The sequence below is a fragment of the Perognathus longimembris genome, chromosome 3 (assembly GCF_023159225.1).
Source record: "Perognathus longimembris pacificus isolate PPM17 chromosome 3, ASM2315922v1, whole genome shotgun sequence".
In the NCBI taxonomy this organism is placed as follows: Eukaryota; Metazoa; Chordata; class Mammalia; order Rodentia; family Heteromyidae; genus Perognathus; species Perognathus longimembris.
Window position 1 is genome coordinate 43,871,541 of NC_063163.1, and position 72,089 is coordinate 43,943,629.

The 72,089-nt window shown below is 42.4% G+C and overlaps 1 protein-coding gene and 1 pseudogene across 1 annotated transcript in view; one reads left to right on the forward strand and one right to left on the reverse strand.

Moving 5' to 3' along the window:
• The first annotated feature begins 27,603 nt into the window (after positions 1-27,603).
• Positions 27,604-47,908, forward strand: LOC125347589 (annotated as a pseudogene).
• An 11,031-nt stretch (positions 47,909-58,939) lies between these two features.
• Positions 58,940-72,089, reverse strand: part of LOC125347590 (phosphatidylinositol 3,4,5-trisphosphate 3-phosphatase TPTE2-like) — a 181,098-nt gene continuing 167,948 nt past the window's right edge. The window contains 5 exon segments of the mRNA XM_048340593.1: positions 58,940-59,102; positions 60,287-60,392; positions 66,180-66,260; positions 69,013-69,074; positions 72,000-72,088. Of these exon segments, the coding sequence (XP_048196550.1) occupies positions 58,996-59,102; positions 60,287-60,392; positions 66,180-66,260; positions 69,013-69,074; positions 72,000-72,088 (445 nt within the window). The 3' untranslated portion in view covers positions 58,940-58,995.

Below are 72,089 nucleotides of genomic sequence, written 5' to 3' on the forward strand. Positions count from 1 at the left end.
CTTTTAGAAGGATTCTAAATGTAGTCTGCAGTCTAGATTGGATTGAAGAGTGTTGTGGTTAAGCTGGCTTGTGGAAAGCAGCGTAGCCTCACCAGCTCCCTTAACCAAAGAGCTTTCTGACCATGGGCTGTCAATTGAGGAAGAGACACAGGGCATGGATGGGCTGTGCTGCTGTGCTTTGAGGAAGACCTATGGGGCTGCCCACCATCAGCTCTTACCTAACCCCTTATGTGGATCCTAGTTTGGGGTAGATTCCAGAGTGTTCTTTTGAGCAAGAATGTTAATAATATGAGAGGGTTTCATTGTGGAAATTTCATGTGTGTGCACGATGTTCTTTGAGCAAGTTCATCACTTCCTTTCTCAAGCAGTGTTGATGTGATTCATTATGCTCTCTTCATGATCAAACAGTATTTCTGTCCTCTTCACCCTCTGTCTCTTCCCCTCCCCAACAATCCCTTTTATATTCATGATCCATTATGATGATCATTATTTCAGGTCTGGGCTTTACAAATAAGTAAGAACTTGTGTGTGGTAGACGAATCAAACAGGAAAATGTGGTACATGTACACAATAGAATATTATGCCTCTATCAGAAAGAATGACATTGCCCCCTCGTAAGGAAATGGAAGAACTTGGAAAAAAATTATACTAAGTGAGCCAGACCCAAAGAAACATGAACTCTATGGTCTCCCTCATAGGGAATAATTAGCACAGGTTTAGGCTAGTCACAGCAGCGGATCACAAGAGCCTAATAGTTATTCCCCTATGAATGTATAAGATAATGCTAAGTGAAATGAACTCCATGTTATGGAAATGAGTGTTATATCACTGTTTTAATTACTTTCAACATGCCATGTGAAAGAAACCATAGCTTCTATTTTTGATGATCCTCTTGTATCCCCTTCCTGTGGTTGTACCTGAACTATCACTGTATCTTATCTGAGTACATGGAAATTGTATATACTGGTATTAGAACTAGGAAACTGAAAAGGAATACCAAAATAGGGAGACAAGGAATAAAAAGACAAATGACTACAAAAACAATACTTAGAAAACTGTTTGGTGTAAACCAACTGAACACTTCATGGCGGAAGAGGGAAAGGGGGGGAGGGGGGAATGAGGGAGGAGGTAACAAATAGTACAAGAAATGTATCCAATGCCTAACGTATGAAACTGTAACCTCTCTGTACAACACTTTGACAATAAATAAGAAAAAAAAGTGTGTTGTGTGTGTGTGTGTGTGTGTGTAATTGTCTTATCTCATTCAATTTGATGATCTTTAGTTCCATTTGGAGAAATGGCATATTTTACTTGTCTTTTTGGTGGGCGTGCCTTTGTATAATTACTCATCAGTTGTTTGGCACCTTAGCTCTTCTATACTAGCTAGTTCTGGATAGTTAAGTTCCAGAACCCACTCCCTATGTCAACCATCATAAATCTCTTCCTGCTCTGATACAAGTTAAACAGACTCCAGACTTGAGGCAAGAACCCTGAAAAATGTGTGGCAATTCTGGGTTGAGAGCCACCCTTTCATGCTGGTAGACCTCTGCATAATGAGAATTTGGGTAGTATTTGGGATAATGAAGGACACATTCATGATCTCAGATCATTGATGCTCAGGACTCTGCTATCTATTACTTTGGTCTATTCCTGCATAGACACAAAGAGGAAACTAACTTTTCTAAAATATATTGCTAAAACCAAGCACTATATTCATGACCTGTTCCTCTCTTACTTGACTTAATCTTAAGAAGATAGAGCTCTCTTCAGTTTTCGATACAGTGTCTAATAGCTTGTGAATTGTCCAAATACTTGAAATTCAGTTTCTAATAAATGCCCTCTACTACTTTTTCTAAAAGTGTTATATTTTTACAGTCATGAAGATATGGACTATTCGTGTATAAAGTTTCAATTCTCAGCCTTCAGGATACAGGGATTGCTAGGCCTTCCAAATACTGTGGTGTGGTACACATCTTCTCTGATATATTTTGATATGTACTCTCAGCAACTTACTGGACCACAGGAGAAGAAATAGGCACAGCCATAGGCTATATTACTGTTTGATATTACTTTTGGTACTGGGGTTTGAATCTAGGGCCTCTCAATAACTAAGCTGGTGCCCTACCATCTGAACCATACTTCCATGCCTGTATTCTTGGTGATTATTTCTTAGATGGAGTCTCAAAACATTTTGCTACCCAAGCTGGCTTCAAACCTCAATCCTCTGCTCACAAGCCTCAAATTTGGTCATGCTACGACCAGAAAAGAAATATATTAGTGCAGATTATTGAAACCAACCTTCTTTATAATCCCACTAATAAACCCTTATGGTACTCTCTGTAACTTTGCCTTCCATTTGGCTAATACTGGGTGTCTTTTGACTTCTGACTTTCAAAAGGAAGGCCTTTAATAAGAACATATGCAAACTTCAAGAATACTCTGTTTTGAAAGTGAACAGATCCATCTCAAATCATCCTTTGTGGTTTCTCTTTACTTGCTGAGAAATATTCAGACAATTAGTTCACATCCGAAGGCATTATGTTTTGAACTTTGCTAGGGAGAGAGGGAGGCATGCAGACCTGAGGAATGTCCTATGGGGAGAAGCACCCCCAAGATAGGTAGGTTTGCCCTCATTTCTGTTCCCCATCTTCTCACAGCCACCCTTGGCCTCACTGGGCCTCGTACCAGTTTTTAGACTTACACTCAAGACCATCAAGAGGTTCATGGACAAGGTAACAGTACAAGAAATGCATCCAATGCCTAACGTATGAAACTGTAACTAACCTCTCTGTACATCAGTTTGATAATAAAAATTTGAAACAAAAAATGGAACAGGTAGGCCAGGCACCAGTGGCTCACGCCTATAGTCCTAGCTAACTGAGGAGGCCGAGATCTGAGAACCTGGTTTTAAGCCAGCCAGGGCAGTAATTCTGAGACTCATATCTCCAATAAACATGTCAAAAAATGCTGGAAGTGGGGCTGTGGCCCAAGTGGTAGAGCACTAGCCTTGAGCACAAAGAGACTCAGGGACCTCACCCAGGCCCTAAATTCAAGCCTCAAGCCTGGCAAAACAAAACAAAACCCAGACATTTGAGTCTAAGGATTGCAACTCACAGATCACCCAGTCTAGGTGTTTGTCTGCAGGGTCACTATAGGCATTTCAAGCACAATCATGTTCCATTATTAAAGATGCCAGAGCATTACCAGAGGTTTATTATCCACATCCCATGCTCACTGAATGCCATTTGAACCACCTAGAAATTCCAAGAGCAACAGAAATCTCACTCGGGGGAGCGGGTATCACTTGGTAGATGGCTCTTGGTCAAGCACAGCTGATCAATCCACTCACCCCTGTTGGTGGGGGTATCTTTTTCATTTCCTCTCAATTGCAACAGGTCAATCAGGCTGGTCTCTAATGTCCCAGCAAGGAAGAAATCACCACCTCCTAAAGCCACATCAGAATTGTCTATTGAATCTTTACTTTCATAGAACCCCCCTTCCTCTAACCTCCTTCCATCCTTGGCCTTTCAGTTGGAACACAGAGTTCTTTGTGCAGCATCCTCTATCACATAAATGTCCTTCAGTATTTGAAAGTAACTGCTGTTTCTACTATCCCGTGACAACCCTCCCCTCTTTTTTTTTTTTTTTTTTTTTTTTGGACAGTCCTGTGACTTGAACTCTGGGCCTGGGTGCTGTCCCTAAGTTCTGCAGCTCAAGGCTGGCACTCTACCGCTCTACCTCTTGTGGTTTTCTGTTGCTTAACTGGACATAAAAAGTCTCACAACCTTTCCTCCCTGGGCTGGCTTTGAACTGGGATCCTCAGATCTCAGCCTCCTGAGTAGCTAGAATTACTAGCATGAGGCACTGGTGCCCTTCTCTCGCCTCTCTTTTTTTTTTGGCCAGTCCTGGGCCTTGGACTCAGGGCCTGAGCATTGTCCCTGGCTTCTTCTCGCTCAAGGCTAGCACTCTGCCACGTGAGCCACAGCGCCGCTTCTGGCCATTTTTTCTGTATATGTGGTGCTGGGGAATCGAACCTAGGGCCTCGTGTATCCCAGGCAGGCACTCTTGCCACTAGGCTATATCCCCAGCCCTCTCGCCTCTCTTGAAAGCTGGCTGTGCTATGTGCACAGGTTTGCATATCATAGGAAAGCACTTGGCATGCTACAAAGTAAAGGTTTGTCCACTTTATAGATAAGGAGATGGAATGTTGCATTCAAATGATTACCCAGGGTGGCACTACCACATGACTTACTTCCTACTCCAAATTCAGGGTTTTTTTCCCCCCACCAACATTCCCTAACTTTTGTCCTGTCTTTCCCACTCTGATGTCTTTCCATCTACCTCTGTTTGTTTTCTGTGGTGGAGCATCAATGCTCATAATTTTTCATCTTTCATCCATCGTCAAACGGCTTTGCAAGTCTCTCTGTTCAACAGGTGGCATGTGCTGCTCCACTCTTGATGTTGGATTCAGTAGAATAAGGTGAAAATGTACTTGGTCCATCTCTGACCTCAGGCCTCAAGAAACCTGCATGTTTCCCCTCTGACCCTCAACCTAGGCGAGGTGACCTTTAGACTTGTATGGGGAAATTAGTTGTTTTAAATTATTGAGTTTGGGGGAACCCCTTAGGTGACATTTGCTAAGCTATGGATTTCTCCAGCTCTGGTAAAAGCAGACCTCCTATTCACAGATCAAAGGAAGCCATCTTCCCAACCAACATCCTGTGGGAAGACACTCCACTCCTGGTTTCCACGTTCTTCTCAATCCCGGCAGTCTCCGCGCGAGGACATCCGGGGCTATGAGATTCCTCCTTCCTTCCTCTTCATCTCTCAAGCAATGGTTCCCTGGTGGGGTTCGTCTGTCTCAGCCTGGGCCCTGTTCTCCTGGCCTCTCCCCGTTCCTCTGTAGATTGCTTTGACCTCTCGGTCTCCCCAGCCCCGCGTCCTTAGTCTCTCCCTGCCCCTCTGGGGGTGTCCTTTGTACTCTCTGACTCGTGCTATGCTTGGTGGGGGGCACATCTCTTCCGGTGACCTCAAGGCCCACTTAAAAGGCGTGTACGCATGCGCACATTGAGCATGCACTTTACTGTAGGTAAAGGCCTGAGTGAAAATGGAGTGGTTGAACGCCAGTGTTCACTGGCAGGGGGTGGGGTGGGGGTGGGGACGCTTTTTATGTTCTTTCTATTGTTGGAGATCAAACCACAGGGCCGAGAATATGCCAGACTAGCGTTTGACCTGTGGGCCACACTCTCAGCTTGAAGTCCTTGGAGTCTGGCTTGAGTTCACATTTAACCCTAGTTAGATTTAGCTCAGACTGTGGCCTCAGGACTTTATTTTCCCACTGGTGACATCTGTCTCAATCAGCAGCTAAGGCCAGCACTAAGGAGTATTCTTTATCTGAGCCACCAGAGGGCGGCATTGATGCAAGAACTGGTGCAAGGGTGGTTTAAATGAGAACCAAATCGGATTTGGGTTCCATTGGGATTGGGATGCAAAAGTTGGGAGGGAAGGATAGGAGAGGAAAGGAAATGGGGTTCATTTGGGAACTGGATGTGGGTAGTTGGCACATCGACAGGCAGAGAGAGGGAGAAACAGCTTGGGTGGAAGGGTGACACTCACAAGGGCCTTGGTGGACCTAGCCTCCAGCATCAGCGTGGACAGCCCTTCAGAATAGGGAGTGGGGGGAGCAAAGGGGAATTGGGTGACTAGTGGGTCGCACAAAGTGTGAAATGAGGAGGTGATGAGACCCCATGGAACAGCCCAGGAGGATGAGGAGCCATGGCAAGGGTGCACTGTGTCAATAGGCTAATGTAAGCCTTACCATCCCACAGGGGCCTAGATGGAATAAAAAGGGAGGGAGGGAGGAACAAAAGCCAGTGGGTACAGGTATATTCTTGTCCTTCCCCTATCTTCTCTTCCTCTCCCTCCCCAGCTTTCCTCTTCCTAGTCCTTTTCCCATGATGTTTCTGTCTTGCCACAGGCCTAAGAGCAGTAGCGCCAGCTGACCTTGAACTGAAACTTCTGAAACTGTAAACCCAAGTAACTTTTATCCTCATTTACATTGTTTTACTCAGGTATTCTGTCACAATAATTTAAAAAACTGAGAAACAAGGGCAATCTGTTAAGGGTGAGCGCATTTGGTAGGAATTGTGATGAGTTTGGGCTTATGGTGCATATAAAAATATAGAGGAGGGGCTAGGAATGTGGCTTAGTGGTAGAGTGCTGGCCTAGCATTCCTGAATCCCTGAGTTCAATTCCTCATTGCCACAGAAACAGAAAAAGTCAGAAGTGGCACTATAGCTCAAGAGGTAGAATGCTAGCCATGAGCAAAAAGAAGCCACGGAGAGTACTCAGGCCCTAAGTCCCAGGCCCCAGGACTGCCAAAAACAAAACAAAACAAATAAAAATGAAGAGGAGTCCAGAGGCTGTTGCAAATTGAGAGTGTGGTTGAAACACACATGATGTGCATGAAGAACTACTTGAACTTAGAAAGAGAAGCCAAGACACAAGAAGAGTACTGGGGATTCACTAGTTGGAATTAAGGGGATGAAGAGGCAATGAAATAACGTAGCCTGGAGGAAGGCACTCTCCCGAGTGCTGTGAGGATGGCATAGAGGGAAATAATCACAGATGGACACAAACATTTTTGTTATGCTACTTAGAGTGTATTTATTTTGTAAAAATGATACATTAGGAGCCAGTGGGGATTGATATGGTACAATTATACAGTAGAATACTATACAAGCATGAAACATAAATTAAATAATATGGAAAAAGCTCATGAGATAAGCCATGAGAATATGTCAGAAAGCTGGGGATGTAGCTCAGTGGTAGAGGACTGGAAAAAGAAGCCACAAACAGTATTACAATTTTGGTTGAAAATTGTAAACATCTATGTGGATTATATATGTAGGATGTGTAGAGCACGACAGGTGGTGGAGGAAGGCTAGCTCCAGACAGGGAGCACCAAGAAGCTGAACAGTAAATTTTTCAGAACAGAGATGAAGGAGAAGTGTTCAAGGTAAATAGATGAGCTAATCTTGGAAGGCTGGCATTCTCTTCACCCTGCCTGGAGGAGGAGAGAGACAGACACGTGGTGTGTGTGTTAGATAGGGAAGAGGAAGATAGCCATGTGCATGGCCTTGACCTCCACAGTAGTTTGTGGAACCCAGAGATACTGTCTCTTAAGGAACTAGCTGAGGGTTATGGATGAGTGTGGCCAGGAAAATAGGCAGACAAATAAGACAACCATGAACTGGTGGCTCATGCTGGTAATCCCAGCTAGTGAGATCTGAGGAACAGAGTTCAAAGCTAGCCTAGGTAGGAAAGTCTGAGACCCTTACCTCCAATTAACCAGCCAAAAGCCAAAAAGTAGAGTGGCAGCTCAAGTGGTAGAATGCTAGCCTTGAACAAAAAAGGGACAGCACTCAGCCCAAGATCATGCCTCAGTACTAGCACCAAAAAAACCCAAAAAGTAATAATAATATCATACTTCCAAAGATTGTCCCAAAACTGGCCCTGTTACAGCTCCTCTCATGATCCCTTCTTCTGGCTTCTTAGTCATTCCTGAGAACCACCAGCCTTTCTTCTTGGTGTGGGCCAGTTCTCTGAGCTAGGTTTTGAGCACCTTAAGCAGGAGGTATCAAACAAGGAGTCAGTCCACTGGTCCTCAGGGCACTTGCCCCTTCAGAGCAAATGGTGTCCTCACCTGTACCCAGCAGGAGGCAGCAGAGTTGCAGCTGCTCATCTGTGCACTTCAAGTCAGGCAGTGAATGTCCCTGAGTGCTGAGACACTGTACCGGTTGTCCCCATGGAGACCTGAGCCTGGCTTGGAAATCTAGGAAGAGACAAGACACTAGCTGCAAGGCACAGACCTCATCCTGGTGTTTCAGCCTGGTTGGCGCAGCATTTAGACTCTTACAGGCAGCTGCTGGTGTCTGACCTCTAGCAGGTCTCCTGTGACTGCTTCCTTTTGTGAAAAATTGGTGGGCTTGCTTCCTGGGGCTAGTTCTTCCCCAGGGAAGAACCCCTTTCTCAGGACCTTGCCAAGAGGAAATGAAAAGCACCAAAGCAGGAGGAGCTGGATCTGTGGGACAGCACCCAGGCAATCTGGGCCTGCTACCAGCCTCTCCTTTAATGGAGGTGCGAGGGGTCCTGCCAGACTCCCCCTCCTAGTGCTGTCTTGCTCCTCTTTGTGCCAGCTTCCTGGTTCCTAGTTATATACTACATCCAGATTCAGATGAGCACAGCAAGCTGACAGCTGAGTAAAGCTGCTGGGCTTGGGAACAGTCCCTGGTCAAGGTGAAGGGCACAGCTCATGCTGGCAGATATCACTGGTGGGACCTTGCCCCTACCCTGAGTCCTGGAATTATAGAAGCTCACATGGCCCTGATACCCCTGTTCTGCTAGTGAGGAGCTCTGTCCTGAGGCCATTCACTTTGTGCCCAGGGAACTTTTTGTTGTTGTTTTGAAAAGAGCATCTCTGTGTTATCCCAGGTGGTCTCAGGCTCTTCAGTTTCAGTGATCCTCTCTCTCAGCCTCCCGAGAAGCTGGGATTAGAAGTGCACCACTGTGCCAGCTTTAATGACCATTTTTTTGTGGTTTTGCTGCTCCTGCTAGAGCTTGAACTCAAAGTCTTTACACTCTTGTTTGCTCAAGGCTGGTGCTTTACCACTTGAGCCACATTTCCATTTCTTTTTGGTCAATTGGAGATTAGAGGCTCATAGATTTTGTTGTGGTTTTTTTTTTTCCTGTCTGGGCTAGCTTCCAACTTTGATCTTCAGATTTCAGCCTTCTGAGTAGCTGGGATTATAGGCAGGTTTGAGCCACTGGTGCCTGGTTTGATCACACTATTTTTTCTTTGTTTGTTTGCCAGTTGTGAGGCTTGAGCTCTGGGCCTGGGCATTGTCCTTGATGTTCTTTTGCTCAAGGCTATTGTTCTACTGCTTGAGCCACAGCATCACTTCTGGCTTTTATTGAATAGTTTATTGGAAATAACAATCTCACAGGCTTTCTTGCCTAGGCTAGCTACAAAGGGCAATACTCAGATCTGGGCCTTCTGAATAGATAAGATTACAGGCATGAGCCACTGGTACCTTGTTTGACTTTATTTTTTGACCATACTAGGAGTTGTGACAAGGTGTTCTACCACCTGAGCTATGCCTTGAACTTTATTTTTCAGATAGTTTCTCACAACTTTGCCTGGGGCTGGCCTGGACCATGATCCTATCCATAACTACCTCTCACATAGCTGGGATTACAGAGGTATACCACCAAGCCCAGTTTATCTGCTAAGAAAGGGAATCTTGCTAACTTTTCACTTGGGCTGATCTCAAACTGATCCTGTTCAGCTTTGCTCCCTGAATAGCTTGGATTGTAGGCATGAACTCTTGCTTCTGGCCTGATTTGGCTTTCTGAAGCTCCACATTCATTTGTTGAACAGCTTGATTGGACATCTCACCATAGTTTCTTAGGAGCTGGGTACTTGTATGCCTCCAGCTCCATGTCTCAATCAAGTAGGTCACCAGCCCACTGGCCTGTTTCCTCTAGAAGGGGCCGATCAACAAGGCCTTAGCTTTGTAATTGTTAGGGCTGACCTGAAAACCAGAGTAACTAAATATAAGTTTTAGTGTTAAAATTATAACAGCTTTTAAACCCTGCTGATGACTCTATGCTAGAGGGCTGCACCCCACCCATGAGACTAGTTTCTTATAGTTTGACATTTAAAAATGTAGGGAGCACTTATTCACTTCTATACCTGGGTAGCAACCATGGTAACGGACAGTAAAAATGACCATAGTCATAGACTATAGAAATAACCATAATGATAGTAGGAATGCCATGGTAACTGTCAGGTTGGTTTACTTATGATTGAGTACTGGATTGTTTTTGCCAACTCAAGCTTGCTTAGTGGTAATGGGAAATCATGGTCGCAATTGTTAAAATAAAGTTGGTACAAGGTCAGCCTGACGGCAGAATTCTGCTTCTATAAATTTCTTGCTTAACCCATTTGTTAACCCATTTGCTCTACCCCCTGCACTAACCCCATGCATCAGTGCTATGTGACCACCTGTTATCACTTCCTGATATCGAAGCCAGTTCTAGATATCAAAGCCAAAATAGATAAGTGAAAGGGTAGCTAGCCAATAGAAATAGGACAAGACTTTCTTGCTAAATGCCATCCAATAAAGTATCTGCCAAGTTGGAAGTACCCTGCCCCTGTTGTAATCACAATAAAAACCCTGCTATCTGAGGGTCGGGACTCTCAATCCAGATCCCCTGCTTCGGTGATGGTTAGGAGCCCAGGCTTGAGCTTGCAATAAAGACTCTTGTGTGTTTGCATCAGTATCGGCTCCTTGCTGGTCTTTGGGGACCAGAAATCTAGGCATAATGCTACAATTACCCCTCATTTCCCTTGGCTAAGAGCATGTACCTTTTATTATAAAAGCCGATCCAAAGGGCTGTGGGGGGAGGGGGGACCACTGACCTGAATCCATATCAAGATTTTTGTTTGTTAATTTGTTTTTTGAGACAGGGTCTTTTGATTTAGCTCAGACTGGCCTTAAACTAAACTCCGCCTGTCTTTGCCTCCTAAATTTTGGGAATATGATTGTGTACTACTGTGCCTGACCATATCCATATTTAAGTGCTGGAAGGCTTTCTTTCTTCTCTTTTACTTCTTTTTTTGAGTGTTAACTAGGGCCTCATATTTGTCAGGCAGATGCTCTATCACTTGAGCTATACCTCCAGTCCCTTTCTGCATCAATTATTTGTGAGGTAGAATCTTGATTATACCTGGACCAGCCTGGTCTTTGATTGATCTTCTTATGCTTCCCTAGTAACTGTGGTAACAGGCATATACTACCATGCTCAGCCATTGGTTGATATGTATGTACTCTTATGAACTTTCATGCCCAGTCTGTCCTTGAACAAGGATCCTCCAATCTTTGCCCCACAAGTAGCTAGGGAAGTTTTTGTAAAAAACAAAAACAAAAACAAAAACAAAAACCCAAGGGATAAGGGGAGTGGTTCAAGGGGTAGTGGTGATTATGAACTGTGAAACCTTATGTTTAAACATCAGTACTGAGGCTGAGTGGGTACCTCATGCCTTTAACCCTACTTACTCAGAATTCTGAGATCTGAGGACTGCAGTTAAAAGCCAGCCAGTGAAGGAAAGTCTGTAAGACTTTTATCTCCAACCAACTACCAAAAAACTCTTGCAAGTGGAGTTTTATGGTAAGTGGTACCGCACTGGCCTTGAGCAACACAAAGCTAAAGAATAGCACCTAGGCCTAGGCCCTGAGTTCAACCTTCATTACTGGCATGTACCTCTACCCTGCCCCCAAACACATATAAAATAAAACAACAAGCTAGGTACTACAAAGATAAAAAAGTAAAGCAAAAAATTTTATAGTGATGGATGAATAGTTCCCAAAATGTAAAACCAGTGCCAGTGCTCACACCTGTAACCCTAGCTACTCAAGAGGCTGAGATCTGAGGATCAAGGTTGGAAACCAGCCTGGGTAGGGACAGTGAGTGCCCCAGCCCCAAGGTCAAGCCCCAGGAAATACAGGATATAAACCAACAAACAGAGCCCACAGAAACATACCACAGGTTTAATAATGTCTGAAGACCCTCTAACAATATGGCTGAATGCACTGCTGCTGTAAGAAACTTGTTTTTACTGGAGTGTACTAAGTCTTAAACCTATAGCAATCAGATGGCGGAAACATAGATGATACATAGTAGATACACTCCACTAGGGTTCTGCCTTGAGCCACAGCTCCACAGTTAGCTTTTTTGGTAATTAATTAGGTATAGGAGTCTCCTGGGCTATTTACATCTGAGCTGACTTCAAACTGCAATCCTCAGATCTCCTCCTGAGGAGTTACTGGCATTACTGGCAGGAGCCATTGACACTTGGCTTAATTGGCATATTGGGATGAGTGGCTGGACCCAACATGTGGAACTTCTAGTTATAACAACATTGAAAAAAAACACAACATTTCATTCATTCTAACACAAAATATTATAAAGCAATTCTATTGTAAGTGCTAGGGAAAAAAGATAATACTTTGTCTATTTAAATTTCCTACTGTATATTCCTCATGGTAGTAGTAAAAATGAGCAGCAAATGGCACTGAGAAGTTGTTTGTAAGTGTTTTAATGAAATTGACCAGATCCAAATATTCTACTGAGCTTCTTTTAAATTATAATCTTTCTTGCTATTAGTTAAATGGTAGACTTCAGAGAAGATAAGAATTTACTAAACTCTGTCACATGAGGAAAAATGTTCTGTTACTTTTTGTTGATACCTGGAAGCAAAGCACTCCAAGACCAAGACAGTCTTGGAAAACTTAGAATAGGGTTAATGTGAGTAGCAAGTGCCAAATACTTTAGGATCAGAAAATAGACTAGAACTCTAGCCAGTTTACCACTTACAAAATTGATAGCTATAATAACAACCTAACCTCTCCCATTTTCTACAAGTATGAAACATCTGTATACAAAATCTTACAGGATCTACACAGGCAAATATGATTCCATCTAATCAGAATCTACTGTTACACAGATCTATTACCGAAAGGAAAAGTCAAAATGGCACCAGCAGAACTCCCCAGAACATTTGTCTGTTAGAGAAAAGAACCTGATGTTCATGTACAAACACATTTTACATTGGTCATACCTTTTGATTCTTTTGAACAGGGTGGCACCAGTTCATTTGAACAACACCACTGTCTATAATCAATCCAGTGATCAAAAAAACTCAGCTCTTTCTGAAGTAACCACCTTTATCAGTTTCTACATATTTTATCTTTGCTTTATCTGTTGTTGTTTTTACTATTTAGCTAGGTTTTGGTTTTACCACATTTTAAATCAAATATATGTGGTGTGAGACATCTAACTGTTAAGGATTAAGGGTAGGAAAAGTAACCAGTGTCACAGTTCTGAATGGCTTAAGAACAGGAAAGATGTCTCAAGAGTAGAGAGGCATTTGTAAATAAGGAAACAATAAGTTTGGAAAGAGAGGTGTATGTGTTCCAGTTTAGAGCTGGGGAATCATAGGAAAGAGGAAGAGAGACTGGGTGCTAGAATTGAGCATTAGGTAGCAGGTAGCAGTGAGTGCAACTTGCTCTTCTTGGGTACTTCTCAAGTTGTATGAGGTGGGTTTTTTTTGGAGGGAGGGGTTAATGTGTGTGTGCTGGTACTGGAGCTTGAACATAGGGTCTTGTGCTCTTGTTCAGCTTTCTCATTCAAGGGGTGGGGGGGCACTCTGTCACTGTAACCACACCTCTACTTCTGCCTTTTGTCAGTTAATTAGAGATAAGTGTCTGCCCAGACTGACTTTGAACCTCAATCTTCACATCTCAGCCTCCTGAGTATGTAGGATTACAGAGTTAAACCCCTGGGTCCTGGCCTTCATCCTGTTTCCTCCTGCTTGAATTCTGAGCCTTGAGCATGCTAGGCAAGTACTCTACCACTTGAGCCATGACTTATACCCACCGTATATGATTTAGATTGACAGGCTTTCATTTTTAAACACATGTACATGTTGGTAGGAACCCAGTGGCATTCCAAACCCCAAGCCCATGTTTATACAGACTATTCAATCCCTTCCAGAGATAATGCATCATAGGAATAATGACTAGGAGTATTTGTAGAATTTAGTTTGATTTATTGAATAAATACATGTAGTTCTGGGCTAGGGGTGTAGCCCAGTGGTAGAGGACTTGCAAGCATGTATTATTAGGTCTTGGGTTTGATCCCCAACCATCTATTTCTCTTTCATACACACACACACACAGACACACACGTAAAAATAAATAAAAGGTCCACAGTTCCTACCATGAGTGGGATTCTATCTCAACTAGTTTACAAATAAGAAGTGTTTAGTTGGTGATGATAAGATAAGAAAAGGCAGGAAGGAGATCTGGTCCAATATTTGACAGACTTGGCCTAAAAAGAAGAGGGATTTGAGAAATTTATGAGCTCTTTTACACAGTAGACCTTTCTTTACTAGACCAGTTACCATCTTCCCCTTAGAGTCCCCATTATTTAGAGACAGGATATCCTTATGAATTCCATTCTATAGGTAGGTGGATGTGGAACTAGGCTGCACCATTATGTCTGCATGCTCTTAGCATGCCCTGTGGATGTGGGAGGGTATGGTGCTGAGTCACTGCCTCTGCCTGGAGGTGAGTTCCATGGCAGTTTGGCCTCCTCACTACAAGTTGTGGCACAGACAGCAGCACTCACAAGGCTTCCCTAGGTGGGTCACCTTGTGCACATACAAAAGGACAATAAACTGTGTTGACTGACTGGCTCAATAAACTGTGCTGATCGACTGGGTAAAAAGTCATCTGTTGGTTACAAGAGAAGCTAGACCAGCAAGGACATAAACACATGGGAAAGTTGGCATAGCCAATGTGAAATCACAGATAAAGTAAATGTTTAAAAAGTGTGGCACAGCTGGGAGCTGGTGGCTCTTACCTATAATCCTAGCTACTGAGGAGGCTGAGATCTCAGGATCTAGGTTTGAAGCCAGCCCAGGCACACAATCCTACAAGGCTTTTATACTCACTTGACCATCCAAAAGCTAGAACTGGAGTCACATGAGTGAAAAACCTGAGAAGATGAGCCCCTTTGTTCAATCCCTAATACTGGAACCTAGACAGAGAATTGCCAGCTTAAGACTGTATTCAACTTTTAGAAATAAAATAAGTGGATTGTCATGAATGTCATCATTCTGACTTGTAAATAACATACCTGTACTTTTAACAAGCTAAATCAAATTGCTTGACTACAATTTCTTGTGAATATTGGGATATGGTCTGTGGGCAGAGTTACAGCTCTAGCAGATGCTCCCCACCTCCCCCTGGCCAAATAGCGACTTCATCATTCACCTAGGACAGGAGTCATGGGCTGGCTTTGAATCCTAATCCTCTGGATCTCAGGATTCTAAGTAGATAGGATGCGATGTCTGAGCTACCACACTTGACGAACTGTCATCTGTGTGTGTGTGTGTGTGTGTGTGTGTGTGTGTGTGTGTGCTAGGAATACAGGTATGGGTCACCACCACCCAGCTTACCTCATTTTTTGCCCTCTTCCCAGTTTCTTTTTCAGTGTAATCTGTCCTTTTTAAAAAAAATAAATAAAGCCTTGTGCATTTGATTATGTATCCTCACATATGTGTTTTTTAGGTTTCTTTCATGGTGCTAAGAATTGAACCCAGGACCTGTGCAAAATAGGCAAGTGCTCTACCACTGAGGTATCTTCAGTCCAGCTGATTTGTGAAAACATTATTCTCTTAATTCTTAGGGAATGCTATTTCATATTTCACAGCCTTTGTTGTAACTGTAATTTGAGCATGTTAGGTGTTCAATAGTAGATATATTTAAAGCAATGTACAGTAAACACTGGCTGATTAGAGAGCTCAGGGAATTAGATTTGGCAATAAAATATGATGAAGAAAATATGCTTGGGACTGGTCCCAGTGTCTCTCATGCCTGGATTCCTAGGACATTCAGACTGAGATTAGGAGGATGATAGTTTGAGACCCACCTGGCCAAGAAGTTAGGGAGTCCCCATCTCAACTACATGCCTGTTATCCTAGCTACATGGGAAGCATAACTAGGCGGCTAACGGTCTAGGCCAACCCAGGCATAAATATGAGACTGTATTCTGTAAGATAAATACCACTTTATCATAAAATAGTTATTGTCTCATTCAAAAATAAAGGTTTAAGAACTTAACCTGTTACTGAGCTTACAAGTTGAGAAGAAATCTCAGTTTTTCACTTTTATGTATCATATTTTGTCTTTTTTTTATTCTGCAAGATATCTCTAAGTGTATTGTAGGGCTAGATCTCCAGCAGGAGGTAAGCGTGAAAGACGCGTACACAGAATACACGCCAGGAGGACAAGCTTGAGCAGGTCTTGTTTATTGTTGCACAGATCAGGAATTATATACCCCAGCACCCCAACCTCCTGAGTTCTCCTCGGCCAATCACCTAGCGGGGTGTTGATGTAAGGCACTTGTGGCAGGCACCGATTGGTCCCTCGGGGGAGTGTAGGGAGCATGGACAGCTCGTGGCTGGCAAGCCAGGCAGACGTGCCTGTGGGTCACGTCTCCATGAGCAGGAAGTGTGCTTCTACTGCTGCTCTAGCTGATTTAACCAGATCTGACCGACTCTACCCACAAATTCCCCCTTTTCTTTTTAAAAGGACCGTAATTATTGTGACCTGTTGTTGGAGGCGTCTTTGCCGGGAGTGCAAGCATTTAATAATTCCCAGAAGAATAAGCCCTAATAGCAGAAGGGCTCCCCAAATAACCAGAGAGGATGGCAAAATCCACTGCTGTAACTTTTTAAGCACATCTTCTAAAAAGGAGGCAGTGGGAATAAGCTGTATGGTGGTATGTATTCAGGCAGGTAATATGCAGTAGGTGTTGGGTAAAGTTTAAGTACTTAAGGGACCAAGGGCCTTGGATGTAGTCACTAAGTTCAGTGACGTTGGGCACGGGGGTGGAAAGCTGATAGACAGGAGTAGTCATAGCATTACACATTCCTCCTTGTTGCAGTCGAAGAAATGTAATCTGTTCCTGGAGCAAATCTATTTGTTGCTGGAGCACAAGAAGGCCTCCTTTAAGATGATTGGCAACTTGCAAATGCTGCAACACTATGGATGACAGCTGAGGGTTGAGCTGGTTTACCTGATGCATGGTGGACACACTCTGGGACAACGATATAGCAGCGGTGGTTGCAGAAGCCACTGAAGTGATGATCGCCCACAAGATCACAATGATCTATTGCTCTCCTAGGGTGTGGACAAACCAATTGAACCTGGGAAAACTGAGTCATTAGTAGCCAAAGCAATAAACAAGGAACACGCACCAAGCCTGCAAAAGGATATGTGTCATTTGGTTGCCAGTGATTACTAAGGGTACAGGTGTGAGAGGAATTGTCTCCTAGACAAAAAAGAACGGGACTGTAATCACCACCATCCTTGACATTTGGTCACATGCGGAGCGGTTGCAGCGACAAGTGTTGGCAAATAGAAAGGGGGACAGGTCCAGGCAGGAATGTGATGAACAAAGGATTGGCATTGGGGGGTCCTAGGTCCCCCAATCATCCCCCTGAAGAGTGGTAAAACTCCTCTAGCTTTTGAGATTTGGGATTCTCCTCAGACCCGTTGTATATAGCCGGGCTTAGGGACAAAGTGAAGCTCCCAAACATCCTGCCTTGCCAGGAGCTGGCACAAAAACTAATCACTAATTCCTCAAGAGGAGTGGAAACATTGCCCAAACTATTAAACTCCCTGCGTGGGTACAGCTGCTTATGGAAAGGTATGTCAGTAGCCTGAGTGCAATTTTTTCCTGTGGGGCAAATAGAGTAGGGTCCCTTATAGTTCTACCCTCCTGTCCCATGAGTCACTTTGGCAAGGGGGATAGTACAGCCATCCAACTGTCTTACTGACTCGTTTGAAAAGCAAAAAGAGATGGCCTCTACCCATCCAAAAGTGAGGTTTGGTTTTTTATGCCATAGGGCATCCGCCAAGAAGGGGAGGCCAACTGTGCTGTTGGAAGAAAGCATTTGAGGGAAGATGGTGGTATCTTCCCCCACCATCATCAAGATCTGGGGGCTGGGCACTAGCGTTATCTTACCCTGCCCTGCAGCAGATTGAGAATTGGCTGTAATAATGGCACACATCAGGAGGAATAGAGTACCATGCTCCGGGTTTAGGTCCGGGGCCATAGCTTGAGCCTGTTCTACCTAGCCCTCTAGATCTCCCCAGGTGATGGCATGGGCTCTACCTCGAGGTCTGCGTCTTCTCCTCCTCGGGCTGTCCAAGCATAGGCAACACATCTCATTCATAGGTGGTGACGGTTGGTCGGACATCTCGAGCTGGAATCCAAACAGGTTTATCGCTCATGTCTAGAAAGATAAGGCAAATCCTCTCCCTTGTGCCATTAGGGGAGCAGGGCCCTCCCACCTTCTTGTAATGGGGTCTCTCTATCTAACCAAAAGGACCGGAGTAGGTGCTCTCATGAGTCCCCAATGTAGGGCCACGGGGGACCCGCATGTGGTGGGTGTAAATGTCAAAAATATTTTCACTATAAGACAATAATTTAATTGTGTTTGGGGATCTTTAAGCCCTAGCCCCTCTATTTCCCCCTTTTCTTTTAAAAGAAGGGCCTTGATTTCCTTGTGACTGTGTTCGACAATGGCTTGGTCTTGTGGGTTATATGGAATACCGGTGTGATGTGTAATGTTTCAAAGGGCACAAAATTCATGAAACTGTCTGAACACGTAAGCAGGGCCATTGTCTGGTTTTTTTAAGTTTTTATTATAAAACTGATGTACAGAGAGTTTACAGTTTCATATGTTAGGCATTGGATACATTTCTTTTACTGTTTGTTACCTTGTCCCTCATACCCCCCTCCCCCTCCCCCTTACCCTTTCCCACCCTGAGGTGTTCAGTTCACTTACACCAAACAGTTTTGCAAGTATTGCTTTTGTAGTTGTTTCTCTTTTTTTACCCTGTGTCTCTCAATTTTGGTATTCCCTTTCAATTTCCTAGTTCTAATACCAGTATACACGGTTTCCAATATACTCAGATAAGATTACAGAGATAGTGTAGATACAATCATAAGAAGGAGATACAAGAACATTATCAATAGTAGAAGCTACAGATACACATAGGATGTTGAAAGTAGTTACAACTGTGATATAACAATCATTTCCATAAAATGGAGTTCATTTCACTTAGCATCATCTTATGTTATCATAAGGGTATAGCTATTGGGCTCTTGTGATCCTCTGCTGTGACTTGCCTAAACCTGTTCTAATTATTCCCAATAAGGGAGACCATAGAGTCAATGTTTCTTTGGGTCTGGATCACTTCACTTAGTATAATTTTTTCCAAGTCCTTCCATTTCCTTACAAATGGGGCAATATCATTCTCTCTGATAGAGGCATAAAATTCCATTGTGTATATGTACCACATTTTCCTGATCCATTCGTCTACGGAGGGGCATCTGGGTTGGTTCCAGAATCTCGCTATGACAAATTGCGCTGCAATGAACATTGTTGTGCTGGTGGCTTTACTGTGATTCTGTTTGTGGTTTTTTGGATAAATACCCAAAAGTGGGGTTGCCGGGTCATAGGGGAGTTCTACATTTAGCCTTCGGAGGAATCTCCATACTGCTTGCCAGAGTGGCTAAACCAGTTTACATTCCCATCAACAATGAAGTAGGGCTCCCTTTTGGCCATATCCCCTCCAACAACTGTTATTGCTAGTTTTCTTGATATATGACATTCTTACTGGGGTGAGATGGAATCTCAATGTAGTTTTGATTTGCATTTCTTTTATGGCCAGTGATGTAGAGCACTTTTTCATATGTCTCTTGGCCATTCTCATTTCCTCATCAGAGAAGTCTCTTTGTAAGTCTTTAGCCCACTTGATGAGCGGACTGTTGGTTCTTTGCGGTTTTGTTTTGGAGGAAGGTAATTTTTTTAATTCTGCATATATTTTAGGTATGAGGCCTTTGTCCGTTGAATGGCCAGTAAAGATCTTCTGCCCAGTCTGCGGGCTTTCTGTTTATCTTGCAAGCTATGTCCTATGCCGTGCAGAAGCTCTGCAGTTTGATACAGTCCCATTTGTCCAACCTTTCTTTAATTTGTAGCCTTTCTGGGTCTTTGTTATGGAAGTTCCATCCTGCGCCAAGGAGCCCAAGTGTTTCCCCTACTCCTTCCTTTAGTGTTTTCAGGGTGTCTGTTTTGATTTCGAGGTCTTTAATCCATTTGGAATTGATTTTGGTGCAAGGTGATATATAAGGATCTACTGAATACAGGGCCCAGGATCAGTTGTTATATTGAAATTGTATTCTTTAGGATCACCAAATCTAATTTTATAGACAGGTATACAGGGTATCTGTACATAATTGTGAACTTGTAAGATTTACACAACAGTGCTTGGTAAGGGCTGGTTTGGGTCTTAAACGGTGCTCACAGGTGCTGGTAGACTGGCATCCCCAATTCAAATGGGCAGAAGAAACACAAGAAAGATGGCAAACAATGAAGTCTTATCCCCCACTCAAAACAAGCAGGAAGCAGAGCAGTCAATCAAAGACATAGAAGAGAATCCCCAAAAAGCTTTACAAAGTCTACTGATAAACATGATAAATGAAAGTTTGAATTTCTTCAATCAATTATTGTAGAGCGTGAGGAGGCAAAGCAAAAATTAATGGAGAATTTCATGGCATCCATTGTCTGTTTTAAGGGTCCAAGGAACGCCCATAATTGTAATGGCGTGTAAAAGTGATTTGATGGCGTGCCTTGTTGTTTTACCAGTAGGGATAAGGCTGTTATAAAGCCTGAGAATGTATCTATGCATACATGGACGTATTTTTTTTTTTTGCCAAATTGGGGAATATGGGTTATGTCCATTTGCCACGTGCCATTAGGCCTAAAGCCCCGCAGATTTGTTCCCATGGGTTGTAGCAGTCCTAAGGGTAAGAGAGGTGCACAGGAGGACCAGGACCGTATCATGTGTTTGCATTGTTGGTGTGTCAAATCAGGAAATAACTGTTTGATAGTAGCTGCTGGTAAGTGGAAGCGATGATGTAACTCTCGGGCCTGGTCCATGGATGTATTGGTGAGTAACACGGTTGGGGTGACAACATGGTCAATAGCTTCATTACCAGTAGCTAGGGGTCCAGGGAGGTTAGTATGAGATCTAATGTGTTGAATGTACCAGGGCTGGGCATGATTGTCTAGTACAGTCTGAATCTTGTACATTATCTGTGATACATCCTGACCATCATCCCTTAATAAGGCCCCAGGAAGAATGGCCACAGTTTGTACAGCATATAGACTATCAGAAAAAATATTAAGAGGTTCATTGGGAAAGGATGTAAGGGCAAGTAATATGGCCAGTAATTCAGCAGCTTGAACAGACAGGGAATGTTGCTGAAGCATATATTTTTTAGCATTGGCATTGTAAAATCCATACATAGTCTTGCTAGCATCTGTAAAAACCACAATGGCTTGAGGGATGGGTTGCCCCTTGGGAAGGGTAGGGCATATCCATGAAAGCGGGAGCTCTTGGGTAACTTTCAAATGGGGTTTTGGGGCATGTGATTATCAATGCTAAAGTAGTAGAGATGACTTGTAAGGCTAATTCCTCTTCAGTCGTGAGGAAATCAAAGATTGTCTTTCCAATGGGCCAGATAAGACTGTCGGGGAATCGGTCATAAGTTTGACAGCATCGCTCCGCGACTTTGATGGCCAGGTTGCACAGCATGGTAATGGGCATGCTAATTTTTGGTAATTGAGAAGTGGCAAGGTATACACCTTGCCACTGTAATATACCTTGGCTTTGTGTCAGCGCCGCCATCAGGCCATTATTATTTATTATAATCAGGGTGATTTCTTGAGTGACATCTAAAAACACCAAGGGGGTTGACCATAATCGGTCAGCAACCTGTTGTAGGACTCGCTGAGCATCAGGGGAAAGTATACGAAGAGAGGCTGGGTCAGAGGGTTCCTGAAGTAACTGAAACAAGGGTTGGAGCTGTTGGGTAGGGAGACGCATAAAATCGCGTACCCAATTGATATGTCTACATAACTGTTGTAGTTCAGTTAAAGTATATTGGGGTTTAATAACAATACTAGGCCAATTTGGGGTGATTGCTTGATCTAAATGGTATCCAAGATAGGCATAAGGGGCTTTGATTTGAATTTTTTCAAGGGCGATATGGAGGCCAAGCACTGCAAGGTTTTCCTTAAGTTGCATTAAACAGGCTTGCATGGTGGTAGCATCTTTATGTGCCAATAAAATGTTGTCCATATAATGGACGCAAAAGCACTTAGAAAGCAAAGGCCTGATAGCATGGACAACATACATCTGACATAGTGTACTGCTATTTTTCATTCCTTGAGAGAGAAATTTCCATTGATATCGATGGGTGGGTAGTGACAGTTTCCCACACTGAGAAGGCAAAATATCCTTATCTTTAGGGTGTAAGGGGATGGAAAAGTAGCAATCCTTGATGTCAATAATGGTAACATGCCAACCTTTGGGTATTGCGGAAGAGTGTGGCAGTCCGGATTGAAGCGTTCCCATCTTTTTTATATGACTATTAATGGAACATAGGTCATAGAGGATTCTCCATTTCCCTCGAGCTCTTTTTTGGATAAAAAATGTGGGAATTGTGGGGGCTGGTGCTAGGTTCTATGTGTCCCCTTTTAAGTTGCTCCTCCACTAGAGCCTGGAGTGGGGGAGCTTTTCGGGGGAAATAGGCCACTGTTCAACACAAATGGGTTTGGTGGTGTCCCACTGGATTGGGATTGGCTGTGTTCGCACAACAGTGGCTATTAGAATTGGGGGTACTGTGGGTGATTAATGGCTTGATCTGTTATGATGTCCTCATAGAAAGCCCTACCATCCGTTGTCAGCAAAGTACCCATATTAGTAAGAACATCTCTTTCCCCTCAGATTGCATGGAAGGCCAGGGGCGACAAGAGGTTTAAAAGCCCCGCTGGCCCCATCATCGTCTTCCCATCTCACAGGTCACTGGACCTGGAGGGAGGCAGCTTTTCCACCGACACCCTGTAGCCAGGGGCCGGGAGCTAGGTTCCATCCTAACCCTTCATCCTCGTCCTTCCTAAGGACCATACAGTCAGCTCCAGTATCAATGATACCTTTAAATTTTGTTCTATTTACTTTAAGTTCCATTCTAGCTTTTCCATTGTGGATAGGGATAGACCATAACACCTGGGTGGGGTGGGGGGGTGGCTGTTGCCATTGTCCTCTTGGGGTAGGGGCTGAGGACTGCCCCTTATCTAGTTTAAAGGCTGAAGCTTAGAGCGGCACTCGGAGGCCCAGTAAAAACTCTTCTTGCATTTAGGACACACAGAAAGGGGTTGTTTTCTCTTGGGTGAGCCCTGGAGTGATGGACAATCCTTCTTAAAATGGCCAGCCTGCCTCATCCCCAACAAGGTCCGGTTCCCGTGGTGCCACTAGGGGAACGTGCAAATGTTGGCAGTCATAGAGGCGAAAGCCTGTGCAAGGCAGTCATAGCATGAGTTGATGTCCTCAAATCTTTGGTGGCGAAGATCCAATCAGTGATCTCCCCATTTCGATCAGGGGCAATGGTTTTTCTACATTCTTGTGTGGCCCCCTCCCATATCAGGGTCTTGGCTAGTGTGTCTCAGGCTTCAGCATGGGATACCTTCTGGGCCACTGCCTCCTGAACATGGGCAACAAAGTCAGTGAAAGGTTCGTTGGTCCATTGTATGAGTGTTTTTAGTTGTTTGTCCCCTTCTTTATAAGGGACTGAGGAAACAGCCCATAATGCACAGAGGCATACTTGGTCAAAGTACTGTGGGGGCACTGCTGCTTGTGCAATGGGAGACGCATAAGGCCCCTCCCCGTTAAGCAATCAGGGTGCGCCATGTTAGCATTGTGGCCCCCAGCAGCGAGATTTCGTATGCTTTGTTGTTCACATTTATCATAAAAGGCAGCCTTTCATAAAAGGAAGTCCCCCGATGATAGGGCTGTGCGCATTAAGCACTTCTAATCATGGGGGCAATTAAGATCGATGCTAATGGTTTGGAGAATCTGTTGAGCATATGGAGAGTGTAGCCCATCCTCCCGAACAGCGGTCTGATATTTGTCAAGCACCTTCGGGTCATGGGGGTGCCATAGATTGGGCCGCACGGCGGTTCGGTGAACGTTCACCAGGATCGCGAACAGGGGCTCGTCCATGGGATTGGATGCCACCGCCACTGTAGCTGGTGGGGCCGTAAACAGTTGTATTACAGAGGGAACAACGGGTTCTCCTTCTTGGGCAAAGTTGGATATGTCCACCAAGGATGTAAAGTTCCCTGAGAGTATTTCCCAGGTTGGCCTAAACAGCCAAAAGAAGCAGTTGGGGAGATTTCCTGGGATTGATAGTGTGGGGGAGGGGTTTTAGCAAGAATAGCTGGTCGAACCTCTGGGTCACAAGATGGCGGAAGTTGTTGTTTATCCGCATTCTTACTGGACTTGTGTGTTGCGTCACAAGAAGACAGAAGTGCCTGAGTAGTTCTGCCATTGTCTGCATGTTTCCTCTCACAGTGAGGCATTGAACGCCTGCAGAGTTTCCCCATCCTCTCTCCCTGACAGACAGGCTTGAATGGCTACTACAATAGGGTAAAAAGTTAAGGGCAGCTCAGCGCCTTCGTGGACTTTTTACAAGCCACCTAAAGGACACGGGTCCAGCTGTCTGGATCCCAGATGGCCTTGGAGTCAATCCATGGGCACAGTACTCTCACTATTTCCCATATCAAACTAGCTTTCTTTTCTGATACTTTTATCTGCCTACTCCAAAGCAGGACAACAACTGCTCTCATTGAGATTGAGGCTTTCATGCTACAGGGGGAAGGTTGCCCATGGAGGCACTTACCTTGCACTAGACTGTCCATCTGCCAAAAACACTCAAGCCCCAATTGGGCGCCACTTGTAGGGCTAGATCTGTGGCAGGAGGTAAGCGTGAATGAGGTGCACACTTACTACACACCGGGAGGACAAGCTTAAGAAGGTCTTGTTTATTGTTGCGCAGATCAGGAATTATATAACGCCAGCATCCCAACCTCCTGAGTCCTCCCCAGCCAATCACCAAGTGGGGAGTTGATGTAAGGCACTTGTGGTGGGCACCAATTGGTCCCTCGGGGGAGTGTAGGGAGCATGGACAGCTCGTGGCTGGCAAGCCAGGCAGACGTGCCTGTGGGTCACGACTCCATGAGCAGGGAATGTGCTTCTACTGCTGCTCTAGCTGACTCAACCAGATCTGACCGGCTCTACCCACAGTCTATAGAGCGACTTGGGAGAGACAGGGTCTGTTCTTTCTGCCTGTTGTACTAGCACTCTACCACTTGAACCATAGCGCCTCTTCTGGCATTTTCTGTGTATGTGATACCAAGTTATTACCCAGGGCTTTGTGCATGCTCCCTCTGCCACTAGGCCAAACTCCTGGCCCTCTATAAGACATTTATATAGGAGCCTCACCGAATTTTCATTCTGAAATCCATTCCTATCTTCATCCAAGTAGTTCTTTTCATCTAAAAAAATACTCCCTAGGGCTGGGAATGTAGTTTAGGGGTAGAGTACCTGCCTAGTATGCACAAAGCCCTGGATTCGATTCCTCAGCACCACATAAACAGAAAAGGCCAGAAGTGACACTGTGGCTCAAGTGGGAGAGTATCAGCCATGAGCAAAAGGAAGCCAAGGACAGTGATCAAGCCCTGAGTGCAAGCGCCAGCACTGACCAAAAAGAAAAAAAAATACTCCCTAGGTAAGAACTATAGTTCTGCACAAAATAACTTGGGCTTTGTTTTCTTCCTTAGGAGAAAAGCTGTAAATTCTACTTTAACATTAAATTTACTTGCTATTTATACTGGTACTTAAAAAGTTATTTATGTAACTGCAACCTCTCTGTACATCACTTTTATAAGAACAATTTAAAAAATAGTATCTGAGGTAGGGCCTGCTATACTAGCTACTCAGGTAGTTGAAATCTGAGATCATGGTTCAAATCCAGCTGGGGGAAAAACATCTGTGATACTATTGCTTGTTTGTTTGGCTGGTTGCCAGTCCTGGGGCTTGGACTCAGGGCCTGAGCACTGTCCTTGGCTGCTCTTTGCTCAAGTCTAGCACTCCGTGAGACCCTTATTTCCAGTTAACACTGAAAAAGTCTGTGGAGTTGTGGCTCAACTAGTAGGGTGTTAGCCTTGAGTGCAAAAGCTCAGGGACAGCATCCCAGTCTTGATTTCCAGCTCCAAGACTGGCCCAAACACAAAGTATCTGAGTCAGGACACTTAATATTACTTTTGCCACAAAGTACAATCATAGCATAAACTGTACTTTTCAAGTTACACAAAAAAGGAATCATTAAGTTTTCTATATTTACTTACCAAGTAATAGATATAATTTGCTAAGAAGCATCAATTTACAGGGATATAATGTCTCTTAGTCACATAATTTTCAGACTGCAGCAGTTTTTCATAGTCTTCAAAAATGTAATAGGAAGAAAACAGAAGCATGTAAAGCAGCAGTTAGCTCTCATTAGCTCACTTGGTCCAATCTTCAGGAGGCTGTGTTCATTGTTCTGAGCCCTCAGCTGGTTACTGCTGTCTGTTGGAGGCTATTGTGTTGGGTTTTGTTGTTGTTGTTGTTGTTTGCTAGCTCTGGGGCTTGAATTAGGGCACTGTCACTGAGGTACTTTGGCTCAAGTCTAGCCTTCTATCACTAGAGCAACAGCACCACTTCCAGCTTTTGTTTCTGTGGTACATGAGGAATTGAACTTAGGGCCTCATGCATGCTAGGCAAGCATTCTACCACTAAGACAGAGTCCCAGTCCCATGGAGGCTCACTTTCTTTCTTTTTTTGTTCTTAATGTATTCAGTTAGTTTTTAATATTCTTGCTTTTCTTTTTTGTCGGAATAATTTCTTATTTATTGTCAAAGTGATCTACAGAGGGGTTACAGTTTCATACATAAGGCAGTGGGTACATGTCTTATACAATTTGTTACCTCCTCTCAAGGCTCACTTTCTTACCCTCCTTCTCTACAGGAGAAGCTTCTATAGGATGAGAAGGCCAAGGGAGACAGGAGACATAGTTTATTTCTGTGAATTAGAAATTAACTCAAAAAATATAATTTTGAGTTCTCTCATTATGTCCTCTGGGTAAAACATTAAAAATTACAAGACAATTCACTTTATGATACTTAAAAATTTTATTAAGCCTGGCAGTGAGAATATATAAACAATTTGGGTAAAGAATAAACACACATTGGGGTTCACTCAGCTACTTATGAAGGGTCAGACTATCTAGTCCACAGTGTGAACAGCTGAGGTGTGAAGCTGACCATGCTAACCCCATTGGTCATTTGGTCATTTGTAGCCCCACCACCCCCAGCCCTCTTTTTTTTTTCTGTGTGTTTTAGAGATAGAGTATCTCAGACTTTTCTGTTTGGGCTATCTTTGACCTATAGTCCTCTAGATCACAGCCTCCTGAGTAGCTAGGATTACAAGTGTGACCCTCTAGTGCCTGGCTTAATTGTAGCCTTTTTAAAGGCAACTCTGTTGCCATGGAGTCCCAGAGCTGAAATGTGGCACCACACTTGACAGTATTAGCAGTTTCACAAATGTCTTCGATCCGGGGTTTTATTAAACAGGGTATTTTTTTTTCTTGAAAAAGCCAGAAAGTAAGTATTTCATATATTGTAGGCCATATGGCTATCTGCAAAAGCTATTCACTCTTCCATGCAAAGGCAACTAGAGACTATGTAAATGAATAGGGGTGGTGTTCCAATAAATTTTCATTTCTTGGTATTTGAAATACTCTTGATTTTTGTCAATTACTTAAAGATATCAAAATGATATTTTATTTAACCTGTGAGCTCTCTAAAAACTACCAATGGGTGGGCTTTGAGTAGGTAATTACTCACCAGCCCTCAGCTTGTATGGTCAGTGGTTTAGTAGACATTTATTTTATAGGAGCCCCTTGATCTACTGCAGTAGCACAGAGTCATCAGCATGTATCAGGTAATACCTTTCATGTTTTTGTGTTTCAGCTGGAGTTAACCGTATTTTGTATTGGCCTGCTAACCAGAAATAAGTTTGCTTCATGGAGCATCTAGTTCTGAAGATGCAAAATTAGATGCGAAAGCTGTGGAAAGACTGAAGTCTAACAGTTGGGCCCATGTGTGCGTCTTACTCCAACCTTTAGTGTGTAGTATGGTGCAGTTTGTAGAGGAGACCTCTTACAAATGTGACTTTATTCCAAACATTACAAAAACAGTGCCAGATGCTAATGTTGACTTTTATTCTGAATGTAAAGAAAAAAATAAAAGAATATGAAATGTTATTTTTATTTTCAAATGAAGAAATGCATAAGCAAATTCTGATGACGATAGGCCTGCAGAACCTCTGTGAAAATCCACACTTTAGCAATCTACACAAACCATGAAAGACTTTACCCGACTATTGGCCACAGTTGCTTCCAGTGTGCCCAATTTTAAACACTTCAGATTCTACTGTAGCAATCCAGAACAAATTAATGAAACTCACAATCAAAGGTTGCCACAAGAAATTGTAAGGCACTGCATGGTTCAGGCCAGTTTATTGGCATATCGAACTGGTGAGTTACATGCTTAGTTCATAAATTGGGGCTGATGGGCTGGGTTATGTTAAGTACTCATCTGTGGTAGAGCTCATTTACTCTTTTATAAAAAAAATTATCTATTAATTAAACAAAAGATTTTTCAAGGTGTTGTGCACAAGGGGTACAGTTACATAGTAGGGCAGTGTGTACATTTCTTGTGATATCTTACACCCTGTTTTTCTTTCCCTTCCCTAGGTCAGGTAGACATATATACAATGCACAGTGTACCAAGAACATATACAGTAGCCACGTGGCCTACTCCAAAGAAAATTCACCTAGGGCTTTAGATGTAATGTCGACAATAGACAATATGTCAACAATAGTCTTATATGAACGTACATACATAGTTTTGAGCTATTGTGATCCACTGAGAGGTCTGTTTTTGACCTTTATATGTTGAGTAGTTGTTTGATTTTAGTTACATACTGTAGGGTCGCGGAACCAAACCTGTGGGATATACCATTTGACAAGAAGTTTTTGGTTTCCAGGCCTGGTCTCTACTGTCTTCCCCTCCCCCGTCCTTAACAGTCATATATCAAGGAGATCATGCCCCTTTGTTTTCTTTGTTCTAGGCTTGTCTCGATCAACATTATTTGTCCAAGTTCTGACCATTTCCCTGCAAATACCAATATTTCACCATTTCTAATCGCTATGTAGTATTCCATTGTGTATAACTACCATATTTTTTGGATCCGTTCATCTGTGGAGGGGCATCTGGGTTGTTTCCATATTTTGGCTATTGTGAATTGTGCTGCAATAAACATGGAAGTGCAAATGTCTTTTTGATATCTTGGGACCTGTTGTTCAGGATAGATGCCTAGGAGTGGTATGGCTGGGTCATAGGGTAGGTCTATGTTGAGCTTTTAGAGAAACCTCCAAACAGTTCTCCAAAGTGGTTGTACTAATTTGCATTCCCACCAACAGTGGAGAAGGGTTCCTCTTTCCCCACACCCCCTCTAGCATTTGTTGTTGCCTGAGTTCAGAGTATAGGCCATTCTAACTGGAGTGAGGTGGTATCTCAGGGTTGTTTTTATTTGCATTTCCTTTACTGCCAGGGATGTTGAACATTTCCTCATATGTTTCTTTGCCATTTTTATCTCTTCTCTTGTAAAGTCTCTTTAGCTCCTTTGCCCATTTCCTAATTGGTTTATTGGGCTTGGAGGGGCTTAGTTTTTTGAGTTCTCTGTAGATGATAGATATTAGGCCTTTGTCTGTTGCTGTGCTGGTAAAGATCCTTTCCCATATGGTTGGCTGTCTTTTTAGTTTGGTAGCTATGTCCTTAGCTGTGCAGAAACTTTTTATTTTGTAGTAGTCCCATTTGTTGATTTTCTGCCCTAACTGTTGTGCCCCTGGGACTCTATTCAGGAAGTTTCTTCTTGTGCCTATAAATTCTAGTGTCTTTTCTACTCTGTCCTTCAGTAGTTTCAAGGATTCAGGTCTGATGTTGAGGTCCTTGATACACTTTGAGTTGATCTTGGTGCATGGTGATAGGCTAGGGTCCACTTTGAGTTTTCTGCATATGGCTGCCCAGTTTTCCCAGTACCAGTAGTTGAAGAAGCTCTGTTTATTCCATTGTATGTCTTTAGCTCCTTTGTCGAATATCAGCTGACTGTAAGAGTGCGGTTTTATATCTGGATCTTCAATTCGAATCCATTGGTCTTCAGGTCTGTTTTTATACCAATACCAGGCTGTTTTTGTTATGATGGCTCTATAGTAGAGCTTGAAGTCTGGTATTGTGATACGTCCTGAACTGCCTTTTTTGCCTCGAATAGCTTTGGCTATTCTAGGTCTTTTGCTGTTCCATATGAATTTATGGGTTGCTTTCTCTATTTCAGTGAAGAATGTAGCTGGGATTTTGATGGGGATTGCATTGAATTTGTATAACATTTGGGCAATATGGTCATTTTCACTATATTGATTCTGCCTACCCATGAGCATGGGAGGTCTTTCCATCTCCTTGTGTCTTCTTTGATTTCCTTTATTTAATTTTTATAGTTCTCATTAAATAGGTCTGTCACATCTTTGGCTAGATTGATCCCTAGGTACTTTATTCTTTTCTTGGCTACTGTAAAAGAAATTATTTTCATTTCCTTTTCTGCTTGTATATTGCTGGTGTATAGAAAAGCTGCTGACTTTTGTGGATTTACTTTATATCCTGCTACTTTGCCAAAATGGTTATTAGGTGTAGGAGTTTGGGGACTGAGTTTTTTGGGTCCTTCAGATATAAGACCATGTCATCTGCAAATAGGGATAGCTTGATTTCTTCCTTGCCGATGTGGATCCCTTTGATGTCCTCCTCTTGCCTTATTGCTATGGCTAGGGCTCCAGCACTATGTTGAAAAGAAGTGGGGAGAGTGGGCATCCTTGTCTTGCTCCTGAGTTTAGGGGGAATGATTTTAGTTTCTCCCCATTTAATACGATGTTAGCAGTTGGTCTGCTGTATATGGCTTTTATTGTCTTGAGGAATGTTCCATCTATTCCTGTTCTCTCCAGAGCTTTTAATAAGTATGGCTGTTGAAATTTGTCAAAGGCTTTTTGGGCATCAACTCAGATAACAATGTGATTCTTGATTTTAGTTCTGTTGATGTGGTGAATTACATTGATTGATTTACGGATGTTGAACCATCCTTGTGACTGTGGGATGAAGCCTACTTGGTCATGATGTATAATTTTCTTGATCAGTTTCTGGATCCTGTTAGCTAATACTTCATTGAGGAGCTTTGCATCTGTGTTCGTTAGTGATATTGGTCTGTAGTTCTCTTTTTTTGTTGGGTCTTTGCCTGGTTTGGGGATGAGTATAATATTAGCTTCATAGAATGAGCTTGGGATTTCTCCCTCTGTTTCTATTTCACAGAAGAGTTTGAGGAGTATTGGTATTAGCTCCTCACTAAAGGTTTTATAGAATTTGTTGGTGAATCCATCTGGGCCTGGGCTTTTCTTTGTTGGGAGGTTCTTGATTACCCCCGTATCTCGCTGTAAGTTATTGGTTTATTTAGTTGTTTTATTTCTTCTTGGTTCAGCTTGTGGAGTTTATACTTCTCTAAAAATTGATTCATTTCTGTAAAATCATTGTTTTTTTAGTGAGTAGAGGTTCTGGAAATAGTTCCTTATGATTGTTTGAATATTGTGTGTATTTGTTGTAATTTTTCCAGTGGAGTCCCTGATTTTACGTATATGAGTCTCTTCTCTTCGTTTTTTTGTAAGTCTTGTGAGGAGTCTGTCAATTTTATTTATTTTCTCAATGAACCAGCTTTTAGTCTTATTTATTTGTTGAATGGTCTTTCTATTTTCAATCAGATTTATCTCTTCTTTGATCTTTGTGATCTCTCTCCTCCTAGTCATTTTAGGTTCGATCATTTCTTGTTTCTTCAGATGTTTTAGTTTCATTGTGACGTTATTTACCTGCTCTGCTTCCATTATTTTAATGTGAGTGCTGAGGGCAATGATCTTGCCCCTCAGTACTGCTTTAGCTGTATCCCATAGGTTTCTTTGTGATGTATTTTCATTGTGGCTTATAAATTCATTAATTTCATCAATTTGGTCTGGGGCCCAAGTGTTAGATAACAGTGTGGGGTTTAGCCTCCAAGAATGTGTATAGCCTCTGTGGTAACCGTTGTTATTGAAGGTTACCTTTATTCCACTGTGGTCAGATATAATACATGGGGTGACATCAATACTTTTGTATTTGCTGAGGTTCTTTGTGTGGGCTATGACATGGTCTATTTTGGAGTATGATCCATGGGCTGCTGAGAAGAAGGTGTATTGGGTCTCTGTAGGGTAGAAGGTTCTGTATAGATATTTCTGATCCATTTAGGATATGGTGTTACTTAGGTCCTCAGCTCCCTTGCTAATCCTCTGGGTATTGGATCTGTCTCTTGGAGAGAGTGGGGTATTAAAGTGACCCACTATGATTGTGTTTGGGTCTAGCTTGCTCTGTAGTTCTGTGAAAATTTGCTTGACATATGTAGGGCCTCTTTTGTTCAGTGAGTATACATATCACTGTGATGTCTTGATTCTGGATTTTTCCTTGTATTAAAATGTAGTGCCCTTCTTTGTCTTTTTGAGTTGATTTTAATGAGAAGTCCAGCTTGTCTGAGATCAGGATGGCTACACCTGCGTTTTGGTAGGTGCGTTTGCTTGGAAGATCTTGCTCCATCCTTTCATTCGGAGCCTGTTTGTATCCCTTGCTGTAAGATGGCTCTCTTGCAGACAACAGATGGCAACTTTTTGTTTGCAAATCCACTCTGCCAGTCTGCTCCTCTTTATCAGGGAGTTTATACAGTTTATATTCAAAGAGATCAAGGATAAGAGTGTGTTTTCCCCTTCCATTTTCCTGTTCAGCTGTTTTTCCTCTCTTTTTTTCTTGTCTTTAGTGAGCTGCTCTTTCTGTTGGGCTCTGGCTATTGTAATTTCTTTCTGTTTCTGTCTGTGTGTCCTGTACATTTTTTATTGGGTGAGGTTCCCTTCTTAGAATTCACTTTAGGGCTAGTTTTTTATTCACATACTCCTTTAGATCTTCTGTGCTATGGAAAGATCTGGTTTTTCCCTCAAATATGAATTCTAGCTTCGCTGGGTATCTTATTCTGGGTTGGCAATTGTTGGCCTGTAGGACTTAGATGGTGTTCTTCCATTTTCTTCGAGCGTGGTAGGTTTGTGTGGAGAGATGCTGTTATTCGGATCCTTTTCCCATTGTTATAAATTTCTTTCTTTGTTTTGGCTGCATTCAAAATTTGCTCTTTATTCTTGAGATCTGAAGTCTTGATTATTATGTGCCTGGGCGAGGATTTTCTAGGGTCTGGTCTGCCAGGTGTCCTATAGGCTTCGGTTACCTGGGTGAGGTTCCTGGTGAGATTGGGGGAGTTTTCTGCAATCACTTTATTGAAAATATGTTGAAGCCCTCTGCTCTGCTATTCGGCTCCTACTTCTATTCCAATTATGCTCTTGTCTTTGTCCACTAGCTCCTGGATTAGTCTGCCCTGGAGCTTTACCATTTCTTGGAGTGTGGTAATTTTCTGGTCCTTGTCAGCTGCATCATCATCCAAGAGAGAGATTCTGGATTCAATATGGTCAATTCTTCGTGCTGTGGATTCAAGTGTGGAGTTTATGGATGTCAGGGAGCTACTTATGGTTGCCATGCTCATGAAAATTTCTTCCATTAAAGAGGTGTATTTTAACTCTATTTTTTCGTGCATTTTGCTTCTCAGGATGTTAAGGTCTTTACGGGAGGTTTGCACTGTATCCATTTTTGCTTCCATTTCTTTCTTGGTTTCCTGAAGGTCCTTCAAGACTTCCATTCTAAACTCCTGGACTTGTTTTCTGATTTCACTCTTGAGGTTTTCCATCATTTCTGCTCTCATAGCCTCAGTTGCTTTTTTTTTTTTTTTTTTTTTTGGCCAGTCCTGGGCCTTGGACTCAGGGCCTGAGCACTGTCCCTGGCTTCTTCCCGCTCAAGGCTAGCACTCTGCCACTTGAGCCACAGCGCCGCTTCTGGCCGTTTTCTGTATATGTGGTGCTGGGGAATCGAACCTAGGGCCTCGTGTATCCGAGGCAGGCGCTCTTGCCACTAGGCTATATCCCCAGCCCCTCAGTTGCTTTTTTATTCTCTATCTCCTCTTCGGTTGTACTGCTTTTTGTAGCTGGAGAGTTGGTTTGCCCTTTCATATAATTTGTGATATTTCTTTGTGATTTGTGCACCTAGAGATCTGTAGGTGGCTTCCTTGGGTTGGCTTTGTGCTGGTTCCCACTGGTCCGTCAGTGGGAGACTTCTTTTTGTCCTGGCTCTGGGTTTGAGTTTGGCTGTTGAACCTTACTGCCCAATGGGTGAGCATGACCATCTCGGTTCTTGCCGGGGTGGTCACCCTCACTGTACTTGGGGGTGACTAGGTTCTGTGTCTTTCTCTGCAGGATAGTGTCCTGCAGCTATGTTGTGCTGACCCTAGCAGGCCCCTGGTGGGGGTTTGAGGGTCGCTGATTCAGCATGGTGTGGAGGCTTTTCTCTTCTTTGGTTCTTTTTTCCACTCAGTACCTTGGTCAGAGGAGCTCACCTCTCAGATTGAGATTTGCTGTTGAGAGGCGGCTTGCCCACCTGTGTGGATTGCTCCTATCAGAGCAGCTGTTGCTATGGAGGGGTGGCCCGCCCACCTGTGCGAAGTGAGCCTATCAAAGCAGCACTGTCACTGGGGGGTCTGCCCACCTGAGCGGGGTGTGCCTGTCAGAGTGGGTGTTGCAGCTTGCTTGCCTGTGCACTCCCTTGGAGGGTTGGCCAGGAGATCCTCCTGCTGGAGGGCTAGCATGCTGGCCCACACTGGCCCTCTGGAGGGCATGTGCATGTGCACTCTAGTGCTTCCTTTGGGGACATGCTGCCCCGAGTTGTTGGAGGGTGCTTGTGCCCTCCGCAAGTCTGCTGTGGGGGGCGGTATGCATGGACCTCAGCAGGTTCAAGTGTCTGGACGCGGGTTGGTGCCCGCAGACTCTGCGCCTCCTCTGTGAGGGGGGCGTGTATTCAGGCCCAGGTGTCCCTGCTGTGCTGGTGTTGCACACCAGCGAGCCTGTGACTGTTGTTCAAAAAGTCCGTGAGGAGCACTCTACCAACTGTGTCACAGCTCCAAACCCAAACTCTTGGGGGTTTTTGAGACAATATCTCATTCTGTAGCTCAGGCTGGTATGTAGCCCAGCCTATCCTGGGACTTACAATCCTCCTGCTCTACCTCTGCAGTGCTGGGGTTACAGATGTACACTACTGTGTCCAGCTTTGGAATTCTTAATGTTAAAAAGAGATGGAGGAAAGGCAAGTATAGGGTTGGGAAGGCTTATTATCTTTAGGTAAAAATAGGATCATTCATCAAAGTTCAAATTATTCATATGCTTACTGGTATAATTTTTGAAAATATGAGAATATTTGGAGATGAAAAATTTTTATTGTGTAATTAAAACTTTTAAAAATGAATTTAAAGGAATCCTAGTTTTTGGCACAGTGGTGGCACAGATTTTCTTTGTATTTTTGCTGGAAAAGTAACTAAGTGTATTATCATTGAAAGGATTAGCTTGTAGGAATTTGGAAGTTGAAGGCCCGGTTCACCTGGTTTACCAGTTTGAATGTGCTTGAGTAAATCCAAAGATGATTGCTTTCTCTATGTAAATACATGCCTGTAATTTTGTAATTTTGATAAATACTATGTTTTCACAATTCGTGTATATCTGCCTTAGAAATTCAAAACTCACTTATGTAAAATGAAAAGTAGATCCTTAAATATATGATTTCTATTTTGGGTTTTGATTTTTCTATTTCAAATGAATGATTTTTAAAAGTACATCTCTGTGTATTGCAAGGATTTTGGATATGCAGGGGAATTATGATCTCATGCTCATAACTTCTACCACTTGATTTAGAAATAAGTCTGACGCCTGTAACTTGGCATCATTTTCCTTCAAAGCAAACTAGGACAGGCAAGGAAAGGATTCTACTGTATTCTATTAGGACCATTTCCTTTTTGTACATTTCAGTGATAAATAGATATGAAAGTCCATAAGACTTTGTTTATATGAGAAGTTTGAGCTTTTTCTCAGTAAGAACAATTTCCACAAAATGTATTTTCCATGATTAGAGTGTAAAAATGCTAGAAAATGAATTCAGTTATTGTGAATGTTTATTATACCAAATCCATTAACTCACAAACTTCATTTTTATTCAGTTTAATTGATTTCATCATCTATCAGATGCAGTTAGTTTTTTAGGAATTGAATTGTTAATGGAGAATCAATGAGACTGTGCTCAGACCTCATGTTAAATCTGTGAAGTGATCGGATTGGCCATTTTTGTTTTAGAAGTGGTCTGACTAGCCACTACCATTTTAGAGGTCTGCACGCTTACTCATGTGTGACTGTATGGTAGTGAGTCTTTCTGCTTATTCGGTACCTCACTTCCATGTTCCATACATAAGAGTACTTAGCTTTAATTTTTCTATTTTGGTGAAGATGTCAAGGATTACTGCTACATTTATGAAGTATATTTCAATAATTATTTTTTGAAAAATATATTTTTGAAACAGATTATTAATTTTGAGTTAAATGTTATATATCTTTCAGAGGATCACAAAACAGGAGTTGGGGCTGTGATTTGGGCAGAAAGGAAATCTGTAAGTATGAAAATAAGTCTTTAGATATTTACCTGGGAAATTTAGTGAGGTTTATAGCCTATTCCCAACTATTATAAACACTTATCTTTGATGCCATTCTAGTCATAATATGAATAATTCATATAAACAACTAACAAGAACCACTAAAGTAAGAACTTCTGTGATTAAGTGCAAATACTGATGATTAAAGAAAAGTACTTTTATTTTCTTTCTGTCAATTGTGGTGCTTGAACTCAGAGTCTGGGTATGCTCCCTGAGCTTTTTTGCTCAAAGCTAGAACTCCATCATTTGAGCCACAGCTCCATTTCTGGCTTTCAGTTAATTTTTGCAGAAAAAGGTCTAATAGGCTTTCCTGCCCTGGCTTATTTCAAACATGATCCTCAGATCTCAGCCTCCTGAGTAGCCAGGATTATAGGTATAAGCCACCAGTGCCCAGTCTGTTCAAAATACTTTAAAATTTCTGAGCTGCTTACAGAGCACAGAGTATAAATTGACAATTTCTTATTGCGTACCTGCTGTGTTCATAACCATCTAACATGTTACTTTAAGGGATAAAACAGAAATACAGTATTTTTTAAAGTACAGAAATGCTTTGGATTCTAATTGCAAATCTATTTGGAGGGAAATGTCTTAAGGACCTGATTTCTGAGTTAAGCAACACAGTATTTCATTTGCTGTGGAAACCAAAGATGGTCTTGAGATTATAGACTAGACAGATTCTTGGAATCAGGCTTCAACAAGTCCACAATTTGACATTCCTTTCTTCAAGGCTAGTTGAAACTAGGAGGAGGATCTGGTATTTTATTTTTGATGAGTCAGTATGTTACAGAAATGGGAAGAATGTTCATTATATGGACTATGATAGCAAGTTTATAATTCTACTGCAAACTTACTTTTCAAAATGCCAAAATTCACTGTAGTTGGTTCACTCACTTTGCAGAAAAGTTGTGATGGAACTGGCACAATGTACTTTGTAGGATGTGGCTATAATGCCTTTCCTGTTGGATCAGAGTATGCTGACTTCCCACATATCGATGACAAGCAGAAAGACAGAGAAATAAGGAAATTCCGATACATTGTACATGCGGAACAGAATGCCTTGACATTTAGGTCTGAGATAATTTTGAATGTACTTCTCTTTAAAATAATAAGGGCCAGTTGAAAATAGTTTTCTTTTGTGGTAATTTATTTCCCTTACAAAATTCTAATAAGAAACATTATTTTCAGAAACATAATTTTGATTAAAGTCAGTCCTGCTGCTGAATCTCAAGCCATTGTCATAGAATCTCCTGACCTTCCACCTTATTGAGAAAATCTGTTTAATTTTCTACCCTCCCTCTCTTTTACTAAAAGTTTGTCCTTAGAATCTTGTTCAGCTTGTCATATTTTTGGCTAATACTATTTCCTTTTTTTCCGAAGTCTAGAACATGCTGGTTTATGTTCATAAACATACAGACTTTATTATAAAAGAGTCTTTGTTAGAGATTATAGCTAGAATTCCCTCCTTTTAAAGCTATTTTAGGTCACTTCCACAAATCTGTCTCAGCATTTACAGCTGGGGGATGTTATGGGATTTTTTAAAAAAAAACATGTAAGTCTCCACATAATGCTTCCTGTCCTGGGAGAACTCCTAAAAGGGCAGGACATCTATATTTACCTAATGAGAGGAATTTAGTGGGAGAGGAACACCAGCACTGTGGACTTCCAGGGACTGCTGTGGAAAAAGAAAGAGTTGTAGGGAGGAGCTGGCATTTGAGCCGAACTTGAAAAGATTGCTAAGATTGTGGCTGAGATGTCCTTCAAGCACTATCAGAAAAGCCATTTTTGCTTCTAACATCAGCCACAGTCTAAAGGTAGGAAAAGATATTGTGTGTTTAGGAGCATACATATTCTCGTTAGGCTGGACTGTGGACATGGTAAATGCAGCTCACAGGATAGGCTGGCACTGGACAAGAAAAGACTTTCTGTTGGCTCTTCCTTGGCAGGTGGTGGGGAGGTGGAATTCTGTTGGCATAACCTCACTATATATAGACTATAGTGAGAGACCCTCTAGGTGTATAGTTTGAGCAGGCTAGATGCAAAGCACAGAAATGAGAGTATTCTCTTTGTGGTACAACATGCCTGAGAAAACATCCTAAGGAAGGATTTATTTTGGCTCACAGTTTTAGAGGTTTCAGTCCATGATTACTTGCCATGGTTGCTTTTTAGTCCTTGATACAGTGAGGCAAATCTTGATGGCAGAAGGGTCTGCCAGGAAATAGAGTAAATGAGGAAGAGCCTGATGAGATGTGCCCCCAGTGACCTACTGTCCTTTCTAACCCTACCTCGAAAAGGTTTCACTGTCTCCCAGTAATGCTATCATGTTACATGACTGTATCAATGCATCAATCATTTGGTTAGGTCATAGCCCTACTATCCAGTCACCTCTCAAAAACTGGGTCTACCAGCTGAGTACTTAAGAGCTTAGCACAAATTTCATACCCAAACTATAGTAGAATCTCAACTAGATGGATGTAGATATGGAAGAATTGAAGACAGATAGCTGAGAGCAATGTAGACTCAAGAACTTGAACTTGGCGGCTGTGAATATGGCCTAGTGACAAGAGTGCTTGCTTCTTATACATGAAACCCTAGGTTTGATTCCTCAGCACCACATATATAGAAAAGGCCAGAAGTGGTGCTGTGGCTCAAGTTGGCAGAGTGCTAGCCTTGAGCGAAAAGAAGCCAGGGACAGTGCTCAGGCCCTGAGTCCAAGGCCCAGGACTGGCAAAAAAGAAAAAAAAAAAAAAAAGACCCTGAAGTTGGAATCCCTGTAACCCTAAACGACATCAATCCTTAAACCTAAACTACCCCAGAGAGCAATATTTTTCACCAAAAGTCTCCTCTGTGCTGTGTTCATCCTCCTCATTACAGGCTTGCTTGCTCCATCTTGTACATAGGTATGACTTTGTCATATCCAAATGTTGAACATAATCATCCTATCATGGAGAAAGATTAAAAGGATTGAAACTCAACCAAACTTTAACATTTATTTATTCTTTAGGAAGCATTTACTATATGTCTGTTAGATCCCATTTTAGGGTTCCATAATGCTTTCATGTCAAATCTGACATGATTAGCTGTGAAGTAGTTTGAACCTCAGTTTCAAATATTAGTATAAAAAGAAGTTATACCCATTAAATGGTTTTTTTTTAAAGGAAGAGGATAAGAAAGTGTAATAGAGGATAAATTTGATCTCAAGTACATTATGGTAATAAAGATAGACTACAACAAAGTTCTTTTGTACAATTAACATATATTAATAAAAAGAGAGAAAAGAAGTACTTACTTAGAAAGCATTGTTTTGTTTTTTAAATCACATGTTCATCCCCTCTTTCTCTCCCTCTAGCCTCAGTCTGCTACTGACTATCCTACCAATGGCTTTGAATACTCACTAATTAAGCAAGAATAACATTTGATCATTGTTTGTAATGTTGCAAATCTTTTTCAAGCAGCTTAATTTTAAGAATTTCCCTACAAAATAACTTTCCCTGTCAGAAACTACTTGCATAATCTTTTGTCAATTTTTATAGGTATCAAGAAATAAAACCAGAAGATAGACGTATGATTTTTGTGACCAAGTGCCCTTGCGATGAATGTGTACCTTTAATTAAAGGTGTAGGCATAAAACAAATCTATGCAGGGGATGCAGATGTTGGTAAAAAGAAGGCAGACATTTCTTATATGAAGTTTGGGGAACTGGAGGGTGTTAGCAAATTTACGGTAAGTAGATAAACTTTTTCTTCAAAGCATGCATCCTATCATGTTGTTTGGTGCCCTGATACATACATAAGTTTCATCAGATGATTATAATTGAATTCATTTTTATGTGCAAGCACTTATCTATCAATGTTTGCCAAGGATCTCTGCCTTATGAATTAATGTTTCTGTAGAGTTGTTCACTGATTTTGTGTGTCTGGAGCCAGTAGGTCCTTTGGTGCCGTCTGGTGAGTTGGTAACAGAAAAATTTTGACCCACCTCTTCCCTCACACTCTTTTTAGTGGGCAGAGGAAAACAGTGGAAGACCAGAAGACATGTCCATACACACACATTTCTCAGGAAAAAAAGTCAGGAAAAATTATAATTTCATATTTGATAGTTCAAAAAAAGCAGTTCATGAAAAATCCAGAATTTGTCTTTATTTTTTTTTTACTACTAAGGTTTTCTAAAAATGTGTTTACTTTTCTGTGTGTGTTTGTGTTCTGGTCCTGGGGCATGAACTCAGGATCTTGGCGCTGTTTCTGAACTTTTGTGCTCAAGACTAGCACTCTCCTACTTGAGCCACAGTTCCACATGTAACATTTTGGTGGTTAACAGAAGAGTGCCACAGACTTCCCTGCCCGAGCTGGCTTTGAATTGCAATCCTCAGATCTCAGCCTCTGTGTAGCTAGAATTACAGGCATGAGCTCCTGGCACCCAGCTGAAATGTGTTTACTTTTGAAGCAGTCTTAAGTGTACAAAGAAGTTCTAAGAACTCTACAAAGAAAATTTTCTAAAAGATGTTAACAGGATGCCAAATTCTGTTTTGTTTCCTTAAATGAGGAATTAGCCTATAACTACAGTAGAGCCACAAAATATAAATAAATAAGTACTGACACATTTCTGCAGTTAGTCCACAAATTCCAGACACTGACTACTAATAGTATTCCTAGTAATGGTTTATATCATACTGCTTTTGACATTCAGTAATCCTAATATTTAGTGTAACATTTATAGACTAGAATTTGCAATGGTAGAAAAAGCAGATGAAAGAACTGCTGTGCATTCCTCTTATGTATATCAGATTGAGTCCAGGGTACTTGGAACATAAATATACTGTGTGTATATGTAATATGTATATATGTACTTATATGTATATGCACATATGCATATATTGTAAAATTATGTCTGCATTATTCCATAACTCATACAAAGCATTGTTAATACATTGCTATATTTTCTGTTGTTAAAATTTGCATACACCACTAAGGTTTTACAGTTATTAAAAACCTTATTTTTAAGTAATCTTAAATATAAATCCACAAGTTTCCCTTTTCATTTTCTCTCTCCAAGCTAATAGGTTTTAGTGGTTTGATATGTTTAAACATGTCTCTTTAAAACATTTTACTCATGTAACTTCCCATTGCCTGTGAGTTCTCTCTCTTGGTGTTGACCTAGAGGTCTAGCAGGACCTTTTTGGGTAAGCCATTAATGATTCTGATGGAGATTCTAGCCAGGTAAGGAAAGAAGGAAGGCTGTGCTATGAAATACTAATCACACACCATTTTCTCTTCTGCTGCTCCAGGTTTCTCTCGATGTTTAGTCTTCCCTATTTTCTTTCTGAGTGGTTGAGATAGAATAGTACACCAAAAATGTATATGGTTTGTTATATGATATAAAATGCTAGTATATAAACATTAACCTATATGATTTTATATGAAAAGCCATGGTAATTTTGGCTATAGTTCTGTTCTTTAACAACAAGGCCTTTTCTAGAAATTATGTGACTCAGTATCACCTGCAGAAGAATCCCATGTACAAGAATTCTGGGATGCAGAGCCTGGCCAGCCCAGTTCCTGATTCCAGCGCTGCCTGTAGTTACTAAGTCATCTGAGGTACTGCCCTTTGTTAGTCTCCACTTTCATATCTACCAAGTGAATGTATGTGATCTTAAAGACCCTTTCTTTCTCTCAGAGTTTGACTCTGATCCTAGAAGGTGTCATCAGTCATACCATTCAGGATCATTCAGTGTGGCATTATTAGGCCAACTTCTTTTGGTTACACTTTTTAAATGCTGCTTTGATATGTACAAGCAGGTGACTAAAATGCTATTTATTAAAGCACATGAATAAAATATTTGTATTCCCTTAAGTGGCAGATGAGTCCATTGGAAGCTTATAGTCTTGAAGAAAATGAGCCTGACTAGAAAGAAAGTGTTTACAAGTCCTATATTAATGGTGACTTTGTTGCTGAGGACAGTGGACACAGTGAATTTTAAAGAGCAAGTGATGAAAATTAGTGTGTTAAGGGGGCTCTTTTACATGCTGGATTTTTTTTTTGCCATTCAATTTGTTCACTTTTGTATGTAACAAATACAAGGTGTTGTAGACAGCACTAATTAATGATTACTCCAATACAATCTGCATTTTAGTGCAAAAATATATACACATTGAATTTGTAAATTCAGTTTGTACAAAGAAATAAAAAACAATACTCTTATTTACCAACACAAAAGCTTCCTGGATGTGAGAAAGGGAAAAGATATTTACTTAGTATGGATGATTCTAGGACCAAATGATAATAAGACATATATCTATTTCTATCTCTGTATATGTAGACTATCTCTAAACCTATGTTCCTTAGTAATGCTATATTTTCCCATCGGGTCAGATAATAGCAATTATCTATTTATTGAATAATCTATAAGTAAGAATCATCATACCTACAATAAGTGAATCATTTATTGCAATATTTATGTTAGCATAAACTGTTCTGAATGTAATATCTTTGAGAGATCTTACACTTCTTTAGGAACATAATTTTGAACATTTATGCATATTCTAACAATATCAAGTTAACAATATAATATTACTTGAAAATAGTTGCCATGTTACAACTGTATTCTAAGTAAAAAGTTTTCCTGATAAAGATGATTTAATTACTCTGAAAAATCAAAAACTAGAAAGAGATCTGAAAGAGTCAATGTCTTATTTGTGTTCTGAAGTAGCATTATTCCGATCGTAGGTTTATTATTTGTGATCTGGAAAAAATATGTCTCCACTAAATGTTCTTTTTAAAAATTTATCAGGAAATAAAGGAAAACGTATGGACCTGATTAAAGGATGTGACAGTGCTTGAGGAGAACAATTATAATGTTCTGGGTGTTAGCGAAAAGGCTACAGAAAGAACTAATCCTAAAAAGATGAATTACTTTATCTGTGTTAAAACTAAGAACTGCTCATCAAAAGATACCATTGGGAGAGCCTTGAAATAGAAGACATTTTCCACTTACAGTCAACAGAGGGCACGCACTCAGCATTTCTCCTACCTAGCTCTCTTAAGACAAGGAAGGAAGCCATGCCTTGGTTAAAGTCCTGGAGACAGCAAGGAGGGCATCAGAGGACAGCTGCTGCTTTGCTGGCTATGTTTCATTTATTGACCTAGAGTGGTGAAGTGAAGTATAATATTTGCTTTGTGACAGTTCATTAAACTAAGTTTGTGTTTTTAATGCATTTTTGAACAAGAGTTTTATATCAGATAATATGTTTATCTCTTTTTCAAGTAAACAGCTTTATTGAAGTATAATTCACAAATCATAGATTAAACTTTTGTGTATGTGTTCATCAGTCTTGAGTCTTGAACTCAAGGCCTGGGCTCTGTGTTCTAACATTGAACCACAGCTCCACTTCTGGCTTTTTGGTGGTTAATTGGAGATAAAGAGTCTCACAGACTTTCCTGCCCAGGCTGGCTTCAAACCATCATCCTCACCTTCCTGAGTAGCTAGGATTACAGGCATGAGCCACCAGCACCCAGCATAAATCAGCCTTTTAAAGTACAGGATTCACTGGATGTTAGCTTCTTCAGATTGGTACAAGTATTACCCCAACCTAAATTAGAATGCTTGCATTATCTCACAAAGAAACCTCATACCCATTTTAGTTACTCTCTGTTGCCTCCACACCAGTCCCTTGCTTTACTGCTACAGAGAGGACAACCTTTGGCCACACCTGCCTTTCCAGCTTGTTAGGGAATTGCTTCTTCATTTCCTGTCAGTGCTGGTAGCAGGAACAAAATGAGGAGATGGAGATCACCTCTCCTTGGGGAGCATTCTTTTCAGTCACTGGGGTTTCAAGGAAATAAAAATATTCAGGAATCTATACTGCTCTAAGAAAGAAAATAACACAGAGATAAGAGAAACATTTTGCTAGCATCAGAATAGTAGTAGTACATAAAAAACTAAGCCAGAGTTAGCTTAGGAACAAGGATCCCATCGAAGCTGGGGCTTTGAAAGTGAGTGGGGGGGGGCAGCTGAAAAATAGGTGAACTGAGCCTGAGATTCCTACATGAAACAGGTCCTTGAATGAAGCTAGAAGACTCCCACTCAGAGTAGTAGAGGGATATTTTATCAGAAGCAAAAGACTCACAAGTATCAGATCTGAGTTCATAATTGCAAAGTCAATGAACAACAATAACAACAACCAAAAAACCAAACCCCAAAACACCGAAAGTAAGAGTACAGAGAAACATCAAACAGGACTTCCTACTCTAGAGTCATCAAATAGATCAAAGTCAAATATAAAAAGTCTAGGGACAAGATGTTTTGAGAAAATGAAGCCAAGTATGATGGTTCATGCCTGTAAGAATCCAGGAGGCAGAGGCAGGATGATTGGGAGTTTAGGCCAGCCTGGGCTCCATCATGAGATTCTGTCTCAGACACAAACAAAACATCACTGAACGAGTAAAGCCAGTGTTTATCAGTGGATACACTGTTGGCATTACAGCTTTTAATGTGATGCACTGATGATGAGTTACAGGATGCCTGGTCCCCATTGGGGAGGGCCATGTATATCACATGAGGCAGAAACAGACAGACTATTGAAGAGGTAGTGCTGGAAAATGGGTTATTCCTGATAACAAATTCTTACCTCCCATAATACTTAAACATCAGCCTCACATGAAGTAAAAGGAAAAGGAAAAGGAAAAAAATTCAAGTATTAGAAGAAAATACAGAATATGTTTATGACACAAATTTTTGTTCACTATGAAAGAACAGACTAAGAAATTAGAATACGTTCCTACTAAGGACTTCTCTTCTACAAGAGACAGGGTAAAGCCAGTGAACAGACCAGCCTGCCGCAGGAAGGGTAAATTTTCCACACACAGCAGTGAACTTACTAGGTCCAGAACATGTAAGAAGTCCTACAGGCTGATCGGGAAAACAGTTACTGGGGAATAATAGTCGCTGGAATTTCACAGCATCAGAAACATGTCTGAGTCTGATGGACACATGAAGAGGATCCTCGTAATAGAGAAATGCAAATTAAAATGACATTTTACGTGACCAAAGTGTGCTGGTGCCAAGTGCTAGTGAGGATGTGGCCCTTGAGGAATCTGTATATTTGTCTGATGAGGCCAAACATTGGAATTAGAGATTATCATTGTAAAGCTTAAGGTGTCTATGACCTTGTTCACACATGATCTAGAAATTCAGTCTATGTACATGACCTAGAGAAATTCATCTTGTAGAAGAGACAGCTCATTGCAATGTCACTTCTCTCTGTCTCTGTCTCTGTCTCTCTCTCTCTCTCTCTCATGTCTCTTTCTCTGTCTCTCTTGGTCTTCTCTTTTTGCTCAAGGCTATTACTTGATCATTTGAGCCATAGCTCTACCTCCAGCCTTTTGGTGGTTAATTGGATATAGGAGTCTCACACACTTGCCAAGGTTGGCTTCATACCTTGACCCTCAGGTCTCAGCCTCCTGGGTAGCTAGGATAACAGTTGTGAGCCACCAGCCTCTAGCTGCAATGTTATTCTTTACAGCCAAAGCTGGAAATGACACTAGTTAAAAGTCTGATTTGTTTCCACCATAGATTTCCGGCTAGCAGTGAAAAACGAACTCTAACTTCATTCTTTAGTGTAAAGAACTGTGGAATGCTGTTGGGATGCAATCTCTATATAAAGGTCAAACCAAATAGTTTGCTTTCTATATGTACTCAAGTTTCTTTTAAAAAGCAAGGAAATGATAAGCATCAGAAGGCACAGAAGAGAGGAGGCACATGGGAATTGGTAATGGTCTAGCTGTTCGTTGGGGCAGGAGCTTCTTTAATCTTTCTTTCCCTCCATGATTCTATAAAAAGACAATTGAGAGGGAAAGAGCTCTGTTCTGGAAGGCAGTTCTGGTAGATTCCCCAGGAGCCCAGAAGCAGAGGCACAGAGGGAACTTGACTGCTCTGTGGTGCTAGTTTCACAGGTGTGTGTAAGCCAAACTAATTGAATCAGATGACTGAAATATTTTCAGTTTATTGTGCATTGAAGCACCCTAAACAAAGCCAGGAAGAGGTGAAAACTGGGCTCTTCTCCCAGCCTGCGCAGATGGAGAAGACCTGGAGAGTACACGTGAGTGCTCCTTTTCTCTGCCCCACAGGTAGTTCTCTCCTCTGGATGGATAAGTAGGTGCACTTTCTCTCTTCCAGCCTAATAATCATGACACCTCAGCCCACTAAAAGCTGTATGAATTATTTGCTGCATACTGTTAAGTGAATGAGAGAATCCAGTTTTGTTTGTTCATTGTTGGGCCCGTACTGAGACTTGAACTCAAGGGCCTTGAGCTATCATTGGCTTTTCACTCCAGGCTTGTGCTCTAACACTTGAGCCACACCCCTACTTTCAGCTTTCTGCTGGTTAACTTCAAAATGTCAGAGTTGTCTTCCCAGGCTGGCTTTGAACCTCAGTCCTCAATCTCAGCTTCTTGAGTAGGTAGGATCAGAGGCGTGAGCCATCAGCACTCCACTGAGGGAATCTACGTTTTAAAGGGTTATTGATACTATATTTCCAAAGTTACCTTATATGTGTTGTTTTTTTTTTTAAAGATAAAGTCTTGCTATCCCACTGAGGCAAGCCTCCAAGACTTTGTCCCATAGCCGTGGCCTTTCTAGTGCTGGGATTACAGGCATGGACCACCACACTGGGCTCTTAAGAGTTACTTAGAGGGCTGGGGATATGGCCTAGTGGCAAGAGTGCTTGCCTCGTATAGATGAGGCCCTAGGTTCAATTCCCCAGCACCACATATACAAAAAACGGCCAGAAGTGGTGGCACTGTGGCTCAAGTGGCAGAGTGCTAGCCTTGAGCAAAAAAAAGCCAGGGACAGTGCTCAGGCCCTGAGTCCAAGCCCCAGGACTGGCAAAAAAAAAAAAAAAAAAAAAAAAAAAGAGTTACCTAGAATCAGTGTAGATTGAAAATTTGAGTGTGGGCTATTGAAATGGTTGAGAATTTGAAGGTAAAATAAAGTGCATGCTTCTTACCTTATGCATTGTTTACAATTCAAGCCCAAGTGGCTGGAATGAGTGCCCCTGTGACTGAAGTGGCCTTTCCTAACATGAAGTTGTTCTTGCATGCTAGATGGTGTGTTGAGACCCAGGTCTGGGAAGGAAGAGCGCTACCCCACCAAGAGGCTGTGCCTGGAAAGCCACTGGGAAGGCTGGACTGCTCTGCAGTGATTGCCCAGAAAACTTGCCATGCTCCCTACATCGGCTCTTGACAAAAGAAGGGTGCATTTCATAAGAAATCCCAGAGTTGGGTTTTTTGTTGTTGTTGCTTTTTAAGGAAGTTATTATATGGTATGAAAAGCAGCAATGAGAATCCTTTTTAGATTTGTGTATTCCCAGAATATAAGCAATGTGTGCTTAATAATCTTATGAGACCAGTATGATCACCAGCATGGATTGTGGTCTTGATTTTCTACAGCCGGTTTAAAAGGAACTTGCTCACAGAAAGTAATTCCTCAACCAGGAACACTCCTCTTTTGAGAAATCTTAATTTCAAGAGTGACAGTATCTTCTAACCATCCAGTCATCTTTTAGGAATCTGGGTCAATAGATAATGTTCATAAGAATTTGCCTACTTTGGATTGACTCATAAAGTTGGTGGAATTGGTCTCCATATTAAAACTATACTCAAAAAAATGCCAATACCTTGTAGGTCTGTGGTAGAGCATTTGGGTAGGAGGCACAAGTCACAGGTTTTTATCCCCCACATTACAAATTAATTTCTAAATGTTTTTCTTTATATTTATACACAGACTAGCTCAGGCTAGCCTCAAACTTATCTATGAATATAAACATATCTATATTGTCACACACATTTATATATATATATGTGTGTGTGTGTGTGTATATGACTCATTTTATTTTACTTTTCATGAGCTCTGTCATTGTATACTGATGAAAATCTACATGAACTCACCCTATAGGATATATGCCTGTGGAGAGGCATCAGAGGACTTGAAACAATTCACACAGTATTTCTAGTTCAAATTACTCTGTAGCTTATAAACTGTAGAAACTTCTCATGTAAACTAGTTATTTGAAAGCTGATGCATCACTTTTTAATGTCAATTTTATAGATCTGTAGTATACTTCTTTTGTCTGGGGAAAAAAGTCTAACTACTCAGTCTTTCATTTTAAGGGTTTACAATAAAAACAATGCTAGATTTTTGTGGGCTATCCCACCCAATTCAATTGTATTGTTGTCTAAGTACAAGTCCCTTCTACACTATTTTTAAGCAACTGTTACCAAAGATCACCATCCAAGAGTCTTCATGCCATCCCACAAGTTTAGAAACTACAGGCCTGATTCAGGGGCTCTAAACAATAGATGATGGCCTAGGACTGGCCAAAAAGTAAATAAATAAATAAAAAGAAGCTGAGATCTGAGGATCATCCTCCAAAGCTAGCTGTGCCAGGAAAGTCTGTGAGACTATTATCTCCAATTAACTACCAGAAAACTGGTGGTGCTTTGGCCAAGTGGTAGAGTGCTAGCCTTGAGGAAAAGCAGCTCAGGGACAGTGCCTAGGCATTGAGTTCAGGCCCCAGTATGGCAATAAATAAATAAATAAACAAACAAACAAACACACACCAAAATGTGTCATGTGTACTTGGATCTTTTGTGTTTAGAGCTCTACTATTTCTCTCTCTCTCTCTCTCTCTCTCTCTCTCTCTCTCTCTCTCTCTCTCTCTCTCTCTCTCTCTCTCTCCAATCCTGGGGCTTGAACTCAGGGCCTGAGCACTGTCCCTGGCTTCTTTTCGCTCAAGGCTAGCACTCTACCACTTGAGCCATAGCACCACTTCTGGCCTTTTCTATATATGTGGTGCTGAGGAATCAAACCTAGGGCTTCATGTATAGGAGGTTGAGTACTCTTGCCACTAGGCCATATTCCCAGCCCTAGAGCTCTACTATTGTTTAAACAATACTACTTTGTTTCAGAATGAATTCTATTCTTTGGTTGGCCCCATTTTGCAAGTTGTTCCAATGAAGAGTAACCAATACACTTCCTAGAAAACGCATACTGCTCCTGACCTGTTCCTCTCTTACTCTATATTCTATAGGAGGAAGAAGAAAGTTATCCACAGATCTTTCAGTGAAAAGATTTAGATAAGGGCTGGGGATATAGCCTAGTGGCAAGAGTGCCTGCATCGGATACATGAGGCCCTAGGTTCGATTCCCCAGCACCACATATACAGAAAAAAAAAAAAAAAAAAAAACGGCCAGAAGCGGCGCTGTGGCTCAAGTGGCAGAGTGCTAGCCTTGAGCGGGAAGAAGCCAGGGACAGTGCTCAGGCCCTGAGTCCAAGGCCCAGGACTGGCCAAAAAAAAAAAAAAAAAAAAGAGTGTTAAAGGCCTGAGGAACTCCTGAGGCGATCACACATTGGCCTCTCTTGTTTATCTTTTCTTCTTGTGTCAGTTGTGGGGTTTGAACAGTGGCTGGACTGTTTCTAGCAACTTTCTTAGTTTTGAGGCAGAACCTCATTCCTTTTTGTCTTAGATATATTTTGGGTAGTTTTCTGTGTTGACCAGGTCTGGCATCAAACCGTGATATTCCTACCCATATAGGCTAGTGGCTGGGATCTCATGCCTGTGCCACATTGCTTTACCTGTTTTAACATTTTGCTGTATGTGCATGTACCTGGGTGTTTTTTTAATTTTGCTTTACAAATGTGTATGTTTGTGTGTGCATATATACATGATATGTATATGACTGATATGTGGTGTATATATGCTTTTTACGTGATATATATCATACATTTACAGACATATTTAGAATCTTCTTGGATTTTACTTTATGTTTTATTATGTTCCATGTTTCATTCGGTCCCACCTTGGGTACCACTGCCACTTCACAATCCTACTTGACCCATCCCAAAGTTTCTAGAACTCTAGGGCTCTAAGGGCTTGATAAGGCTGTTAACTAAGGCCATGGAATAACCCATAAACAAAACACAACAAAAAGAAATCATTAATGATACTTGATATAGAATTTATTTATTGGGTCAGAAATATTAAGTAGCATGAATTTAGACATCGCTGTCTCAAGCAGAATAGAATAGTTCAGGCAAACAGAACGGTTCATTTAAGTACTTCTTCAAAGTACACCTCTACGGCAAAATCAGTAGGATAAAAATCCCAAGTTTTGGGTTTATGCAGATTATCTAATTCAGTACGTGATAGGTACAGCCTAAGGATAGGAAGAAAAACCATTACCTTTTATTTTAGAGCTAACAGAAAAGGCATTCAGTACAGCACTCTTGTGAGTTTCTGGCTACAACCAGAACCTAAGCCCCACTTGCTTTCCTTACTTGGCTCATTCCATGTCTTAGATGTGACATAAGACACCTTCACCTTCAGTAAGGAACATATTGGTCACAGCATGCTTCTTGGAGAATTAGTGACACCCAGTTTGAACAAACTATCAAAATGTCTATAATTGACAGAAATTACTCAGAAATAGGAGGTATGTAATGAAACTTAGTAATAAAATACTGTTTTGTTTCTTTTGTGTCAGTAAGGGCTTTGTGATATCACGTAGCCTTTTCTGCTCAAGCTGGCCCTCTGTCACTTGAGCCACAGTTCCACATCAGGTTTTTTCACTGGCTAATTGACTCTTAGGAGTCATACAGACTTTTCTGCCTGTGCTGGTTTCAAACCATGATCTTCAGATCTCAGCCTCCTGTGTAGCTAAGATTACAGGCCAGTGAGCCACCAGTGCCAGTTTGTATCTCTTTTTATTTCTTTTGTTTTTTTAAGTTAATTTACTTTCTACAAAGGTGACATACAGAGATGTTACAATTACATAAGTCAGGTAATGAGTCCATTTCCTTCTGTACAGTGTCTTCTGTTCCCTCACTCTCTCCCAACCCCTCCCTCCTGTCTCTGCCCACAAGTTATACAGTTCACTTTTACCTGTGTTCAGTGAGCTCCACTGCTACACTTTTTCACCCTTTTCCCCTGAGTTCTGTGCCCTTCGCCCACCCTCCTGGAGATACAGATGAGAATATACCATATAAAAACAAGACAGAATCATCAAAAAATTAAAAATAGAAAGCTCTCGTTTCCATATTCTGGAATTCATATAAGCATATATGTGTATACATATATATAATTTCATATACATATTAATATATTTATATTCATATTCATATATATTTATATTCATATATTTATATTCATATATATTACATATATAAATATGTAGGCATTATGCCTTTGTGTTTCACTCCTAAGAGTATATTCTTTTGGTCTCACAGTGTATGACAATGTAGAATCCTGATAATTTACCATATCCTAGTGTGTTGTAGATCTAATTCTATCCATATCTCTCTCAAATGATGAAGCTGGTATTTTTATCTAAATAACAACCTCATAATTGTAAAAGCAGCTTTACAAAAAGCAATGCACAAAATCGTACCAATTCCTCCAGAAACATCTATGAAATGAGGGCAAACGTCCTCACAGTGTCTACCATGGTGGCGTAAAGGACAAGGCTATGCTTTTCAAGAACCACGTGGAGGAGCACCAGCACCTAACAGCCCCTCGCCCCCAAGCCCTGTGTTTGTTGGAGGACTTTGCTCAGGAGTCAAAGTTTGTTTGTATACATACAGAAAAAAAATGATAAAAATTTTCTATAACTGCAGCTTACTCTTTCTAAAATCAAATTGTGTGTGAACCACAAGTCTGTACAACTAGTGCTTCCTTGGTGCTGTCTTACTAGATTTTTGAGGTATTGTTAGGACCAGTTCAGATTATTGAAGACTGGCACTAGGTGTACCAAATACTATCACTTCATGCACACAACAGGACACCAGAACAAACTCTTCAACTCTGATCTGAACCATCTTGAGTAGTTTTTACCACTTCAGGAAAACTACTCCTGGAAAGGAGAACTTGCAGGTTCAGGAAGGCATTTCTAGATATACTAGTAGGTTCTTAGGAACAATGAACTTCTTTTTAGAATTTATTTTTCCCAAGTCAGTTCTTAGAAAATCTTTTCAAATGGGAAACTAGCAAACAAATGGTTTTTATACCTTTGAATACTTATTAGGTCATGTAACTTCTGTCCTAGATGTAAATGTGCCAATATCAGCTTGAAGCCAGCTAAGCCTTCCTTTAACACCAGTACATCCCCACACACATGCTCACACCCAACCTGCTGTATTTCAGGAACTGAGCAGATGTAGACTTCCCTGGGAGGAACTGGTCACCACTAAGCTCTGAGTAACTGCATTTTAACTTCACACTGACCTATGGCAGGGGCTTTGAAATGGTTGCTCAAGGAATTCTTTGTTTGTATAAAATGGACTTAGGATAGTGGGGAAAAACACTTGCCAGTCTATACACAGACATGGAAGAGAAAGCTATGTCTATTGGATTACATTATATCCTTACCGTCTTCTCCTCACAAACGAAGTGTGAAACCAAAAATAGAAAGCACAGCTCTCATGGTACTTTGGGAGGAACTGAAAACACAGGGTTAAAGAAAAATGTTACTTTCATGATAAAATGGATACCAAGAACTAATTAGTCAGAAGAGATTAAAATTCCTTCCTTATTTCTTTATGTATTTATCAATTGCAGCCTTCTATAACATAGCACCCATGGACTTTAGGAGAAAACTTTTTCAATTAAAATGTAAAGGGTGAAACTTATTGCAGTGAAATAGAAAAATCTGTTAAACTGAATTTTATTTAAAAAAAAAAAAAGCATTTGCAGGCAGGCGCTTGGGGCTCCTGCCTATAATCCTAGCTACTCAGCAGGCTGAAATCTGAGGATTGCAGTTTAAAGCTAGCCTGGGCAGAAAAGTCCATGAGACTCTTATCTCCAATTAACCACCAGTAAACCAGAAGTGGGAAGGTGGCTCAAAGTAGTAGGGCCCTAGCCTTAAGTGAAAGAGCTCAGGGATAGGCCCTAGCCCCGAGGTCCAGCCCAAGGACCAACAACAGCAACTACAAAAAACATAGCAACCGAGTGAAAAATAAGCCAGAGAATGAAGGGAAATACATGCAAATCATGTATCTGGTGAGGGTGCTATATCCAGAAAACTCTCAATTCAAAGACAAAAGCCAGAGAAAAACAGATAAAACACACTCCAAGGGCTTGAACACACCTCTCATGTCTCCAGACAATGTATCCAAAGGCCCACAGCACTGGCAAAAGCTGAGTCCTAATGTCACACCCACTAGATCACCATGGAAAATCAGCAGAACCACAGACCACCAGAGCCCCTCAAGCCTTGCTGGCACAAATGTAAAATGGTGAAGCCACGGTGCGAAAGGATTTGGTGAGTATCAGTAAATTAAAGACAAAATTACCAGATGCAAACAATTCCACTTGAGAAATTTTTTTTTTCATGATGAATAAAAATACTGATCTTCGGTCTCATTTGCACAGTGCTGAATAATCAGCTGAAGACCTGTGCCTATTTGCACCCAAACATACTGTGGTGAATGCTTACTGCTGTTGCCTCTGCATTCATTTTGAATGTACGTTAGACTGGCATACCAGGAACAGGGCACAGGCACTCCTGACAGTTTCCAGTCTCTGTCCCCTCCAGTTCCTCAGTGGGACAGATCTGGATCTCTGTCTCATGCACCCATCTTCCTATGTGACAGTGGATATAATCCCTTGCCCCACGCACTCCATGCTCCAGGGGGCCTGGACAGGTGTGTCAAGGTGACTGCCTGGGTTACCACATGACTCCAGGGACCACAATGCAACCTCCCACAGGAAACCTGCTCAGCTAACATCCTGGGCCCATTGCAAAAGCGCCGAGCTCCTCAGGTCTCCCTGTGCCTATGGCTCCCCACCACTGGTTGGGCATGCATTTCTCCTGGATAGCTCTCCTCTTTCCACTAGCCCTCCCCTCTCTCTGTCATAAACTGTATCTGTTCTCTGTGTTTCCTTGTGCTGCCTTGTTGGTGCCTTACCTGAGCAGCATGCACAAGCCTGTGTCTGCTTTCAGGGCTTTCCTGCAGTATCTACTTTGCTAGGAGGAAACTAAAAACCACAAGTCAGCCCAAGCCTCAAGGCATCTGCCAGTAAACATGTTTCCTGTGAGAAGGACACCTGGTCACCTGGGCTGTAGGCACTTAGGCTTTAGGCTACCCACCAGAGTAAACAATCATCCTGTGAAAGACAAGGCCGCCTGCACAGCCATCTCACCTGGAGCCCATCAGAGCAAAGCTGCAATTTACACTAGCTCTCCAGAGAAGGTCCTTGACACCAAGCTAGAAGAAATAACATGTTCCTACCATCAACACAGCTACTTTGAATAATTAGCCACTTATATTGGTGACAACTGGCTACTCAAGAGGCTGAGATCTGGAGGGTGAAAGACAGCTTGTACAGGAAAGTCAGATCCCATTTCCAAAATAACCAGAAAAATCAGGGCTGAAGGCATGGCTCAAGTGGTAGAGATCTAGCCAAGCAAGCAAACCAAACAAAGCCTAAAACAAAGCCTTGAATTCAAACCCTAGTACTGCCCCCAAAAAACTGGTGAGCAAAGAATTTCCTGAATTAAAAAAAAAAATGCCTTCTCATCTCCACCCTTGATAATCATCACTAAAACGAGCTATTACCAAGGTTCCCTGAGCCAGTGCAGAAACCACTGTTTCTGCTTACAGACCACTAGTTGAGCAAGAATTCAGAGTGCTTCCATTATTTGAGAGCAACCTTCCAGTATAAAAAATACCCAGGTCATTTGAGTCAACACATTTACCAGCTGAAAAGCTAATAGGTATTCCTTCAGATGTGAGGAAGCAGGCATTGAAAGAAGGCACAGAAAATGAAACTTAACTTCTTTGTTGGTAGTGGTGATAGAATAGATGATTTAACAGAAAAATAAAACTACTGAGCCAGAGAAATTCATTATAAAAGAAAACACTGAGACATTACATTGTACAACTGATCAGTAGAAACTACACACTCATGACTGTTACAGTCATGACACCAAGTGAATAGAAAATTATAGCATGTACCAACTCAGAGGAAAATAAAATCTTCCTCAGTTATTGATAATGTATAAACACACTGATGGCAATGTGTTTAGAAGATACAAAACTGTCAATACTGATCTGCACTGTAAAAGAAACATTTATAGTACCCTTGTTTGATTATTTTTCTTTCTTGAAAACTAACAGATGTAAACTGCATAGAATTTAGGGGAAAAGTGAGCAAAAACACTTTCAATGTGTAAACAAAATTGTGATGGTTTTGCTTTGGGTTTTCCTCCCCTCCCGTGGACATGGATGGCTGTGTATTTTTTCTCTTATTGGGAACCGCAGCAAAGGAAATCTTGACCCCCAAATCATTCAAAAGACAAGAGCAATCATACAGGGCTCTTGATTACTCACAGGTGAAAAAAACTTCACTTTGACATCAGCACATAATTCCGGGCAATCGGATACTAGAAATATTGCCTTATTCAGTTTGGTATCGTGTAACAACTGTGAATAAATACATGGAATTAGGAATTATAAATGTAGCTAATGGTAAGTATTCATTTTCACTCATCCAAGCATTCAAAATACATTATATACTCTCACTTTCATATCTCAGTCATTTTATATGTAAAGTAACAGTAATCTTTTTTCTGAAGTTGTAATACTATTCTTTATATTAACTCTACATGTTTGAGAGTTATAATAGGGCACTGTTGAGAAGCCAAGTATTCATGTTTCTACTGGAGTTTAACTTAATAAACATTACAGTTCAATGTGAATCATCTGATTCAAAAAGCAAGGCATAATTATGTTTATATAAAAAAAATCTTATGTTGCTGGCGGGACCAATGTCCTATTCCAGTGAATCGAGTGATCAAAAATAGATCAAGGGGCTGGGGATATGGCCTAGTGGCGAGAGAGCTTGCCTCGTATACATGAGGCCCTGGGTTCGATTCCCCAGCACCACATATACAGAAAATGGCCAGAAGTGGCGCTGTGGCTCAAGTGGCAGAGTGCTAGCCTTGAGCAAAAAGGAAGCCAGGGACAGTGCTCCGGCCTCAGGCCCTGAGTCCAAGGCCCAGGACTGGCAAAAAAAAAAAAAAAAAATAGATCAAGTTTTGAGGATTAACAACTTTGAAATTATTCTAAGTATTTCTTTGGCATTGCTTTACCTTCATACAATAATGAGAAAGACTACGCTAGGCCCTGTGAAAGGAAAAACACCCCAAACACTCAATCCCTTCAGTGATTTTCATACATAAAGAACAATAGTACAATAATATATTATCTTCAAGCTGAATGAAGAAGACTGAATGTGTAATCATGCAGTGTGTGGGTGTGTGTAGGTGGGGGTTATAGCAGAGAGGCTGAATAGGAAAACATCCCCAAGGAAGTAGAAGTTGAGTTGGTCATTAGGGACTTGGATAAATGAGGAGCAGCACAGGCCTGAGAGGAGAGACCTGCAGAAACATGAATTGAAATTAGAGTTGGATTAGAAGAGCCAGAGGGGTGACTCATCCTCCTTTCATGGGAGGCTGTAGGTCAAGCTATTGATGGGAATAGCTCGGCTATGCCAGGGCTGCTATGATTTGAGAGCTTAAGAGCCAGGAAAACAAGAGTGAAAAGTTGCTAGGAATAGCTGGGGGCACATCCTATGTGACAAAGTGGCTGGATAATTATGGCCTGTAACATTGACTTAGTAACTTATTGTTTATAGAGTAACTTCAAATATATTACTATATCTCACAACATTTGAGAAGTGGTCTATTTTATAGATAAGAATTTGAACCAAAAATGGGGACTTGCTTTGGCCATGGCACACCATATCTCTGCTCACAAGGAGAGCAATATTTCAGCATGCATTCTGCACAAGTCCACATGCTATAATTTATAAGGAGAAAGACCAAGAAAGCAGATGATTGTATTACTCTAGAAATGAGCAAATGAGATTCTGCGTTAGGCAGCAGTAAGTAAAACATGAAAAAGTGAAGAGAAATTACACAGCATACTCTGTAGGAGCTGGCAATGAATGTGGTTTAGGGACTAAGGCAAAGAATGAATTAAAAACAACTCCAAATTTTAGAGCAGGAGAATACTAGTTGTAGCTAAGACACATAGGAAAAACTTATTTGATAAATCAGGATTGATGAAATATGTTTAGATACAAAGGCAGTGGTGAATGTGAACAAAAAGTGTCTTTTCATAGATAAGAACAGAAAGCCAAGGATGGGCACTGGGTGAATGCTCTCAGACGTAAGCCAAACACAAATGAGTAAAAACGTTCTTTAAAAAGGGTCTATTACATTTGTACTTCCATGTTTATCGCGGCACAATTCACAATAGCCAAAATTTGGAAACAACCCAGATGCCCTCCACAGATGAATGGATCCAAAAAATATGGTACTTATACACAATGGAATACTACATAGCGATTAGGAATGGTGAAATATTGTTATTCGCAGGGAAATGGTCAGAACTCGAACAAATAATGTTGAGTGAGACAAGCCTAGAACACAGAAAACAAAGGGGCATGATCTCCCTGATATATGACTGTTAACAAAGGGAGATGGAGAGACAGTAGAGACCAAGTCTGTGAACACTGTATATGTGCTTGATACATTGTATATTGTATATGGGTCTACCTGACCTAGACAAGGGATGGAAAAACAGGTTGTAAGATATCACAAGAAATGTACACACTGCCCTACTATGTAACTGCACCCTCTTTGCACAACACCTTGTAAAAAAAATTTATGTTCAATTAATAATAAAAAAAATTAAAAAAAATAATAAAAAATAAAAAGGGTCTATTAAAAAAAAAAAAGGGTCTATTAAGCCGGTGGCCCATGCCTGTAATCCTAGCTACTCAGGAGGACTGCATAGTTTTGTGTGTGTGTGTGTGTGTGTGTCTGTGTGTGTGTGTGTGTCTGTGTCTGTGTCTGTGTCTGTGTGTGTCTGTGTGTGTAGAACTTATAAGAGGAACCTGAGAAGGAATTTTAAAAGTTCACTTTTGGGTCACAAAGGCAACTTGCTTATGTCTTCCAGGAAAGGTCTACAGTCCTGAGCATTTCTGCAACATTACAGTCCAGTACTGTCTCCCCCACTGCTGTGTGTGGAGCGGTTTCTCCTCAGTCCACATGCTACATGCTCTCTCCCTGTGTCTCATGGTGACAGACCTCGCGCATCTGAGTTTGCGTCACTGAGGACTCTGTTGAGCTAAGAGCTTCTGTGCCCATTCCTGATTTCCTGAATCCTACTTAGGAGGCAGAAGCTCCACTTCACAAAGCCAGCGTGATCTTCAAGAACACTAAATTGGAGGATCAGTGCTCTACAATAAATGACCCAAAAAATGACCAAAAGGAAGATAATATGGCAAATCCTGACCAGACACAGGAATTTAAAACCTGGACTGATTTCTGGGGACATGCCTAGCATTTGTGGGCAAGTGAAGACAAAGGAACCGTGAACTGAAGCAATTTTGGGAAAAGTCTTGCAAGGCCTGTCTGGAACAAGGCTTTGGTTGGCCTCAGAGCTCAGCAACACTAAGCTGGGAAACCGAGGGCAGCATGCGTCTGTGTGGTGAGTGATGGTTCAGGAGAGCAACATATCTGCTTGACTGTGAGCTTTGAAGCAAACACCAGAATTCTCAGTTCAAATGCTTTCACTCACCACACAAGTTTCTACATTGCAAACAAATACGGTCTTGTGCTGCATTATTATTTCTGCTCTCAGATCGGTTCCATCTCCAAGGCCAATACCTCAAAAAGTAAAGTAAAAAGACAGACTTGTTAGAGCACAGAGCAAAACAAATCACCTCTTTCACAAGTTTTCTAGGCCAGTTTGGCAAAAAGTGGGGTCCACAATAACTTGAGCAGCTAGGTATTGGTGGCTTATGCCTATAGTCCTAGCTGCTGGGGAGGGTGAGATTGAGAGGATGGCAGTTCGAGCCAGCCCTGGGGGGAACCCTGTGGAGGTAGTGAATGTGCCTGTCCTCCCAGAGGGGACAAGAGGCTGAACACAGGCAGTCTCATTTCTTTGGAGGTAGGTAGCACCTCGGTAGTAGCTAAGGGACTCTGGTAGAACACCACTTTCTCCCACCCTTCCATCTTCATGGAGATTTAGGTGTGTGTGGGTCCAAGCTGCCCTTTGGGAAGCTTCTCTGTAGTACCGGTTCTGTAATCCAAAACTGTGATCAACTTTTTTTCTTTCCAGGTACCAGAGTTTGAACTCAGAGCCCTGAGCTTGCTCAGCGTACCTCACTGGCACTCATCACTTCATGAGCCTCCACCCCTACTTCTCTAGTGATGTTGCCGATGGATACGCAGGCTTTTCTGCCTGGGCTGACTTCAAACTGCTTCTCTAGAGCTCTGTCTCCCAAGTAGCTAGGATTTTAGCTGTGAGCCTTATCAACACCCAGCTTGTAGTTGGCTTTTTACAATCTGTGCACCTATTTCTCTTTTCTGCTATCACCCATGTTGTTTAGGGCATCTCGATGGAGTGCTGGGAATGAGATGCTCAGAGTTCAAGGGAAGAGGGAAAGAAGGATATTGTGATGAGCAAAAAGGACTTGAGAAAACAATGTAGGGACACTGCTGCCTAGAGGCAATGTGAACTAGACGTGGGTCTGGGAAAGAAGCAATCTCAAGCTCTCACGGGTCTCCTCTCCTAAAGTCACCTACCCTGAGCTGAGGCTGGGAACCATGAGAAGAGGGGCAAGGGGATGGAGCCCCCGTCCCCTCAAGGGGAAATTGGCTAAGGAAGCAGAAAGACACCTAAGAGCTGCTGACATGGGCCAAGCATCGCCTGCCCAGTGGGCAGCTCCAGAGTGGAGTTCATGTGTGGGGATCATGAGTTATGATCATCTAGGCACATGTCCATAAGCAAGCCCTCTCAAACAGTGGGTGTGTCCTCCGGTCCCATCCTTCGATTCTAAAGCACTTACCTTGGATAGAGTAGACAATAATTTTATGTATTTTGAGTTTTATTCTAGGGGGTAAGCTCCAGTTCAACGTATTTTGCATTAGTTCAAAGTATTTTATATAACGAATCTGCAAAGCAACAGAAACCTTGATTTTAGTGGGAATGCAAGGTAAGTCAGTATGCTAACCTCTCTTTATCAGCTTGTTAAGACCAATAAGAAATTAAGTAAACATTTATAGTGTTCCAATACACAATATTCTTATGTATTTTCCTCCTGCCTAATTATCTGCCATGGGATAAAGCACTGACCTCAGACCTGCAGGGAGTAACATGGAAGGAGCAAGTCCTTGCTTATGACTTTCTTATGACTGCGAGGACAACTAAGGGGTAAAGCAACTATGACGGAAGCTGCTTTAGTGAGTTTAGTGAGGGAGGACTGGGGTTTGCTGGATGGTTTTTATTAAGGGAGAAAGAGACCTTACATAGCAGCAGGAGCTAATTATATGTCATTTGGGGGTGTCTCTAAAAGCTACAGTTTCTTCATCTGCCTTTTTCCCAAATCTTTTTTTGAGGTAACCCTGGAATTCTATTAGTCTATATTCCTCCTCTATAAAATGTTGCTCACAGGCTTTCCTTGGACCTCACTTGGAGAAAGTGAAGAGTTCTGGTGCTGAGCCAACTGAGGAAGCTGATAAAGTTAGCTAATACATCTCCAATTGGCACAAGCAGTGTGCTGGGTGCTGGCCCATGCCTGTAACGGTCGCTACGCAGGAGGCTGAGGCTGAGGCTGAGAGGACTGAAGACTGAAGTCATCCAGGGCTGAAAAGTCCTGGAGAATCCATCTCCAATGGATTAGCAAATAGCTGGGCAAGAGGTGTGGATCAACTGGTAGAGTGCCAGTTATGAGCAGGTAAAGCCTCCCAAGCAATAGGTCCCTGAGTTCAAGCCCCAGTACTGGCAAAAAATGAAAGGGCAATAATAATGAGAACGGTTCCTGAATGATCTTGACTCTCAGGTGGCAAGGAGAATAGCCACAGGAAGGGCAGAATGTGGTAGTGTGTAGGAAGGTCTGTCCAGCAGAGAGAGGGACTCAGTCCTGCATCTTTGACAACATCTACCCTGCCTTGCTCTCCCTGGGAATCAGCAGAGCTCTCAAGCATGGCTCGCCAGGTCAGAGCTGCAGTCAGGGAAACTGCATGACTGCAGAAGTGAGAAAGGGCTGAGACCTGCAGACCTGCGCAGGAGCTACAGGTAACCACCCCTCAGCTCCTGCCACCAGATTCTCCACTTCTACACAGAGGGCCCTGGACCTGCTTCTGCTCTCACACTTCCTTCCCCTGAAGCAGCTTAAAGCAACAGGGGCTTCCACAACAGACACACGAGCAAGGAAGCACTCATCCAAATAAGGAATATCTTCCTTATTTGCACCAGGAGCAAAGCACTTTGGGATGCAAAGGGTGGCAGAACAGAACACAGGCCTTGCCTTTAAGGGAGACACATACATTGTACTTGAAAAGCTAATCCAATGCAACAGTGATACTCACAATACAATGTGTTGAAAAGTAACTGTACAACTTGGGGTGGTGGGAGACTGGGAAGGAGGGAAGGTGGGAAAGAAATGAAGGAGCTAACTAGTGTGACAAGAATTGTACTCACTACATTACATTTGTAACTGTAACCCCTCTCTACATCACCTTGACAATAAAATAAAATTTACAAGAAGCAGCAGCTACAGAATGGATGACACAGTCCTAACAAACCCATAATGGACAGCAAGGCCTGAAAGGGGCTTGGGAGGGCAGGGCCTGTAGGGAAAGGGGCCATGTGACCAAAGGCTGGGCAACAGCAAATCTCCTAAAGATGATAGCCTGCAGGAGGTAATATACACAAGGTGAGAGCAAGGACTGGAAAAATCACATGGTAGAAGACCTCATGTTCAGCTCAGAATGTTTAGTTTGCTGCAGCAGGAAGCCATTGTGGATGTGAGTATGCAAATGGCATGATTAGCAATGGACTTCACTAAGTTCATGTGCTGTTTAGCTTCTACAGATGCTTTTTTTTTTTTTTTTTGGTGGGTGCCTTGAACAATGGGAAAACCTATCCATGGGTAAGGCTGAGATTTTGTGGCCCCTACTGGAGATTGGTAGTTAGTGTCTGCTCCAAGGCAGAGCTCTGTTAGCAGCCATCACTTCTCTGAAAGAAAACCATTTGCAGCCACATCCACAGCTAGGAAGCCCCCACAGGTTGCCACACGGTGTGCAGGGAAACAGATAAGGCACCGTGGATGAGCTGCACAGGGCATGGGAAATGATGGGCTAGGACATCGACAGATCTGGGTTTGAGTGCTTGCTTCAAAACATTAATTTCCAGTGTGTTGTAGGGCAAGGTTGGGAGGGGGTTGTTCTTCTGGCTTTCTAAGAAAAGTCCCAGAAGGCTAGGGGCCACCCTCCGAGGGGGGACATTCTCCTGGACCCAATGCACAAAGCAGGCGCATGCAGGGGGCATGCTCGCAGCAGCCCTCGTGTGCTCAACGAGGCCCAGCATGGCGGCTCCCCCACCCACAGAAGATCTTTTTCTTTTTTTCCTCAGGGGGTGGAGCACTCGGCTGGCGAGGAGGGGCTTCGCTGTGGCCACAGGGCCCGGCCCCGCCCACCTTGCCCTGGGGCAGCTCTTTCCGCCCCAGCGGGTCATTGATGGCCCGAGGTGCCCCGGATCCCCACCCCACCCTCCCCTTGCAGAGCCCAGGCTGTGTTTTTTGGACGCTGAGCAGTGGGCCCGCAAAGGAGCAAAGCACGCGGCGGGCAGAGCTGCCCTTCCTTCCCCAAGGATCTGGCAACAGCGCGCGGCGGGGCCCGGGCGGGGCGGAGCGCGGGCTCAGGGCTGGGCGGAAGCGCGGGGCCGCGAGGGCAGAGGGCTGGGGCCCGCAGGGAACAGGCCAGCCCCCAAGGCTGGCTGTGCCGCCAAGCCGCGCCTCGCGGGACAGGTTGGGCCGGCGGGACAGGGCCCGGCTCCTGGGAATGAGTGACTGTCACGCTGTCCCCGGGAGGCGGGGCGGGGCGGAGGCAGCGCGGGAGGCGGGAGGGGGGGAGGGCGCGGAACAGGGTGCGCCGTTGCGCTAGTGACTCGGCCGACCCCTGGGGCGGCTGCCTCCACCCCAGTGGGTGGGGACCCTCCCAGCCCTGGCGGCGGCTCCCTCTCCCCTCCCTAACCCTACCACCGCGGGTCCCAGCCTCTACTTACCCCTCCAGCCCCGGGAGGCTCGCCGAGCGAGCGGCGCCAGTGTCGTGTGACTGCCTAGAGTTGGTGCCTGGAGCCAGAGGCGAGCCAGGAGCAGAGCCGCGCGGAGCCAGGGCCCGAGCGCCGGAGCGCCAGTCGAGCGCCCGCCCACCCGCACCGCGCCTCCCCAGGTGCTCATCCGTCCCGTCCACCGCGCCGGACACCGCCATCTGCACCGGGGCGCTGACATCGCCGCCCCCGGGGGGAGGGGGGCTTATGGCGGCGGAGACCCGGGCCTTTCCTAACCGTGGGCAGCGCTAGGCGCCCGCATTGCCAAGTAAGATTCCCCTCCCTCACCTTCCCGTCTCGCCCTGGCCCTCGCGCCCCCCATTACCCTCGGCCAGGCTCTAGGTCACATTTTTTCCAGAGAGGAGCCGCCTGCGGGGCTTGGGAAAAGTCCAGAGGCTCCTGGCAGCCGGGGGGTGGGAGAAGGACCCCCGGGAGTGAGAGATCCTGGGGAGACAGGGTGAGGATCCTGGGGTACTGGGAGGGCGGGGGCTCACCTGTGTGGTCCCCCCTACCTCTGCCTGGCCACAGGCTCCTGATCCCTACCAAAGCCCCCAGAAAGCTCCAAGGTCTCTGCTTGAGGCTGCATTGTAAGGGAGAAGGTAGTGCCCAGGCTATGAGCTCCTGCTCCTCTCCATTCCGTTCACCCCTCCAGTCTCCCTTCCTTACCCTTCCCCCCACATTCTCTCCCCCCCCCCCGGCCCCCAGGGGGCACTGGGCTCCAGGCTGCTAGCCCATCCCTGGAAACTTGGAATGAGTTCCCTGGCCCTCAGGGAAGAAACTTGGGGCCACCAGGACTTGGAGGAGCATCTTGCTTGCTCCTGTATGGAAAGTTACACACCAATTGATATTTTACAGGTATTATTGAAGTATAATAATTTGGGGTATAATCAGTGCTATCAGGTGGGTTTTATTGGAGGGGGTATGATGGTTCTCCGAACTGACTGAGCTCTTGTGCTCAATGCTACCATTTGATCTACAGCTCCACATCTGATTTTTGGTGGTTAATTGGAGATAAAAGTGTCACAGAATTTCCTACTTGGGATGGCTTTGAACTGTGATTCTCAAGTGCTGAGTAGCTAGGCTTAAGGTATGAGCCACTAGCAGCCAGCAGTTGTTTTGTTTCTGTTTTGCTCAAGGCTGGTGCTCTACCACTTGAGTCACAGTTCCAACTCCAGATGTCTTGGTGATTAGTTGGAGATAAGAGTCTCACAGACTTTCTTTACCTGGCTGGCTTTCAACCCCAATCCTCAGGTCTCAGTCGCCTGACTAGCTAGGATTACAAATGTGAGCCACCAGGGCCTAAGTAGGTGTTTTTCTTTTTTCTTTTTCTTTTTTAGGAGTACATGCATTGGTGTCATCCAAACTACTTGTGAGATCAAAGAATCTGATGACTGGAATTCCCTTCAATGCAATCCTGGTTTAGGAAAGAAAGAGTAGGAAGGGCCAACCAGGCTTTGAGGCCAGGGGGAAAGGAAGGGATGAAACATGACTGGTTGTGAGTTGACATGATGACTGAGAAATATTCTGTATGATTCCATCTTTGTGTATTCAGGTTTGGATATGAAATGTGCTCTTAAAAGGCTGCTGTGCAAAAGGCTGACCCCAATGTACCAGTGGACAGATGCGGGACTTTGGGAAGTAATTGTCTTAGGAGGCTTCTGACTGCATTAGTCCAATCCATTGAGGGCTTCAGAAGTTTACAGCATTAGTAGAGGAGATGGGGCCTGGTTGAAGAAAGGGAAGGATGTCCCTGCCCCTTCCTGCTTCTCTCTGCTTCCTGGCCCTACTGAGGTGAGCAGGCTTCTCCACCAGACCCTCCTTGACATGAGTTTTCAGTCTCACCTCAGGCCTAAAGCAATGGGATCAAGTGGCCATGAAGTCAACCCTGAAACTGGGAGCCTCACTCAATCTCCCTCCCTGCTCTTAAGTTCTTCTGTCAGGCATTTGTCACAGTGACCAACAGTCTAATCCAATATGTTAGGAAGATTTTTTTGTTTCCATAATAAAACATGTTTGAGGGAAAATAGGGTAATAGTATATACTTCAAATGGATGCTGCAAATATGGAATGGGAAATATAAAAAAGTATGATAGTGTTGGCTATAACAGGATTTAAAATATTTATTTTCCCTTTTCCTTCGCTCATATTCTCCTTCTCTCTCTGCCTTTATTTCTTGTTCTCTGCCCCTTATTTTTCCCCCTCTCTGTCTTCTCCTCTCCCCCACAAGTGGGATCGGCAAAGAATAATCCTTGTGATGTTCTACAGAGGCTGAATTGTGCATTGTCTTAGCAGGGGTTTGTGAAATATCAACTTCTCTTTCCAGGGAAATGAAAAGCCAGAAGATGTGAGAGAATTTTCAGGAGCCAGGAAAATCTCAGGCATGGGACCTGCCTGCTGGGGAGGGGAGGTGCACAATGGGAAGTAGGATGCACTGGGGAGAAGACAGCCTAGGCAGCCCCGGGGGCGTGGCTTGGGGACTTGGGAGGGGTCAGGGAACTGTCACAAGGCACAAGTGCTGCCCCCTAACTGATTGTGAGAGAAGAGTTTCAAATGCAGCCAAATTGAAGATGCCACTAACCGCTCCCCACAAAAACTAAACAAAAAATTATCTTTCAAAAGAGAAAACTTACCTGGGATGGAGTGGCTATTCTTTCAAATTCACTTCGATATTCTACACTGAATCTTTTCCCTCCAAAATACTGGAGACTGTCCTACAGAAAAGGAGACAATACAACCATAGTTCACCTTCACATCAGCAGTCTTTGGGCAAAGCTACTCAGAACAACAAAGTTGAATAAAAGCATGTCAAGATCCTCTCTAGTTTAAGAGTCAGAAAGACATGGGACATTATAGATGGAAGGACATTAGAAAGCACCTGGTCCAACTTTTCTTCCTGCCTTCCATTTTACAAATGAGAAGACTTAAGTCAAAAGACAACCAAGCAACGTGCAGGACTGCAGCCAGGGTGAGCACAGCCTGCAGTGCCCTGCATTTCATTTTGGAAGTACAATCCATAGGACACATACACACAAACACACACACAAAACAAGCCAATCCATACTGTACACACACACACAATCCCACAAAACAAGCCAATCCATAGTACACACACACACACACATACACACACACATACACACACACCCCATCCCACAAAACAAGCCAAAGAAACCCAATACTTATCTTGCTCTATACCTTGCCACTGGTTATAATTTGGAAAACACTGTCCTAGAGCATCCATTTTCATCTTTACCCCAGACCCTTGGGCTACAAATATTGGTCCAGCCAGCCCACCCTGGAGGCAAATTCGATGTTGCCCACAGCCCTGGTAACCTCGGAGAACAAACCTGTGTGGCTCAGGTTAGGAAAACAGAAGGGTGGGAGTGCAGATTGGAACATGGTGCAAAACCTAAGCCTATTGGACTGTAGGCCAACAGGTGAACGGAGCTGTTGGGGGTACATCCTACAGGCGGTAACATCCTGGAAAGATCATGTCAGCAGTATTGCACCCTACTTTATAAGGTACAGCAGCCCACTGTCTCTCTGCAGACATTACCAAAGGCCACACATCCCCCAGATATGGGCTCTCGGGGATAATAAAACAGAGGACGGACTTTGTTCTGAGTTGCAAAGTGGTAACTCTTATCAATGTAGAACTCAAAGGATGCTCAAAGTCCTTTGGAAACCTTGTCCTGTTAATCTTGATCTCCTTCTGTGGAAGGAGGAAGTCATTCTACTGGAGAGGTTATAGAAGCACCTGATTGCTGAGGGTTTTCTTTTGTCTTTGTGTGGACCTGAGCTCTACTCCTGATACTTTCCCACCTCCTCCTCCTCTGGAGTGCTGGGATAACAGCCTGCACCACCACGACCAGCCGTGGTTGATTTTGCATTAGCATCACCTAGCTTTACTCATTTAACCTTCATTCTGCACATATAGGCTCCTGTCTTCATTTAGAATCATGACATCTGCTGATTGCAAGTGCATACACCTGCAATCCTCCCTGACCGGAAGGCTGAGAACTGAAGGATCATGGCATGAGGGACGTCCTGAAAAAAATGTCTTTTAGACCCCTATCTCAAGAGAAACACGTGTCATCCCTGGTAGACAGAAAGAGCCTAAAGCAATCATGGCCAGTGGTTAGTGAGACCCTATCTCAAAATAGCCAGTGTAGAAAAGGGCTGGAGCTGGAGGTATGGCTCAGTGAGAGAGCCCCTGCATAGGATGACATTGGTCCTGAGTTTAAACCCTAGTACTACAGACACACAAAAAGCTGGCATTGGACTTTCTGTGTTCTATTCTATTCTAATCTCATCTATTCTATTCATTTGGGTAGTTTTGAATTGTGAACTCTGAGTCTCATGCTTGCTAAGTGGCTATGATTCGGCTAAATCATGCTCTCAACCCTTTGGTTATAAGCTTTTTTTTTTTTTTTTGGCCAGTCCTAGTCCTGGGCCTTGAAATCAGGGCCTGAGCTTCTTTTTGTTCACGGCTAGCACTCTGCCACTTGAGCCACAGTGCCACTTCTGGCCGTTTTCTGTATATGTGGTACTTGGAAATTGAACCCAGGGCTTCATGTATAGGAGGCAAGCACTGTTGCCACTAGCCCATATCCCCAGCCCTCAACCCTTTTTTTGCTGGTTAATTTTAGGGTAAGCGCTTGCTTACCACTCAGGCATGCATGCACCTGAGCTACGATCAGCCTACTACTGTCTTCTTCATCATCACTGGGACGGCAGGTGCTTGCCAAGGTGTCAGGCATCCTGACACCTGTGTGGTGCTGGGGTCTTGTGGCCTTTCCTGCCTAGGCTGGCCTGAGTATGTGACCCTCTCATTCTCAACTTCTCACATAGCATTGGGTGAGAGGTGCACACCACTGCACCCAGCTGTGACTTGAGGAGGGGTCTCATGACCTCTTCTGCGCAGGCCATCCTAAAACCACAATCCTCCTCTTCTAGGACTCCCGAGTAGCTAAGATCACAGGTGTGAGTCACAAATGCCCACCCTTTCCTTGGTTCCTATTTTTTAAACACTGCATTACACAGTCATAAAATTCACTGCATCTACAAAATTAAGTAAATTGACAGAAGGGGTGGGTTTAGAAGGGTCAGGGAGAATGATGAAAGCATGACATTGGTCAAGATGCACTGCATTCATAAACCACATTGTTGAATGGCAACCCCTTTGTACAAATCCTTAAAGATAATAAACACATATTTTAAAATGCTGCATATCTTAGATATTGTAAATTTTGCATTCCCTTCAATTTGTGCCTCACTACTGCTCTCACCGTAGTTCTGGCCCAGAACCAGAAAAAGGCCAATTACTAACTGCACATTAAACAAGGCAGCATGAATCGAGGCTTTCACTTAAGTGAACAATCTAAGAATTTTTTTTTACAACATTTTACCAGAACCAAGCAAATTCAACAACTGTAAGACAGAGTATAGTAATATCTTTCCTACCTTGGCTGTTAAAAATACCCTAGTCGCAATGAGACAGATGCAAATCATTGTCCCTGTTCTTCCTAGAAAAGAAGTTAGTGCTTTGTTAAGTGGCAAAAAAAATTCAATACATAACCTAAAAATTAAGTAAAGCAGGGGAAGGGATGGGTTGAAAGAGGTAGATAAGAATGTTGAAAGGGATGACATTCATCAAGCGGCACTGTATTCATAAACTGCTTTGTTGAATGGCACCTTCTTTTGTACAACTACTTAAGATAATGAAGATAGTAAAAAACCAAAGCATGATAAATGAATAAAAGACATATTTCTCATTAAGAAAGAAGTTAGTTCAAGAGACCTTTTTGACAACCAATACATAGTTATATATTTTATTTTTATTTATATGTATGACCAAAGGCAAGGATAGTAATGACAATTTAAAATTTCATCACAAACTATTTTTGACAATTTTCTCATAATTGAACACATTCACTCTCATGACCACTTCTGCTACCAACAGATTTATTTAGACATTAGTAAAGTTCTATTTTGTCTATCTTCCCAAATGAAAGAATTTTGGTAATATCTTTAAGGCTCTAGTAAATTACAGTTGTATACAGTATATCTGTACAGAATTCCCAATTAACTCTCAAATCTTACCACAATCTTTCTGTTTGTTCATGAAATGCCATTTTTAATGTAATCTGAGAGAATGCTGTGCCATTCACAAAACTAATGCCACAATCACTAATTTTAACAAGGCTCCTAAGACTGTTCTACCAATTTTCTTAAGATAGATACACTTTTAACACGGGAGAACAGTTATTTGTATTAGTTTCCCATTAGCCCATCAAAGATATTTGACAATGCTTAGATTAGCCATTTCCATTGGTTGGCAAGAGGATCTTCAGTAGTTTCTACTCCAGCATTCTTCTTACTAGACTTTTCAGCTACTAGTTCCTTTTCAGCTGAAGTATTTAGCCTACTATAAAGTTTGTCTTCCAGTTTTTAAAAATCTGGTTTCTGCTTTAGCCATACCGAGTGTCTTGTGAAGAATCTTTGTGTACAGTATTGTTATCTTACCGTGCAGAGTGATGAAAATAGCTAATTCCACAAGGCCTGGTGTCTTCAGTTCTATCATACAAACTTTAGGTTTGAAAAGTGTTTTCTTTTCTATTTCTACCATCATCAGCACATTTTGAATAAGCTGCTTTATATAATTCCAAGTATACCCTTTTACCTGAGAATTATAACCTTTTCTGATCTATCCTTTAAACATTTTTTTGAAATTGGCCACTCATGTTTAAAAAGCACTATTGTAACCAAGAACTTCCAAAGGGAAGCTAAAGCTACCATTGGCTATGATGAGAAGCTGGCTGCTAGATGAGACGACTAGCTATTGCTTCTCTCAGCTTCACTGACTATAAACGTGTCAGTTCTGGAGGACATCTGTGGGTCTCTGCACATCTGATCTTTTGCTAGTGGAAGGAAACTTGGGAAAAGGTCTTTTAGTAATTGCATATGCGCCAACATGGGGCACATTCAGGTGCCTGTGCTGGGAATAAGTGCAGTTTCAGGATGACTAAGTGTCCTCTCAGCCTGTTCCTGTTTCCTGTTTCTCAGATGAAACAGGAAACCCTGAAGGACACGTTCTGTAATCATTTGTCAAGCATCCATCACTAAACCTCTCATGTTAGACAATGATGAGTTCTCCCAGCTGGAAACGTCAGGACTGGTGTATAACTATTATTTTATCATCAACAGACTGCCATTTACAATTGGTCATAGAAACCAAGATATGGAATCCTTGCCATGCCAAAAGCAATACTTACAAAACCATTTGGTGTAAGTCAACTGCACAATTCTTGGGAGGAGAGGGAAAGGGGGAGGGGGAAGGGGGAAAAAGAGGGAGGAGGTCACAAGTTGAACAAGAAATGTACTCACTGCCTTACGAATGAATCTGTAAGCCCTCTGTACCACACTTTGACAATAAAGAAAAAAGTTTTATTAAAAAAAAAAGATACGGAATCCTTCTAGATTTTTCTTACTAGACGCCTTCCCGCAGTGTTTTACAGTGGTCTTGCATGAACTGAACTTAGCTGGATAATAGATGGCATCTTCCTGAAACATCTAGTCTTTAGGAAATTAAAATTCTGTTGAGTTTGACATTTTCAGATTTATATAGTAATTGATTATTTGACACAACAAAGATACATAACAGGTATGAAATGGCAACTAGCATTTATCTCTTGTTTCATAGTGTATCTTTACAGGTGGGTGAGAAAGATACCTTAGCATTAGAGGGTGTGTGACTCAAGTGGTAGAAGGCCTTAAGAAGAGGGAAGCCCTAGGCTCAAACTATAGTAATGCCAACAAAACAAACCAACAGCACCTCAAAAACTCCAAGGATTCAAAGTTGGTAAGGGTAGGTCAAAGGACTTGGAAAGACATTTCTCAAAGCAAACAGGTAAGTGGCCGATAAAAAATGGCCATGAAACAATGCTCAATGTTACTAGTCATCAGGAAAGAGCAAGTTAAAAGCACAATGAGAAAAGTATAAGTTTGTCAGGTAAGGTCTTTTTAAGTAACTGATTTAGCTATTTTACCAATATGTAAAAATATAAAACATATCATATTGTATATTATATATGTACAATTCTGTCAGTTAAAGAAAAAAAACTGTAATAAAAGTGCTCTAAAATTCTGAAGTTAAATACTCTTTATATTTTGACATATAAACTAGAAAATGAAAAATGAAGAAACCCAAATAATTAGTAATCACGGAAAACATGCTCAACTTTCTTTAGCTCTGTTTTCTTTCTTTCTTTCATTATTCTTCCCCCTTTATCTACCTTTCTCATCTCTATTTCTTTTTTATACTTCCTTCAGCCTTAAAACCAATATTAAGAATGTTACCCTATTAGTCCTACTGAATAGTAGAATGCACCCCCTGCTCGCTCTTCAATATTCTCTTTAGAAAAGGGGAACAGAGAGAAAAGCATTATTACCTTTGCCTCCTTTGCAGTGAATTGCGATGACATTTTCAGCATCTTTGGCCAACCAGTCCACGACTTCTTTAGAAAACCCAATAATTTCCC